Below are 72,089 nucleotides of genomic sequence, written 5' to 3' on the forward strand. Positions count from 1 at the left end.
CCTCGGGCTGAGGGATCCATAATCAAAAGTGACCTCCGTACCAACATCCGCCGGAGGAGGAGAAGGAGGTGGTGTCTGGACACGCGTGGACGAAGAAGGGGCGGCTGTCTTCTTCTTCACCGCGACCTTCGCCGGCTTCTTTGCCACCGCGGCCCTCGTGTGGTGCCCGGACCCCTCCAAGGTCAGCTGTGGCCGCGCAGCCCTGCCGGGCCGGACCGGCTCGCCGGAACTGGCCCGCCGCAGGACTCGCCCTCTCCCCGCAGCTGGCGTCGAGCCTGCGGGCTCGACCTCCTCCTCTGACGACTCGCCGGTCACGTCTTCAACCAGAGGAGCCTCGGTGCCGGCGCTGCTGGCTCCCTCGGCGGCCGCCGCCCACCGGGCGAGCTCCTCCTCCTCCGCGGCCGTCGCAGCCTTGTCCTCCACACCGCCGGTGCTGCTGGCCTCCTTGGCAAGCTGTGCCTCCCTCGCCCTGGTGGTGATGTAGTCCAGCTCCGCCTGGGTGGTGTCCTGGACAAGCAGCCGCTCAGCGTCGGCGTTGACGTACCCCTCGTGCAGGGTGTCGAAGAACTGCTGCACCTCGGCGTCCTCCGGCTCCTTCCAGCTCGTGTCGGGGCCATGCGTGTTGCAGTCTGGCATCATAGCAATGATCTTGGACCGGCGTGAGTTATTGCACAATGGGACCACCCCCATCGGCAGCTTGAACAGGGGCCCCTTGTAGACCTTGCCGGCCTTTGCGGCAGCCCTCGCGACCTTGCCGGTCCGCTCGACCTCACCGTCGCGGCCCACGTCAAGCTGGAAGAGCCGTTGGCAGAAATGGGCGTGCCCCATCACTGTGAAATTGTGGTCGAGGCTAGAGCGAAGCCGCATGATGTCAGCGGGGTTCGTGAAGAGCCAGGCTGGCCTCCCCTTGTTATGCAACGGAGCAATCCGGCGGCGGATGAAGTCCGCCCCGATCATCTCAAGGTTGAGGCCGGCCTTGGTGAGCCGAAGGATCCTGGTGGTGGCGACCGTGAGCTTCTCGTCGTCAGCATCGACGTCGCTCCAGTCGCTTCTGCGGACCGGCGGCGCCGGGCGAACTTCGCAGAACGCCGGCGGGTCCTTCTCCTCGATCCGGCACCACCGGCCCTGCCATTCTTCCCACCTCTCCTTCATGGCGCCCTCCGGATACGCCCCCTTGGATCTTGAGACCCGGGCGATGCAACCGGAGATGGCGCCCCCTGGTTGGATTCGAGGGGAGAAGTAATGGCGAAAGAGCGCCGTGTTGGGGTGCACTCCGGCGAAGCCCTCGCAGAGATGCGCAAAAAGGGCCATGCACGCCACCGCATTCGGTGTAAAATCCAGAAGGCGGGAGCCGAAGGTATGCATGACGTCGTTGAAGAAATCGGAGAAGAGAGGACAGAGCCCGCAAGAAAAATAATCGACAAAGAAGCGATACCGATTTGGGGCAGCCTCGGCGCAGTCGGCGGGGATGACGCGCGTGGCTGGATGCCCCGGATCCCCCCCCCCCCCCCGTCTTCACTCCACACAGGGGCCTGAAGGAGTCCCGAAGCTCGAACACGTCCACTGTCGAAGGGAAGACGGCGGACTGCATCCGCTGCACCGCCAGCGCACTCTCCGGCGGCTCCGCGGCTCCGGCGTCCTTGGCCACTCCCTTGCCCTTGGTGGATTTTGGCGCCATGGCGGCTGGGGGAGGAGAGCAGGACAGAGGGTGGTGGGAGCGCGACGGCGGCAAGCAAGAACGAAGCCTGGAGAAGAAGAGGAAGGAAGGCGGAGGTTTTCAAGATTGGGGTTGCGCGAAGGGTAAAAGGAACAGTGCGCCCGCGGTTATCCCTTTTTATGGGGAAGCTGCGAGTCGCGCTGCCCATTTACTACGATGTGACGCATGCGTGCAAGAACCGCCCCACGCATGCCGCCCACGTCACGCACGCCCTCCATGTCGCGCCACGCGCGCGGGTCGTGGGAAGCGCAGCGCGCGAAAAGTCCTACCGCGGTAAAAACCGCCCCGCCTGCCCGCACACCGTTTTGGGCCTGGCCCAACAACGTGTCGCGCTTATGTGTGGCCTAGGCCCAGGGGCTCCTGTCGGTGTACAAAAAGAGGGGTGCGTTTTTGTACTCCTATACCTATGCACGGGCAGTCGGAGCCGCGCCTACAGTCACGCCAAGCAGAACAGGGGAGGTGAGCCAAGGTAGGACCAGAGCCCAAGATAACCAGAGCAACGCCAAGGCCAAGACCACAAAGAGCAGAGGGACGAAGCAGGTTCCCCCGGCAAGACCCTTGCCGGGGCGGCCTCAGTGGCCCCGGCAAGACCCTTGCCGGGACAACTCGCCCCACACCAACAGAGCGAGCCGCACTTGAGCCCACGGCCCCCAGCGCCATCATCAACGTGGACCAGGGCTCGGGAAGGCGCCTCTGTGGTGGCATGCAGATCTTTGTGAAGACATATTCAAGATCAGATGAGGATTAGAAGACGACGACCCTCGGCAAGATCCTTACTGAGGAAGGCCACGAGACCCCCGGCAAGGCCCTTGCCGGGGACGACAGCGCGCCACGGCAAGACCCTTGCCGGGCCACACGGAGAGACCCTTGCCGGGCCACCCGGCAAGGCCCTCACCAAGGACGCCAGCAGGGCCACCGCCAGGCCCGCCGACGACCAAGCTCCCACCACCGTTCACATGTAGCTGCCAGCCCAACCAGCTGGGCGGGCACCTGCGTGGCAACATGCAGCTCCCAGGCCAACTCATCGAGCACCTGCGTGGCGGCATGCAGATCTTCGTGAAGGCTCCACCACCGCTCCACCTCAGCTGCCTGGGTGCCTACATGGCACCACGCAGCTCACTGGCCAGAGCGCGTGTCAAGGCGAGGAGGAGCAGCGACGGACGGGACGGGCCTCGCCCCCGTCCCCAATAAAGCAAGGGGACACCTAAGCTACGCATTAAATGCGTCTTGTCCTGTAATACGAGTGATAAGCTCAGGGCACTGTACGCCTTTCCACCTCCTGTGTGCCACTGTGGCAGCCCCTTCCGACTATAAAAGGAGGCCCATGGCATACTGGAGAAGGATTCGGCTCTTTTGAACCACGCACTGACCACAGCCAGTTCGAGAGCTCAAGAACTCTCAGAAATACACCCACCAAAGCAGCACTAGGGTTTTACGCATCCTCGCGGCCCGAACCTGGGTAAACGATCCTTGTGTTTTCTACTAGCACTGCTCTCCTCGCAACCCTGCGCCCAGGCAACCGTAGTAGGGATTCTTGTGATCCCATAGGTGTCATTCCACACCGACAATGGCGATTGCATTTCATACAATAAAGCGACAACCATATGGCTCCTGCCAGTTGCCGATAACTTTGTTACAAAACATGATCATCTCATACAATAAAATTTAGCATCATGTCTTGACCATATCACATCACAACATGCCCTGCAAAAACAAGTTAGGCGTCCTCTACTTTGTTGTTGCAAGTTTTTACGTGGCTACTACGGGCTGAGCAAGAACCGTTCTTACCTACGCATCAAAACCACAACGATATTTCGTCAAGTATGTGTTGTTTTAACCTTCAACAAGGACCGGGCGTAGCCACACTCGATTCAACTAAAGTTGGAGAAACTGACACCCGCCAGCCACCTGTGTGCGAAGCACGTCGGTAGAACCAGTCTCGTGTAAGCGTACGCGTAATGTCGGTCCGGGCCGCTTCATCCAAGAATACCGCCGAATCAAAGTATGACATGCTGGTAAGCAGTATGACTAGTAGCGCCCACAACTCACTTGTGTTCTACTCGTGCATATAACATCTACACATAAACCTAGCTCTGATGCCACTATTGGGGAACGTAGTAATTTCAAAAAAATTCCTACGCACACGCAAGATCATGGTGATGCATAGCAACGAGAGGGGACAGTGTTGTCCTCGTACCCTCGTAGACCGAAAGCGGAAGCGTTATGACAACGCGGTTGATGTAGTCGTACGTCTTCACGATCGACCGATCCTAGTACCGCATGTACAGCACCTCCGCGATCTGCACACGTTCAGCTCGGTCACGTCCCACGAACTCACGATCCAGTAGAGCTTCAAGGGAGAGCTTCTACAGCACAACGACGTGATAACGGTGATGATGAAGCTACCAGTGCAGGGCTTCGCCTAAGCACTACGACGATATGACCGAGGTGGATTATGGTGGAGGGGGCACCGCACACGGCTAAGAGATCAATGATCAACTTGTGTGTTCTAGGGTGCGACCCTAACCCCGTATATAAAGGAGCAAGGGGGAGGCCGGCCGGCCTTGGGGCGCGCCAAGGAGAGGGGGGAGTCCTCCTCCTAGTGGGAGTAGGACTCCCCTTTCCTAGTCCAACTAGGAAGGAGGAAGGGGAAAGGTAGGAGAGGGAGAGAGGGAGGAAAGAGGGGGCGCCGCCCCCCTCCTTGTCCAATTCGGACTACCAAGGGGGGGCAGCCAGCCCTAGGCCCTCTCCTCTCTCTCCACAAGGCCCATGTTGGCCCACTAGTTCCCTCGGGGGTTCCGCTAACCCCCCGGCAGTCCGATAAATATCCTATGACCCCCGGAACTCATCCAGTGTCCGAATATAGTCGTCCAATATATCAATCTTTATGTCTCGACCATTTCGATACTCCTCGTCATGTCCGTGATCACATCCGGGACTCCGAACTATCTTCGGTACATCAAAACACATAAACTCATAATACCGATCGTCACCGAACATTAAGCGTGCGGACCCTACGGGTTCGAGAACTATGTAAACATGACCAAGACATGTATCCGGTCAATAGCCAATAGCGGAACTTGGATGCTCGTATTGGCTCCTACATATTCTACGAAGATCTTTATCGGTCAAACGGAATAACAACATACATTGTTCCCTTTGTCATCGGTATGTTACTTGCCCGAGATTCGATCGTCGGTATCTCAATACCTAGTTCAATCTCGTTACCGGCAAGTCTCTTTACTCGTTTCGTAATGCATCATCCCGCAACTAACTCATTAAACACATTGCTTGCAAGGCTTATAGTGATGTGCATTACCGAGAGGGCCCAGAGATACCTCTCCGACAATCGGAGTGACAAATCCTAATCTTGATCTATGCCAACTCAACAAGTACCATTGGAGACACCTGTAGAGCACCTTTATAATCACCCAGTTATGTTGTGACGTTTGGTAGCACACAAAGTGTTCCTCCGGTATTCGGGAGTTGCATAATCTCATAGTCATAGGAACATGTATAAGTCATGAAGAAAGCAATAGCAATATACTAAAACAATCAAATTCTAAGCTAACGGAATGGGTCAAGTCAATCACATCATTCTCTAATGATGTGATCCCGTTAATCAAATGACAACTCATGTCAATGGCTAGGAAACTTAACCATCTTTGATTCAATGAGCTAGTCACGTAGAGGCATACTAGTGATATTATGTTTGTCCATGTATTCACACATATACTAAGTTTCCGGTTAATACAATTCTAGCATGAATAATAAACATTTATCATGATATAAGGAAATATAAATAACAACTATATTATTGCCTCTAGGGCATATTTCCTTCAGTTTACCATAGACCTTCGGGTCCATAGTTATTAGCTAGATGGCTTCTTCTCTCTCTTTGGATCTCAATACAAAGTTCTCCTCGATTCTCTTGGAGATCCATTCGATGTAATACTTTCTGTGGTGTGTTTGTCGAGATCCGATGAATTGTGGGTTTATGATCAAGATTATCTATGAACAATATTTGATTCTTCTCTGAATTCTTATATGTATGATTTGATATCTTTGCAAGTCTCTTCGAATTATCAGTTTAGTTTGGCCTACTAGATTGATCTTTCTTGCAATGGGAGAAGTGCTTAGCTTTGGGTTCAATCTTGCGGTGTCCTTTCCCAGTGACAGCAGGGGCAGCAAGGCACATATTGTATTGTTGCCATCGAGGATAAAAATATGGGGTTTATATCATATTGCTTGAGTTTATCCCTCTACATCATGTCATCTTGCTTAATGCGTTACTCTGTTCTTATGAACTTAATACTCTAGATGCATGTTGGATAGCGGTCGATGTGTGGAGTAATAGTAGTAGATGCAGAATCGTTTCGGTCTACTTGTCACGGACGTGATGCCTATATACATGATCATGCCTAGATATTCTCATAACTATGCACTTTTCTATCAATTGCTCGACAATAATTTGTTCACCCATCGTAGAATTTGCTATCTTGAGAGAAGCCACTAGTGAAACCTATGGCCCCCGGGTCTATTTTCCATCATATAAGTTTCCGATCTATTTTATTTTGCAATCTTTACTTTCCAATCTATTCCATAAAAATACCAAAAATATTTATCATATTATCTCTATCAGATCTCACTTTTGCAAGTGGTTGTGAAGGGATTGACAACCCCTTTATCACGTTGGTTGCAAGGTTCTTATTTGTTTGTGCAGGTACTAGGGATTTGCGTGTAACCTCCTATTGGATTGATACCGTGGTTCTCAAAAACTGAGGGAAATACTTACGCTACTTTGCTGCATCACCCTTTCCACTTCAAGGGAAAACCAACGCATGCTCAAGAGGTAGCAAGAATGATTTTTGGCACCGTTGCCGGGGAGGTTTACACCAAGTCAAGTCAAGAGTTTATCTCCCAGCAACTAGCCGATTTCTGGCACCATTGCCGGGGAGATCTATGCACAAGTCAAGACATACCAAGTACCCATCACAAACTCTTATCCCTCGCATTACATTATTTGCCATTTGCCTCTCGTTTTCCTCTCCCCCACTTCACCCTTGCTGTTTTATTCGCCTTTTTCCGTTCGTCTCTTTTCACTTGCTTCTTGTGTGCCTGTTTGCCCTGATGGCCTTGCTTAAAAACATTGATCCTCACCTTAGAAGGTCGGAAGAAATTGAAAACAACGTTAGAAGCTTTATGACTTTGCAATTTGAGCATAATAATTTCTTCAGAAACGAGCTTAAAGAATAAAAAATCTTTATGGAGTACATGAATAAAGAGCTTGATGATATGTCTAAGGAATTTTATGGTTTGAATTCTTAGTTTGCTCATCTTGAAAATTTAGTAGGCCAAATTTTGGATAAGCAAGCCACCTTAGTTAATAAGATGGCCGCCAAACCGGAAGAGCTAGAAGGTAATAAGGATGAAGATCTAAAAGTGATTGATGTATCTCCTTCTAAATCTTTATTTTCTAATATGAATCTTGATAAAGATGGAACTGGAGATGATCAACTTTAGTTAGAAGGCGTCCCAATGATTCAGAGTTTATAGATCTTGATGCAAAAATTGGTAAAAGTGGGATGGAAGAGGTCAAAACTTTACATAGCAATGAACCCACTATTTTGGGTTTCAAGGAATTTAATTATGATAATTGCTCTTTGATAGATTGTATTTCCTTGTTGCAATCCGTGTTAAATTCTCCTTATGCTTATTGTCAATATAAAGCTTTTACGAAACATATCGTTGATGCTTCAATGCAATCTTATGAAGAAAAACTTGAATTAGAAGTCTCTATCCCTAGAAAACTTCATGATGAGTGGGAACCTATTATTAAAATTAAGATTAAAGATCATGAATGCTATTCTTTGTGTGATCTGGGTGCTAGTGTTTCCACGATTCCTAAAACTTTGTGTGATGTGCTAGGTTTCCATGAATTTGATGACTGTTCTTTAAATTTGCATCTTGCGTATTCCACCATTAAGAAACCTATGGGAAGGATTAATGATGTTCTTATTGTTGCAAATAGGAATTATGTGCCCGTAGATTTCATTGTTCTTGATATACATTCCAATCCTACATGTCCTATTATTCTTGGTAGACCTTTCCTTAGAATGATTGGTGCAATTATTGATATGAAGGAAGGAAATATTAGATTCCAATTTCCGTTAAGGAAGGGCATGGAGAACTTTCCTAGAAAGAAATTTAAATTACCTTATGAATCTATTATGAGGGCCACTTATGATTTGCACGCCAAAGATGATAATACCTAGATCTATTCTTGTTTTTATGCCTAGGTAGGGGCGTTAAACGATAGCGCTTGTTGGGAGGCAACCCAATTTTATTTTTGTTCCTTGCTTTTTGTTCCTGTTTAGTAATAAATAATTCATCTAGCCTCTGGTTAGATGTGGTTTTATGTTTTAATTAGTGTTTGTGCCAAGTAAAACCTATAGGATCTTCTTGGGTGATAATTATTTGATCTTGCTGAAAAAGACAGAAACTTTCTGCTCACAAAAACAATTGTTAAAAATCACCAGTAAGTGATAAAATATTGATTCTAATTGCAGTAGATCAATAAACAAATTATTTAGGTCGTCCAATTTTGGCAGAATCTTTGAGTTACAGAAGTTTGTGTTTGATACAGATTACTACAGACTGTTCTGTTTTTGACAGATTCTATTTTTCATGTGTTGTTTGCTTATTTTGATGAATCTATGGCTAGTATCGGGGGGTATGAACCATAGAGAAGTTGGAATACAGTAGGTTAACACCAATATAAATAAATAATGAGTTCATTACAGCAACTTAAAGTGGTGGTTTGTTTTATTTCTCTAACGGAGCTCATGAGATTTTCTGTTGAGTTTTGTGTTGTGAAGTTTTCAAGTTTTTGGGTAAAGATTTGACGGATTTTGGAACAAGGAGTGGCGAGAGCCTAAGCTTGGGGATGCCCAAGGCACCCCAAGGTAAAATTCAAGGACAACCAAAAGCCTAAGCTTGGGGAGGCCCCGAAAGGCATCCCCTCTTTTGTCTTCGTCTATCGGTAACTTTACTTGAGGCTATATTTTTATTCACCACATGATATGTGTTTTGCTTGGAGCATCTTGTATGATTTGAGTATTTGCTTTTTAGTTTACCACAATCATCCTTGCCGTACACACCTTTTGGAGAGACACGCATGAATCGGAATTTATTAGAATACTCTATGTGCTTCACTTATATCCTTTGAGCTAGATAATTTTGCTCTAGTGTTTCGCTTATATCTTTTTCGAGCACGGTGGTGGTTTATTTTATAGAAATTGTTGATATCCCATGCTTCACTTACATTATTTTGAGATTCTTTTAGAACAGCATGGTAATTTGCTTTGGTTAAAATTTTAGTCCTAAAGTGATGAGCATCTAAGATAGGTATAATAAAAACTATCATATAAAGTGCATTGAATACTATGAGAAGTTTGATTCTTTATTATTGTTTTGAGATATGAAGATGGTGATATTAGAGTCATGCTAGTTGAGCAGTACTGAATTTGAGAAATACTTGTGCTAAAGTTTGTGATTCCTGTAGCATGCACGTATGGTGAACCGTTATGTGATGAAGTCGGAGCATGATTTATTTATTGATTGTCTTCCTTATGAGTGGCGGTCGGGGACGAGCGATGGTCTTTTCCTACTAATCTATCCCCCTAGGAGCATGCACGTAGTACTTTGTTTTGATAACTAATAGATTTTTGCAATAAGTATGTGAGTTCTTTATGACTAATGTTGAGTCCATGGATCATACGCACTCTCAACCTTCCACCATTGCTAGCCTCTCTAATACCGCGCACCTTTCGCTGGTATCATACACCCACCATATACCTTCCTCAAAACAGCCACCATACCTACCTATTATGGCATTTCCATAGCCATTCCAAGATATATTGCCATGCAACTTTCCACCGTTCCGTTTATTGTGACACGCTTCATCATTGTCATATTGCTTTGCTTGATCATGTAATTGACATCGTATTTGTGGCAAAGCCACCGTTCATGATTTTCATACATGTCACTCTTGATTCATTGCATATCCCAGTACACTGCCGGAGGCATTCACATAGAGTCATATTTTTTTCTAAGTATTGAGTTGTAATTTTTGAGTTGTAAGTAAATAAAAGTGTGATGATCATCATTATTAGAGCATTGTCGCAAGTGAGGAAAGGATGATGGAGACTATGATTCCCCCACAAGTCGGGATGAGACTCCGGACTAAAAAAAGAGACCATAAAAAAGGAGAGAAAGGCCAAAAAAAGAGAAAAACAGAAAGAAAAAAAAATGAGAGAAAAAGAGAGAAGGGACAATGTTACTATCCTTTTACCACACTTGTGCTTCAAAGTAGCACCATGATCTTCATGATAGAGAGTCTCCTATGTTATCACTTTCATATACTAGTGGGAATTTTACATTATGGGACTTGGCTTGTATATTCCAATGATGGGCTTCGTCAAAATGCCCTAGGTCTTCGTGAGCAAGCGAGTTGGATGCACACCCACTTAGTTTCTTTTGTTGAGCTTTCATACACTTATAGCTCTAGTGCATCCGTTGCATGGCAATCCCTACTCACTCACATTGATATCTATTGATGACCATCTCCATAGCCCGTTGATATGCCTAGTTGATGTGATACTATCTTCTTCTTTTTGTCTTCTCCACAACCACCATTCTATTCCACATATAGTGCTATGTCCATGGCTCATGCTCATGTATTGCATGAAGATTGGAAAAGTTTTAGAACATCAAAAGTATGAAACAATTGCTTGGCTTGTCATCGGGGTTGTGCATGATTTAAATATTTTGTGTACCATAGCCAGACTATATGATTTTGTAGGGATACCTTTCTTTTGCCATGTTATTTTGAGAAGACATGATTGCTTTGTTAGTATGCTTGAAGTATTATTGTTTTCATGTCAATATTAAACTTTTGTCTTGAATCTTTCGGATCTGAACATTCATGCCACAATAAAGAAAATTACATTGAAAATTATGCTAGGTAGCATTCCACATCAAAAATTCTATTTTTATCATTTACCTACTCGAGGACGAGCAGGAATTAAGCTTGGGGATGCTTGATATGTCTCCAACGTATCTATAATTTTTGATTGTTCCATGTTATTATATTATCTATTTTGGATGTTTAATGGGCTTTATTATGCACTTTTATATTATTTTTTGGGACTAACCTACTAACCGGAGGCCCAGTGCAAATTGTTGTTTTTTCCTATTTCAGTGTTTCGCAGAAAAGGAATATCAAACGGAATGAAACCATTGCGAGGGTCGTTTTTGGAACAAACGCAATCTAGGAGACTTGGAGTGGACGTCAAGGAAGCAACGAGGTGGCCACGAGGTAGCAGGGCGCGCCCAGGGGGTACGCGCGCCCCCCACCCTCGTGGGCCCCTCATGACTCCACCGGCCTACTTCCTTCGCCTATATATACTCTTATACCTGAAAACATCCAGGAGCACCACGATACCCTATTTCCACAGCCGCAACCTTCCGTACCCGTGAGATCCCATCTTGGGGCCTTTTCCGGTGCTCCGCCGGAGGGGGAATCGATCACGGAGGGCTTCTACATCAACACCATAGCCTCTCCGATGATGTGTGAGTAGTTTACCATAGACCTTCGGGTCCAAGTTATTAGCTAGATGGCTTCTTCTCTCTCTTTGGATCTCAATACAAAGTTCTCCTCAATTCTCTTGGAGATCCATTCGATGTAATACTTTCTGTGGTGTGTTTGTCGAGATCCGATGAATTATGGGTTTATGATCAAGATTATCTATGAACAATATTTGATTCTTCTCTGAATTCTTATATGTATGATTTGATATCTTTGCAAGTCTCTTCGAATTATCAGTTTAGTTTGGCCTACTAGATTGATCTTTCTTGCAATGGGAGAAGTGCTTAGCTTTGGGTTCAATCTTGCGGTGTCCTTTCCCAGTGACAGCAGGGGCAGCAAGGCACATATTGTATTGTTGCCATCGAGGATAAAAATATGGGGTTTATATCATATTGCTTGAGTTTATCCCTCTACATCATGTCATCTTGCTTAATGCGTTACTCTGTTCTTATGAACTTAATACTCTAGATGCATGTTGGATAGTGGTCAATGTGTGGAGTAATAGTAGTAGATGCAGAATCGTTTCGGTCTACTTGTCACGGACGTGATGCCTATATACATGATCATGCCTAGATATTCTCATAACTATGCACTTTTTATCAATTGCTCGACAGTAATTTGTTCACCCACCGTAGAATTTGCTATCTTGAGAGAAGCCACTAGTGAAACCTATGGGCCCCGGGTCTATTTTCCATCATATAAGTTTCCGATCTATTTTATTTTGCAATCTTTACTTTCTAATCTATACCATAGAAATACCAAAAAAATCTTATTATCTCTATCAGATCTCACTTTTGCAAATGGTCGTGAAGGTATTGACAACCCCTTTATCGCGTTGGTTGCAAGGTTCTTATTTGTTTGTGCAGGTACTAGGGATTTGCGTGTAACCTCCTACTGGATTGATACCTTGGTTCTCAAAAACTGAGGGAAATACTTACGCTACTTTGCTGCATCACCCTTTCCTCTTCAAGGGAAACCAACGCATGCTCAAGAGGTAGCAAGATGCAATCTTCATTAGTTGTTAGTACCCCTGGATCTGAATGTCGTGCCACCATGGTGACCCATTGTAACATCCCAAATTTTCAATTTGGTATGTTATACATAGATCACCATTGCATATCATGTTTTATTGCATTTTTGACAAATCCTCGATAAATCCTAAGCAACTCAAGGACCCTCGGAGAGAGTTGGGGATTTTCCCGAATTTTTTTCATATTAATTTTCCAACGAGGATTTTGGTTTTAATTATTTTTCTCTCCGGAAAAATATTTCATTATAAATAAACGAGAGGAGAAAATATGAATTCTCCAAAACCATTGAAATACTGGAGGAAAAATGTTAAAAACATTATTTGGAATTTATTTGGATTTTATTTGCAATTTTTATTGCATTAAAAATATTGCATGTTTTCAAAATATTTATTTTTGATTTTAAAAATGTTCACCCTATTCTAGATTTTCTAACTAGACGAGGAAAATTTATTTCATATTTTTCTGATTTTTATTTATTTTTCTACGCAATATTTTACGCGGAACTTATTTAAAAAAACGCCCGCGCCGACTGGGCCAAAGGCCCAGGCGACGGCCCGCCCGCGGCCTCTCCTCTTCCCGCACGGGAGCTCGCCGCCCGAGTCCGGCCGCCGCACGACACCGCTGGCCGACCCCTTCCCCAAGCCGCCCTAGCCCCCCTCCTTAAATACCCCCCCTCGTCTCTCCTCACCTCGAGCCGCCGCCGCCGACATCACCGCCGCCGCCCGCACGCAACTCGCCCGCCGCCGCCGCCGGTTGCCTCGCCCGCCGCCGCCGCCGGGAGCCCCGGAGCCGCCGCCCCTCGCCGCCTCCCCGAGCCCCGCACCCCGCCGCCGAGCCCCGCCCCGCCAGAGCCCCTCGCCAGAGCCCGCCGTCGAGGTACTGCCGCCGACTGTTTTCCCGTCGTTGACCGGTTTTCTGTAAAAAAAAACCCTTCGTTTAAAAAAAAAATAAAAAAACCCTAGATCGGTTTTTTTCGGTTTTCTTATTTTGCGAGCGTTCACCGAACCGTTCGTTTTAACGAACGCGTTCGTCGGTTTTTCTCTATTAACGAACGTCCGTTATTTAACCGTTCGTCCGTTTTTCTTTTTCATCGGATTTTTCTCGTTATTTTTCTCAGATTCGATTTCTGATCGAATTTTCGAATCTGTTTAACTTCTCGCTCGTTTATCGGAATCAGGCGATTCAAGCGCCTAGAGTTTCGTCTCGAAATTCTTTTTCCGTTTAATCTACTCAAACAAGTTTTTGCTACAGTAAAATTTGGCCTAGATCCGGATTAGCAAACGAAGTTTCTTTCTTTCGCCGTTTGACTTTCGTTGCTTCTCTCGAGTTGATTCTTTTTGCAAACCGGAGTTCTTAAGTTGAACTTTCTGGTTGGATCTTTCATTCGAGTTTTACCTGTGCATTAGATGAGTACTGATTGCATGTTTGTTTGTTTGCGATAGAGTACCCGGAGTGTGCCGCTTGTTACTTCGAATCGCTAGGTTTTGCGGATCATCAGCAAGGCAAGTAACACTTTGATCATACCCGTTCATACCCAGTTTTATTGCATTAGATCTATTCCTCAAACATTGCATGATTAGGATCTAATTAAATTGTGGGTATCTGGGAAGTAGTTGAGGTAGTACCTATTACCTGTTTTATTATCAAACCCTTGGGAGTTACTTCTACGTTGCTATTATATTGCCATGCTATGCTCGTAGACGTGGATTGGGTTTGAGAGATATTCATGACAGATGTGAGATGTTTATTAATGGTTCAACTTAAGGTGGCAACTAAAACTCACATCTGGGTGGACTGAGGCACCTGGAGAACCCAGTGTTGTCTGTATGTATAAGGTCCGCCACCCAGGCTCAAAGGGATCATAAGATTATTCATGCTAGAAACTTCCGTGTGCAGCCACAAGCTATTATGGGCTCTAGCATAGCTGAGTAGGTTACAGGATCTCTTGAAGAGGTGGACTAGCAGATGTAGGGGAAAGTAGGTGTACCGGTCCATCCAGAGTAAAGAGTGATTGTTTCTGAAAGACTGTGTCTCGGTCATCCGTTTCTCAAACATCATGCAGTGCGAGAATCAAGCGGAGGCGATCGAGTCTTGTGGGGAAAAGTGCGCAAACCTCTGCAGAGTGTACAAACTGATCATGATTAGCCGTGTCCCCGGTTATGGACAACTTGAGTATCTAGTACCTGGATTATCAATTGAATCTCATCACCGTGATACTTATAATTAATTTTGTTGGGTTAATGATGACACTTAATTGGGATTGAGTTGGAGGTACCTTCTCAATGTTTCAACCACCATGATAGTTAAATAAAATCTATTCCTTTGCAGTAGGATAAAATTGGCTTTTCGCAAAACTGTAACCATAGAGCTTTCCACCAGCCATAAATGCATATAGTATAGCATTATTATTGTTCATTGCTCTCTATGTGTTACTTTGCCAGCATATTCTATGTGCTGACCCGTTTTCGGGCTGCAACGTTTCATGTTGCAGACTTTTCAGACGACGAGTAAGGTGCCTTAGGTCGTGGTCCTATACTCAGTGATGCCGCTGGAGTTGATGGACTCACTTATCTTCCAAGTCTTCCGTTGTTATCGTTATTAGATGGCCTTAAGCCATGTTTATCATACTTAATCTCTTTGGAGATATTCGATGTAATAAGTGTGTGATTGCTACTCTGTTATAAATCCTCCATTTGTACTGTGTGTGTCAGCATTACTGATCCAGGGATGACACTGGTGCACAGCAGCATAGACCATTTGAGGTCTGGTCGCTACAAAGTTGGTATCAGAGCACACGTTGACTGTAGGACACGACCACTAAGCTTAAGCCCTAGAAAGCTTCTCTCTTCTTATTTCTGACCCCTCTCCACTTTCTACTCTTTTAGGAATGGCGAATGTAAGGAGCAAGTTCATGCAACCAGATGAAGACACGCCGTTTGGACGACATTTGAAGGAAGTCACCAAGTACTTGAACATAGGAATACCAAGCATCACCGGAACCTACAACGCCACCTTACCTGAAGAGGAGAGCTGGAAGATTCAAGTTATCATTCCAGGAAGGATGTTTAGTGCCATAAGATTGGTTTTCGAAGCACCAACTTGGAGTTTAGGGAAGAGCATGGCCGCACACCTCGCCATGGGACGCATTGGAGAAGTCTACCACCAGGAGCTTAAGGATACAATTTACCAGATTTGTGGACGTCGAGACGCGCAATGGGAGATGATCAAGACCAAGAAGGATGGATCAATTGCAGCTTTCATCCAGGAGCAGAACCAACATATTCGTCGCCAGGAGAACCAGATGTGCACGGACAAGGAGGAACTGAAGAAGGCATTCACGAAGATCAAGGAACTCCAAGAAGAACTCAAGACTACACGCGAAGATTACTTGGAGGAAATCAACGCACTAGTAGGGAAGATTGACGACCTGGAGAATAAGATTGGAGCATTCGTGGGAAATCCAGTGCCAAAAGCAGAAGTCGACGAATGCACTTGTCCGGGTAACTACATCATCATCGACGACACCGACTCGGAACCAAGTGAAGACGAATGGATTGATGAAGCTGGAGCAGACATCATGGAGTCTTCAACGGATCAGAATTTCTAGTAGACCACCATATCAGTAGTAGTTTTCCCCCATTTAATAGTTCAAGCACTTTGTAACGCTAGTCAGATCGATTGTTTTGCCTTGTTTGGATTGATTGAGTGATATTGATTGAATTTGTCTCATGAGCATATGGGTAGTGTCTTCTCTCTAGACCCCATTCTATTCTCATTTCTCATCTTTTCTAAACCCATCAGATGCCTCCGAGACGCGACACCGGATTTGTTTTCCCGCCAGAGATCACCCAGTTGATTCAGCAACAGAATGCCCTAATGCAAGTGTTAGTTCAGAACCAAGGCAACAACAACAACAACCCACCGCCACCACCACCTGTTGACCACTTAGCCTGTTTCTTAAGGCTAAACCCGCCGGTGTTTTCCAGTAGCACCGAGCCGATTGTTGCAGATGATTGGCTCCGCAAAGTTGGAAGGGAGTTGATCACTGCAGGATGCACAGATGCGGAAAGAGTGCGTTTTGCCGCACATCAGCTTGATGGACCCGCAGCATCATGGTGGGAGAATTATACAGCCACGCACCCTATTGACACTGTCACATGGGACCAGTTTCAGCAAGCTTTCCGTACAGCTCATGTTTCAGCAGGAGCTATGGCTATGAAGAAGCGTGAGTTTAGTAACCTCGCCAGGAGCAGAGTATATGGCCACCCAAGGATGTTTTCAGATACCGTTGGCCATTGGTAGGCATGTTTTCCCCTCAGACCTCATTGTTTTGGAATCGCAAGGTTTGGATGTGATTTTGGGAATGGATTGGCTATCGTTGTATGGAGGAAACATCGATTGTGCCAGCAAGACGATTTTGCTTACCACCCCGGAAGGAAAAAGGATCAAGTATGTATCCAGGCATATGCCGAAGAGGACTCAAGTGAATTCCTTATCAGGAGTTGTACAGGAGGAAGTACCAGTGGTGAAAGACTATCCGGATGTATTTCCAGAAGAATTGCCAGGCATGCCACCGGATAGAGACATTGAGTTCTTGATTGAACTTTTGCCAGGCACAGGGCCAATATCTAAGAGACCGTACAGGATGCCCGCAAAGGATTTGGAGGAAATTAAGAAGCAGATCAAGGAGTTACTGGATAAAGGCTATATTCGCCCAAGTTCGTCACCTTGGGGATCACCAGTACTTCTAGTGGAGAAGAAAGATGGATCGCTGAGGATGGTTGTTGATTACCGAGGATTGAATGAAGTGACCATCAAAAACAAGTACCCACTGCCGATGATCAATGATTTGTTTGACCGCCTGCAAGGAGCTAAAGTATTTTCCAAGATCGATCTACGATCAGGATACCATCAGTTAAAGATTCGAGAGCAGGATATACCCAAGACGGCATTTACCACCAGATATGGATTGTATGAGTATACCGTTATGTCATTTGGACTGACTAACGCACCGGCCTATTTCATGAACTTGATGAACAAAGTGTTTATGGAGTTTTTGGATAAGTTCGTCGTGGTGTTCATTGATGATATTTTAATCTTTTCCAAGGATGAAGAAGAGCATGAGGAGCATTTGCGATTGGTACGTGAGAAGCTCAGAGAACATCAGTTATATGCCAAGTTCAGCAAATGTGAGTTTTGGTTGAAGGAAGTTGGATTCCTTGGACATGTTATTTCTGGAGAAGGAATAGCAGTAGACCCTGCCAAGGTTGACACAGTGACAAGTTGGGAATCACCCACGACAGTTGGAGAAATCCGGAGTTTCCTTGGACTTGCAGGATACTACCGGAGATTTATCGAGAATTTCTCAAAGATTGCTAAGCCCATGACTGAGCTATTGAAGAAGGACACCAAATTCAATTGGACTGAGGAATGTGAAGCTAGTTTCCAAGAGTTGAAGAAACGATTGGTTACCTCACCAGTGTTGATTCTGCCAGATCAACGCAAGGATTATGAAGTTTATTGCGACGCTTCTCGTCGAGGACTTGGAGCAGTGCTTATGCAGGAAGGAAGAGTTGTGTCATATGCTTCACGACAACTTAAACCCCATGAGAAGAATTATGCTACGCATGATTTGGAATTAGCAGCCGTGGTGCATGCATTGAAGACATGGAGACATTTTCTCATCGGAAACTATTGTGAGGTGTACACGGATCACAAGAGTTTGAAGTACATTTTCACGCAGAAGGAGTTAAACCTCAGACAGAGGAGATGGTTGGAGCTTATTAAGGATTATGATATGAGATTGCATTATCACCCTGGAAAGGCTAACGTAGTAGCAGACGCGTTGAGCCGCAAGAGTCATGTCAACACCCTCATGACAGGAGAGTTACCTCAGGAGTTAGTCGAGGACCTACGCGAGCTATGTTTGGAGATAGTCCCAAGAGGCTATTTAGCGACATTGGAGATTCAGTCTACCTTGATGGAAAGGATCAGAGAAGCTCAGAAGATAGACAAGGAGATTAAAGAGATAAAAGAGAAGATGAGAAAAGGAAAATCCAAGGGATTTCGTGAGGATGAGCACGATACCTTATGGTTCGAGGATCGCGTATATGTGCCAAATGATCCGGAGATCAGGAAGTTGATTTTGCAAGAAGCCCATGATTCACCGTACTCGATTCACCCAGGAAATACCAAGATGTATTTGGATTTGAAGAATACTTTCTGGTGGACCGGAATGAAGAAGGATATTGCGGAGTATGTAGCAGTTTGTGATGTATGTCAGAGAGTGAAGGCAGAGCATCAGAAGCCAGCAGGATTGCTACAGCCATTGCCGATACCCGAATGGAAGTGGGATAAAATAGGCATGGATTTTATCACAGGATTACCCAGGACTCGTTCAGGCTATGACTCGATATGGGTTGTAGTTGATCGATTGACGAAAGTGGCTCATTTTATTCCAGTGAAGACCACTTACACCAGTGCTAAGTTGGCCAAGATATACATGACCAGGATAGTATGTTTGCATGGAGTTCCGAGGACCATTGTATCAGACAGAGGAACCCAATTTACCTCGAAGTTTTGGAAGCAGCTACATGAAACATTGGGAACCAGGCTGGAATTTAGTACAGCATTTCACCCACAGACAGATGGACAGACCGAGAGAGTCAACCAGATTTTGGAGGACATGTTGAGAGCATGTGCACTAGATTATGGATCTAGTTGGGACGACAATTTGCCATATGCGGAGTTTTCGTATAACAACAGTTATCAAACCAGTTTGAAGATGGCCCCTTTCGAAGCTTTGTACGGAAGGAGGTGTAGAACACCGTTGTTATGGGACAAAGTTGGAGATCGTCAGCTGTTTGGACCAGATTTGATTAAGGAGTCGGAACAGAAAGTGAGGTTGATTCGCGATAGACTCAAGGTAGCCCAGTCCAGGCAGAAGAGTTATGCTGATTCTAAACGAAAAGAGACAGTTCACGAAGTCGGAGACAGAGTGTATCTTCGAGTATCACCCCTTCGAGGAGTGAAGCGCTTTGGAGTTAAGGGAAAGTTAGCGCCCCGTTTTATCGGACCATACAGAGTGTTGGAACGTATGGGAGAAGTTGCTTACAAGCTGGAATTGCCCGAAGGATTGTCTGGAGTACATGATGTATTTCATGTTTCACAGTTGAAGAAGTGCCACGCAGGGATGGCTGAGATACCACTGAGGGATACTGTGCCACTAGAAGCGATTCAGTTGGAAAGTGATTTGACTTATGAGGAGAAACCAGTTAAGATTCTCGAGTATGCCAGCCGAGTTACCCACAGCAAGGTTATCAAGTTTTGCAAAGTCCAGTGGAGTCACCACACGGAGGATGAAGCCACCTGGGAGCGAGAGGAAGATCTACGGAAAAACCACTCCCACCTGTTTTCTAGCCAACCCGAATCTCGAGGGCGAGATTCATCTTAAGGGGGGTAGGTTTGTAACATCCCAAATTTTCAATTTGGTATGTTATACATAGATCACCATTGCATATCATGTTTTATTGCATTTTTGACAAATCCTCGATAAATCCTAAGCAACTCAAGGACCCTCGGAGAGAGTTGGGGATTTTCCCGAATTTTTTTCATATTAATTTTCCAACGAGGATTTTGGTTTTAATTATTTTTCTCTCCAAAAAAATATTTCATTTTAAATAAACGAGAGGGAAAAATATGACTTCTCCAAAACAATTGAAATACTGGAGGAAAAATGTTAAAAACATTATTTGGAATTTATTTGGATTTTATTTGCAATTTTTATTGCATTAAAAATATTGCATGTTTTCAAAATATTTATTTTTGATTTTAAAAATGTTCACCCTATTCTAGATTTTCTAACTAGACGGGGAAAATTTATTTCATATTTTTCTGATTTTTATTTATTTTTCTACGCAATATTTTACGCGGAACTTATTTTTTTTTAAAACGCCCGCGCCGACTGGGCCAAAGGCCCAGCCGACGGCCCGCCCGCAGCCTCTCCTCTTCCCGCACGGGAGCTCGCCGCCCGAGTCCGGCCGCCGCACGACACCGCCGGCCGACCCCTTCCCCAAGCCGCCCTAGCCCCCCCTCCTTAAATACCCCCCCTCGTCTCTCCTCACCTCGAGCCGCCGCCGCCGACATCGCCGCCGCCGCCCGCACGCAACTCACCCGCCGCCGCCGCCGGTTGCCTCGCCCGCCGCCGCCGCCGGGAGCCCCGGAGCCGCCGCCCCTCGCCGCCTCCCCGAGCCCCGCACCCCGCCGCCGAGCCCCGCGCCGCCGGAGCCCCTCGCCGGAGCCCGCCGTCGAGGTACTGCCGCCGGCCGTTTTCCCGTCGTTGACCGGTTTTCTGTAAAAAAAAACCCTTAGTTTTAAAATAAATAAATAAACCCTAGATCGGTTTTTTTTCGGTTTTCTTATTTTGCGAGCGTTCACCGAACCGTTCGTTTTAACGAACGCGTTCGTCGGTTTTTCTCTGTTAACGAACGTCCGTTATTTAACCGTTCGTCCGTTTTTCTTTTTCATCGGATTTTTCTCGTTATTTTTCTCAGATTCGATTTCTGATCGAATTTTCGAATCCGTTTAACTTCTCGCTCGTTTATCGGAATCAGGCGATTCAAGCGCCTAGAGTTTCGTCTCGAAATTCTTTTTCCGTTTAATCTACCCAAACAAGTTTTTGCTACAGTAAAATTTGACCTAGATCCAGATTAGCAAACGAAGTTTCTTTCTTTCGCCGTTTGACTTTCGTTGCTTCTTTCGAGTTGATTCTTTTTGCAAACCGGAGTTCTTAAGTTGAACTTTCTGGTTGGATCTTTCATTCGAGTTTTACCTGTGCATTAGATGAGTACTGATTGCATGTTTGTTTGTTTGCGATAGAGTACCCGGAGTGTGCCGCTTGTTACTTCGAATCGCTAGGTTTTGCGGATCATCAGCAAGGCAAGTAACACTTTGATCATACCCCGTTCATACCCAGTTTTTATTGCATTAGATCTATTCCTCAAACATTGCATGATTAGGATCTAATTAAATTGTGGGTATCTGGGAAGTAGTTGAGGTAGTACCTATTACCTGTTTTCTTATCAAACCCTTGGGAGTTACTTCTACGTTGCTATTATATTGCCATGCTATGCTCGTAGACGTGGATTGGGTTTGAGAGATATTCATGACAGATGTGAGATGTTTATTAATGGTTCAACTTAAGGTGGCAACTAAAACTCACATCTGGGTGGATTGAGGCACCTGGAGAACCCAGTGTTGTCTGTATGTATAAGGTCCGCCACCCAGGCTCAAAGGGATCATAAGATTATTCATGCTAGAAACTTCCGTGTGCAGCCACAAGCTATTATGGGCTCTAGCATAGCTGAGTAGGTTACAGGATCTCTTGAAGAGGTGGACTAGCAGATGTAGGGGAAAGTAGGTGTACCGGTCCATCCAGAGTAAAGAGTGATTGTTTCTGAAAGACTGTGTCTCGGTCATCCGTTTCTCAAACATCATGCAGTGCGAGAATCAAGCGGAGGCGATCGAGTCTTGTGGGGAAAAGTGCGCAAACCTCTGCAGAGTGTACAAACTGATCATGATTAGCCGTGTCCCCGGTTATGGACAACTTGAGTATCTAGTACCTGGATTATCATTGAATCTCATCACCGTGATACTTATAATTAATTTTGTTGGGTTAATGATGACACTTAATTGGGATTGAGTTGGAGGTACCTTCTCAATGTTTCAACCACCATGATAGTTAAATAAAATTTATTCCTTTGCAGTAGGATAAAATTGGCTTTTCGCAAAACTGTAACCATAGAGCTTTCCACCAGCCATATATGCATATAGTATAGCATTATTATTGTTCATTGCTCTCTATGTGTTACTTTGCCAGCATATTCTATGTGCTAACCCGTTTTCAGGCTGCAACGTTTCATGTTGCAGACTTTTCAGACGACGAGTAAGGTGCCTTAGGTCGTGGTCCTATACTCAGTGATGCCGCTGGAGTTGATGGACTCACTTATCTTCCAAGTCTTCCGTTGTTATCGTTATTAGATGGCCTTAAGCCATGTTTATCATACTTAATCTCTTTGGAGATATTCGATGTAATAAGTGTGTGATTGCTACTCTGTTATAAATCATCCATTTGTACTGTGCGTGTCAGCATTACTGATCCAGGGATGACACTGGTGCACAGCAGCACAGACCATTTGAGGTCTGGTCGCTACACCCATGATACCCCCATTGAAATTGAAGGGGTGCAATTCCTTGCCTCTCTCATCCTCCTCAAGTCTTCCAACATTGATGTCATCCTCGGTATGGATTGGCTGAAAGCCCATAACGCCTTGATTGACTGTGCCACTAAGATAGTCCAACTTACACACCCTTCCGACCAGATAATGAACTACTAATTAAGAGCAGGTAGTCCAAAATGCCGAAACCCAGATATATGCCCTCAATGCGTTGAGCGCTTCACCTCTTGAGGGAATCGAGAATGTTCCACTTGTTTGCGACTTTCAAGATGTCTTGCCAGAGGAACGTCCAGGAGTACCCCCTGCTAGAGCTGTCTAATTTGTCATAGAATTGAAACCAGACACCACTCCTATTGCCAAGCGCCCATACAAGATGTCGCCGCATGAACTCCTTGAACTTAAGGAGGAAATCGACAAGTCACTTTGTAAGGGTTTCATTCGCCCCAGTTCTTCCACTTGGGGTGCCCTTCTCCCTTTGTTAAGAAGAAGGATGGTACGAATCGTTTGGTCCAAGACTACTGACCTATCAACCAGGCAACAAGTCAGAACAAATATCTGCTTCCCCGGATCAACGATCTGTATGATCAACTTATTGGTTCCTCGGTATTCTCTAAACTCGATTTGAGATTAGGATACCACCAGATTAGAGTTTGTGAAGAGGACATTCTGAAAACTGCCCTTGTTACTCGCTATGGTTCATACGAGTACATTGTCATGTCCTTTGGCTTAACCAATGCTCCAGCCACCTTCTCTCGATTGATGAACTACATCTTCATGGATTACCTCAACAAATTCGTCATGGTTTATCTTGATGATATTCTGGTCTACTCCAAGAATGAAGTAGAACATGTTGAACATCTTTGTCTTGTATTGGAGAAGCTTCGTGAACATCAGCTTTATGCCAAATAATCCAAGTGCGAATTCTGGTTACCAGAAGTGACCTATCTTGGCCATGTGATTTCGGCAGCAGGCATTGCTGTCAATCCAGAATGAGTTCAGGCTATTCTTGACTAGACTCCTCCGAAGAATGTCAAGCAAGTTAGAAGTTTTCTCAGACTCGCCAGTTATTGCTGTCGCTTTGTCGAGAACTTCTCCAAGACTGCAAAACCATTGACTGGCCTGCTCCACAAGGGCAAGAAGTTTGAGTGGTCATCAAAATGCCAGGAAAGTTTTCAGACACTCAGAGACCAGTTGACGTCTGCCCCAGTGCTTGCTCCCCCAGATACTCGCAAGGACTTTGTGATCTATTGCGACGCATCCCGTCAAGGATTAGGTTGTGTCCTAATGCAAGAGCGCAAGGTGATTTCTTATGACTCTTGACAGTTGCTGATACTTCTCCAATGTATCTATAATTTATGAAGTATTCATGCCATGTTTACAACAATTTTATATGGTTTTGGTATGATTTGCATGGAAGTAACCGGGATAGACGCTATTTTCAGCAGAACTACCGTGGTGTTGTTTTTTGTGCAGAAATAAAAGTTCTCCAAATGCAACGAAACTTTTTGATGATTTTTTTGGAACAAAAGAGGCACTAGAAGCTTCGTGGGGGGGCTAGAAGGTGAAGGAGGTGAGCACAACTCTCCAGGGCGCACTTGGGCTCTTGCCTGTGTGCAGGTGGGTTGTGGTCACCTCGAGGCCCATCTTCGTGTGAAACCGACGCCAAAAAATCCTATAAATATAGAAACCCCCAAAAATAACCCTCGATCAGAAGTTCCGCTGCCACAAGCCTCTGTAGCCACGAAAAACCAATCTAGACCCCGTTCCGGCACCCTTCCGGAGGGGGAAATCATCATAGGAAACCATCTTCATCATCCCTATGGGCACCATGATGAGGAGGGAGTAGTCCACCCTCGAGGCTGAGGGTTTGTACCAGTAGCTATGTGTTTAATCTCTCTCTCTCTCTCTCGTATTCTTGATTTGGCATGATCTTGATGTATTGTGAGCTTTTGTTAATATAGTTGGATCATATGGTGTTTCTCCCTCTCTATCTTGTTGTGATGAATTGAGTTTTCTCTTTGAGATGTCGTTGTTATCGGATTGATTACTTTTATGGATTTGAGTGCACTTGATGTATGTCTTGCTATGAATACCCGTGGTGACAATGGGGTATCATATTGATTCACTTGATATGTGCTTTGGCACTCAACTCGCGGATTCCCGAGGTGACATTTGGGTAATCTATGCATAGGGGTTAATGCATGTTCTCGTCCTTGTTTCTCCGGCAGAAATCTTGGGGCACTCTTTGAGGTTCTTTGTGTTGGATTGAGTATTATGAATATGAAATTGTTTGATGCATATCGCATAATCAACTCACGGATACTCGCGGTGACATTGGAGTATCTAGGTGACATTAGAGTTGGTTGATGTGTATCATATGGTGTTCTTTTAGTACCAACTCTTAGATAGATCGATCAGAAAGGATAACTTGTGGTTATTTTAGTACGAACTCTTGGATAGATTGATCGGAAAGGATAACTTTGAGGTGGTTTCGTACCCTACAAACAATTTCATCTTATGTTCTCCACTAGATAGGAACTTTGGAGTGATTCTTCATCGCATGTTCAGGCATGGTTATATGATCCAATTATATTAGCATTGTTGAGAGATTGCACTAGCAAAAGTACGGACCCTAGGCCTTGTTTTCAAGCATTGCAATAATGTTTGTGCTCACTTTTGTAACTTGCTACCTTGCTGTTTTTCATTGTTACTATTACAAAAATTAATATCTACTATCATCACTACACTTGTATCACCATCTCTTTGCCGAACTAGTGCACCTATACAAATTACCATTGTATTTGGTGTGTTGGGGACACAAGAGACTCTTTGTTATTTGGTTGTAGGGTGATACGTCTCCGTCGTATCTACTTTTCCAAACACTTTTGCCCTTGTTTTGGACTCTAACTTGCATGATTTGAATGGAACTAACCCGGATTGACGTTGTTTTCAGCAGAATTGCCATGGTGTTATTTATGTGCAGAAACAAAAGTTCTCGGAATGACCTGAAACTCCACGGAACATATTTTTGGAAAATATTAAAAATACTGGAAGAAGAATCCACGTCAGGGGGCCCACACCCTGTCCACGAGGGTGGGGGCGTGTCTGCCCCCCTGGGCACGCCCCCTGCCTCGTGGGCCCCCTGACGCTCCACGGACCTCAACTCCAACTCCATATATTCACTTTCGGGGAGAAAAAATCGGAGAGAAGGATTCATCGCGTTTTACGATACGCAGCCGCCGCCAAGCCCTAAAACCTCTCGGGAGGGCTGATCTGGAGTCCGTTCGGGGCTCCGGAGAGGGGAATCCGTCGCTGTCGTCATCATCAACCATCCTCCATCACCAATTTCATGATGCTCACCGCCGTGCGTGAGTAATTCCATCATAGGCTTGCTGGACGGTGATGGGTTGGATGAGATCTATCATGTAATCGAGTTAGTTTTGTTAGGGTTTGATCCCTAGTATCCACTATGTTCTGAGATTGATGTTGCTATGACTTTGCTATGCTTAATGCTTGTCACTAGGGCCCGAGTGCCATGATTTCAGATCTGAACCTATTATGTTTTCATGAATATATGTGAGTTCTTGATCCTATCTTGCAAGTCTATAGTCACCTACTATGTGTTATGATCCGGCAACCCCGAAGTGACAATAATCGGGACCACTCCCGGTGATGACCATAGTTTGAGGAGTTCATGTATTCACTATGTGTTAATGCTTTGGTCCGGTACTCTATTGAAAGAAGGCCTTAATATCCCTTAGTTTCCATTAGGACCCCGCTGCCACGGGAGGGTAGGACAAAAGATGTCATGCAAGTTCTTTTCCATAAGCACGTATGACTATATTCGGAATACATGCCTACATTACATTGATGTATCGGAGCTAGTTCTATGTCACCCTATGTTATGACTGTTACATGATGAACCGCATCTGGCATAATTCTCCATCACCGATCCAATGCCTACGAGCTTTCCACATATTATTCTTCGCTTATTTACTTTTCCGTTGCTACTGTTACAATCACTACAAAACCCAAAAATATTACTTTTGCTACCGTTACTTCCATATTACTTTGCTACTAAATACTTTGCTGTAGATATTAAGTTATCCAGGTGTGGTTGAATTGACAACTCAACTGCTAATACTTGAGAATATTCTTTGGCTCCCCTTGTGTTGAATTAATAAATTTGGGTTGAATACTCTACCCTCGAAAACTGTTGCGATCCCCTACCCATTGCCGGGGAGGTGAGTGCTTGAAGGTATATCTTTATATCTTGCAATTGAATCTTTTAGTTTATTGTTTATCACTAGTTTGGTTTATAAAACAAAACTACAAAAAATGGAATTGAGGTTACCTCATATTATTCGTCTTTATCATGTATTTCTTGAAAATGATGGAAAGGAAAATTGTGCTCAATTGGTAGAAGAAGAATTCAATAAAATGTTTTGCATAAATGATGAGCATGATTGCAATGTTGCTAGTATGAATTCTTTGAATATCCATGATGTTAATGACATGCAAAGCTTCAAGCTTGGGGATGCTATGTTTGATGATGAAGATGATATATTTAGTCCCCCAAGTTTTGATGAGAATATTTATTATGATGAAAGCATGCCTCCTATTTATGATGATTATATTTATGAAAGTGGATTTGGAGAGGTCATGAATTTATTTAGTGATGAATCCACTATTTTGGAAGATGTTTCAATTGATTATGATGAGAACAAAGTTGCTATCTATGATGATTATGGTGATGACATGTATGCTATAAAGAATAGTGATAACCATGAAACTTCTCATCATGATTTTAATTTTCAATTTGATTATGTCAACCAAGTAGCACATGATAGTTATGTTGTTGAAATTGCTCCCACTACTATTGATGAGAATAAATTTGCTTATGTGGAGAGTGATAAAATTGCTATGCTTATGGATCATGAAAATAATGCTTTATGTGATATTTATATTGTTGAATTCATTCATGATGCTACTGAAAATTATTATGAGAGAGGAATATATGCTTCTACATATCTCAACAATATCAAGTTTCCTCTCTATGTGTTGAAAATCTTGAAGTTTTGCTTGTTTTGCCTTCCTATGCTAGTTGATTCTTGCTCCCGTAAATTGTTTGCTCAAAAAATCCCTAAGCATAGGAAGTGGGTTAGACTTAAATGTGCTTGCCATGTGTTTCATGATGCTCCCATTATGTTTCAATTCTTTACTTCTATGTGAGCATCATTGAAATCATCATGCCTAGCTAAAAGGCATTAAAGAAAAGCACTTGTTGGGAGACAACCCAACACTATTACCTACTATTTTTGTGTGTTCACATGATTAGGCTATTTATAGTAATCATGCTTTATAGCTTTTGTTTTAATAAAGTACTAAGTAAAGCCTTCGGGATAGTGTGGATGATAGTTGACTTGATTCTGTGCAAAAACAGAAACTTTTTCTTTCAACAGAATTTTCTAAATTTACTGGAACGTAAAATTCTGAATTTTTGACACATTATTGATATACAAATTGTCTACGTTTTCCTAATTTTTCAGAATTTGTGGAGTAACAAAAGTACAGCATTGTCCAGATCATTACAGACTGTTCTGTTTTTGACATATTCTTTTTTCAATGCATAATTTGCTTGTTTTCTAGTTTCTATGGCTTATATTGCTCAATATAAATTGTGGAAATGATAAGCTATAGTAGGCATTGTGTCAGAACAATTATGAATCTTGTCTTGACAGTACCAAAGTGAATGATTTGTCTTTATCATACTAACCTATCTCATGAAGTTCCGTTAAGTTTTGTCTGATTGAAGTTTTCAAGTTTTGGGTGAGATATCGATATGAGGAGAATAAGGAGTGGCAAGACCCTAATCTTGGGGATGCCCAATGCACCCCAATGTAATATTCAAGGAAGACCCAAGCAACTAAGCTTGGGGATGCCCCGGAAGGCATCCCCTCTTTCGTCTTCAACATTATTGATAACCTCACTTGGAGCTATATTTTTATTCGTCACATGATATGTGTTTTGCTTGGAGTGTCATTTTATTTTGTTAGGATTTGCTTGATGTTATTTAGAATAATGTTTTGCATCTTTAATTTAAATAAAAATGTCAAGTATAGCCTTTACCATGCTTATTTTGCAAGTGTATATGTTGCTGTTTTGAAAACAGAAAGTTTTCTATCATTGTTCGAATTGTTGCAAAATTTTAGAACGTCATAAATCTTGAAATTTTTACACAGTAAGCTATGATAAATTTTCTACAGTGTGGTAAATTTTTAGAATTTTTGGAGTTAAAGAAGTATGAATCTTCTTGCATCCTTTATAGAATGTCCTGTTTTGGCAGATTGTTGTTATATTTGCATTGTTTGCATATGTTTGCTTGTTTGATGATTCTATTTGAGGATAGGAGTATTAAATATGCAGAGGTATTTAGTATGCAATGTTAAATTATAATTTTAGTGATTTGCTACAGTAGATAATGATAAGGTTATTGCATTGATTTATACTAACTTATCTCACGAGTTCTTGTTGAGTTTTGTGTGGATGGAGTTTAAAGATTTAGGGAAACCGGGATATAGAAGGAATTAACGAGACACAAAAGCTCAAGCTTGGGGATTCCCAAGGCATACCAAGATAATATTCCAAGAAGTCTCAAGCATCTAAGCTTGGGGATGCCCCAGTAGGCATCCCACCTTTCTTCATCAACAATTATCGGTTAGCCTCGGTTGAGCCTAAGTTTTTGCTTCTTCACATGATGTGTGCTATTCTTGGAATGTCATTTTATTTGGTTTTGCTTGATGTTTTAATAAAATACTTAGATCTGAAGGTTTTGACATAAGAGAGAGTCCTCAAATAGCTACCCATTTACTAAACTACTCGCTTGATCTTCACTTATATCTTTTTGGAGTAGCTTGTCATTTACTCTTGTGCTTCACTTATATTATTTTGAGAGTTGATAATAGTGATGAAAATGTGCACAAGCTATGAAATTGGTCCCAAAGTGATGGATATTCAAGAAGGATATAATAAAAACTTTCATGTAGATCATTGGATATGATAAGTTTGATTCCTTGCAATAGTTTTGCGATATGGAGATAATAATATGTTAGGCATGTTCGTGAGTAATTGTGCTTTAGTAAGAATATTGGTGTTAAGGTTTGTGATTCACTATGCAAGCACGAAAGTCAATAGTTATGCAATGAAATTACATCCTACTTGTGGTGCATTATTCGGTGTTAGTTATGCTTAATGCTCGTTTATGTGAATTTTCATTTCTTGGTTGGTTGCTTCTCAATCTTTTTGCTAGCCTCCACTTGTACTAAGTAGAAATACTACTTGGGCATCCAAAATACTTAAACCAAGTTTTTCCATTTGAGTCCACCATACCTACCTATATGCGGTATTTCCATGCCGTTCTAAGTAATTTTGTATGTGCCAACTCTAATTTTCAAAATGAATTTCCTTTTTGTGTGCCCGTACCGCTCATGAAGCGGCACGGGGTGGCCAATATTTTCCATGCTATATGTGTTATTCTCAAGATGAGTGTTTATTCACTTGTCATTGCACGAGAGTACGGCGGTAATAGGGATGCCCAGTCCTGAAATGAAAAAGAAATTTACTTTATGTTGTCAAATAATAAATTCCTTGGAAAGTGTTGGTATCGACGGCACCCGTAGATACTGTCGGCGTTCTGGGAACGGGGGTCCCCAGACTTGCCTGCCTGCGGCCCGCGGCGTGGCTCTGCGAGCGGGCCCGTGCGACCCATCTTCACCAACAAGCACTCAAGACCCTCGCGAGGGGCCAAGCCTCACGAGGCGGACGACACAAGACCCCCTCGGGAGCGGCCTCACCAGGTTGGCTCGCGAGGAGCGGAGAGATCAAGGCAAGGCAAACCTCGCGAGGTTCTCGTGACGTGAGCCATGACGATCAAGGCCAGGCGGGCGCCAGCGCACGCAGTGTCCTTGTTTCCTCTTTGGTGCTAAGGAGGCAAGCGCAGGCGCGGAGTACCGAGGCGTCAGGCAAAGGTTTCCATATCGGTGCAACGAGACCAAGACCAGCAGGACGGCAAGACGGAGGTCATCATGGAGCCCAAGGCGGCGTCACCACCAGAGCCTTTTGCAGGCGAAGACTGCTTTTGTCAGGATAAGCTGTACTAGTTGTCCCCTTTCAAATTGGCCGTTGTTGGCTCCCTTCCTGCTCAATATTTGGGGAGAGGACCAGGGCCTCTATAAATAGGATTAGCCACCACAGTAGGAGGCAGCTGGTCTCGAACTCATTCAGTTCATCCTCACACCCACCAAGCACAAGAACACCTCGCCTCAGGAGGTTGTTCTTCCCCTTGTACTGTTCATCCTCAGCCCAAGAGGCAATCCACCACCACCACACTGGAGTAGGGAATTACACCACAACGGTGGCCCGAACCATTATAAATCTCGTGTCCTTTGTGTTGCGAGTTCGTCGAGTTAGTCCGTAAGATCTTAGCAAAGCTAGGACGTGGATCGGTAGGGGGAGATCTTCATGCGCACCCCAGTGTTCGAACCTTGAGGGTTTTGCCGGAACCCGAAATCCGACATTTGGCGCGCCATGTACGGGTGCGCCGAGGCTTCCCTACTATCGCTTCGCGTCCCGTTGCTTCATCATCTCCATGGCGGACGCACGCCGCGCTCACGCTGAGCGCCGGGCTGCCCTCGCCACCCACGTCGCTCAGACGGCTCCCGTCGGCGAGCCACCCCGTCGTTCTCCGTCGCCTGCCGCCAACGCCGCCACCGGCCCGGCGGGGAACGAGAAGCAAGCATCCTCGTTGCACCCCTCGGTGCGGCAGGACGGCCGCACTGCCACTCCGTCGCTGACTCCCGCTGGTTCGTCGTCTCACGCTCGTCGCACTCCCACGGACGCACGGGCCGTGCTCCTCATGGCGCACGAGCTCCTGCGCTACCGCCCAGTCGACGACCTCTACGAGGACTGGCTCGACTGCATCGCCGAGCTTGTCAGCGTCGCAGGGGGCTCCTATGTGCCGTCCCTCTCGCTGCCATGCCCTCCGCCGGCCGCAGGCGGCGTAGCTCACAGAGCACCTCCACCACCTCTGCACCAAGATGGCGCCCTGGCGCCAAGGCGCGCGGCTCCATGGCGCGACCCACCGCGTCCGGCGCCCGCGCGTGAAGAAAGAAGCTGTCAAGAAGTCCCTCGACCGCAAGAGAACGCTCCACCACTCCCCGCACCGCCACGTCAGGATCGCTTGTCGCGGCAGGGCCCCGCGCCGCTTGCCGTGGCGGCGCGCGGGTGCCAAGACCATGCTCCACCTCCAAGACGGGCCCTGGTAACCACGGCCAGCTGCCGCGCCTTCACCCCTGAGCTGTGTAGCGTCGCCTGGCCGGGCAAGTTCAAGCCGGATCTGCCTCCTCGCTACGACGGCACCCTCGACCCCGCGGAGTTCCTGCAGCTCTACGAGCTGAGCATCGAGGCGGCCAACGGCGACGAGAAAGTCATGGCGAACTGGTTCCCCATGGATCTCAAGGATGGTGCCCGCTCCTGGCTCCTGAACCTGCCTCTGGGCTCGATCTCCTCCTGGGACGAGATGCGCGACCGCTTCGTCACCAACTTCCAGGGCACTCGCGACTGCCCACTGGCCACGGGTGACCTACGCCGCGTCAAGCAACAACCAGGAGAGACCCTCCAGAAGTACATCCAGCGCTTCAACAACGTTCGCCTCAAGGTCCCCAAGGTGACGGACGAGGCCATCATCTCCGCGTTCTTTGATGGCGTCCGCGACGTCAAGATGAAGGAGGAGCTCGCCATCCATGAGGAGCTATGCACGTCTCTGGAGCTGTTTAACCTGGCGACCAAGTGCGCAAGAGCTGAGGAGGGGCGCCTCTCCCTCCTCAAGCTCCCGGTTGTGGACCTGAAGGACAAGAAAGCCAAGGCCAAGGACGTGAAGTGCAAGGGAGCAGCCGTGCTCGCGGCGGAGCCGGACACCAAGCGCGGCAGAGACCAGCCCGAGTCATCCAAGAGCAACCGACCGTTCTGCGCCTTCCATAACCTGCATAGCCACAACACCAGCGACTGTCAAGAGCTCAGAGCCATTCGAGAAGGACGCTTCGGTCGACGCCCCGAGCGCAACGACCAGGGCTACGGCCGAGGAGGAGGACGTGGTGGCGGACGCTGGGATGACCGTGGCCCGCGCTAGGAGTGGCACGACCGGCCTCGTGAGGACCGCTGGCAGGATCAGCCTCGCGAGGGCGCTTGGAGGGACCAGCCTCGTGAGGATCGTCCTCAGGGCAACGCCGGTCTTCCTCCACTACCGCCACCACCAAGAAGGAATGACGACCACCATCAAGACGAGGGGGCTGGGGGCTTCCAGGAGCCGCGTGCTATCGCCTGCATCTTGGGCGGAGCTCAAGCCCCAGCCTCACAATGTATCTTCAAACAGTTTGCTCGAGAAGTGAATGCAGTCCTCCCCAAGCTCGAGGCCACGGGCCCGCTCAGATGGTCCAAGTGCGCCATCACGTTCAGCTCAGCAGATCAGCTCAAGTGCGCGGCTATCGCTGGCACCCTCCCGATGCTTTGTTCCCCAGTCATCAGCAATGTGCAAGTCACCAAGACCCTCATCGACGGCGGCGCAGGGCTCAACGTCCTGTCAGTCGACACGTTTGACAACCTCCAAGTGTCGTATGACTAGCTTCAGCCCACCAAGCCTTTCTCAGGAGTGACCGACGGCTCCACTACCCCGATCGGGCAGGTCCGCCTTCCCGTCACCTTCGGAGAACGCAACAACTATCGCACCGAGATCATCGACTTCGAAGTCACACACATCCGTCTGTTGTACAATGCCATCCTCGGGTATCCGGCCCTGGCCAAGTTTATGGTGGTGACTCATCACGGCTACAATGTTCTCAAGATGCCAGGAAGCGGCGGAATCATCATGTTCCCGTGCGAAGAAAGAGATGCGGTGTGCTCCCTCGAGCGCGCCTTCCAAGCTGCAGCAATCGACGACCCCGACAGCAAGGGCAAACGCCCTCCTAAGGCCACCCCCAAGAAGAAGAAGCAGCTGCTCTGCGCAGGACCTCGGGGGGGTGGCGTCGGTAGTGGAACCTCGTCAGGATCAGCGCCTGCACCAGGGGTGCCTCCCTCCATTGCATAGGAAAGCGCGCCCGGCACCCTTCTCGGGCAGGGCTCAGGGGCTCTCTTCTGGAGGGCCTCAGACCTTGCCAACATCACGAGGGAGGCGATTGGGCACCACTTGGAGGCATGCTTCATGGCACATTCCCCTCAGGAGAACACAGGGCAGGGAGCGCCCACCGCTCAGGAGTTCATCACCAAGACCACCCAGGAGCTACAAGATGCAAGGGCGCGGCGATTGCCGTTCACCTGGCGCAGCCTCCCATCCAGGCGAGGATGTCGGGCTGCGTGTCTGCATCAACGTCCCAGGGCTCAATAGAGCCGCGTCTCAGGAGCCCTTCCAGCCTTCGCGCGTGGGACGCTGCGAGGGCCCACCGCACAGCTACGTTCGCATGCCTTTTGGCCTGCCGAGCGTGGCGTCTGCCTATCAGCGTAACTTGCAGTGCGCCCTGGCGACTCAGGAGGCCAGGCACCACGCCGTCTTGAGAGAGATGGGGACAGTCCTCAAGGAACCGCCTGGACCTACAGAGCCTCCCGAGTCTTAGGGCCCCGGCGGCTCGTGAGGAACAACCCCTTCACCGCGTACCTCCTCGACGTACCTTCAGCTGCCCCAACATCCCTTCATCAACAGAACCAGGTGACATTTTCGAAGTTTATTTAGCTGGGAGCGCCCTCAGGGCTGCATCATTCCCAAGCCGCGTGGGTCCATCCCTATGGCATGTATCCCTTTTTATGTCTTTAGCTTACCTTGTTGGGAGCGCCCCTCGGGCTGCATCATCCCAAGTCGCTCGGGCCTGACCAAGTGGCATGTATCTTCTCTGCATTTACCTAAGCCAGTTGCTTCCATGCTTAATCTACCTATGACTATCACCTGCTCGATCATCACCCACCATGGGAGCCGCGCGCCGGCCGTCTTTCTTCAGGATCCTTCGCGTGAGAGGGTTAGGCACGGCGTTTGTGCTCGGGCCCGTCCCTGCAGCGTTGGTAAATCCAACGGCTGAGCTCTGTCTAGCGGGCCGGCCCCGTTCACGTCACCTCCTGGGGCCGTTGGTGCTTGGCCTTCTCACGCGATAACCTCAGGAGATTCGTTCGGCGCAGGTTGTCTAACCACCTCACAGGACAAGCACAACGAACAAAAACCAAGACCAGGCGCAACCCGCCTTGAGGTAGGTCCTCGTGATTCTCAACGCTGGCTCACGAGTGCCCAGATACACCTCGTCTAGCCCTGCCGTGCAAGCCACATGTCAGGGCGGGGTTGTACACGCCCCGGGGGCACGGGGGCTGCGCTCGGGTCACGCCCAAGCGTACGGCACCCAGCCAGGTCCCCCGGACCTAGTCGTCGCGCGCCCCTCCCAAGCCGAGCCTCGGCTGGGCAAAGGTATGAAGGTTGTTTGCACGTCAAGGGGGACTCCTGAGCATCGCGACTCAGGAGTCTAACTGGTCACATAGCCCCTCAGTCCTTGGGTCCGTCCTGGTCTTCGGTCGACCCAATGGCAGTTGAGGTATGCACGGGGCCGGGCTCTGCTGACGTAGAACACCAAACCTATCCCCGCGTCTCCTTCCTATAAGTTGTTTGCGCGTCAAGGGGGACTCCTGAGCATCGCGACTCAGGAGCCTAACTGGTCACGTAGCCCCTCACTCCTTGGGTCCGTCCTGGTCTCCGGTCGGCCCAACGGCGGCTGAGGTATGCGCGGGGCCGGGCTCTGCTGACGCAGAACGCAAAGCAAATAGGAAGAAAAATCGCAAAATCTCAAAGAAAATATTACAAGACATATTGTTCTCACAATATCAAATGCAAGTTTAACGCCTCCACGAGGCATGGTGCTTGTTGCAGGAATAAAACAGGAAAGGAGCTGCAGGTCATCCCTGAACATCATCGACGCCCGCGAGAGGCACTCCTCCCTTGATGATGTCGCCTTCGTCTTGGCCACCGGTCGGAGCTGCAGGAGTGGCGGTGCCTCCGGTCGAAGGCGCGGAAGCGAAGCCACGGAACTTCTTCAGCAGGGCCTCCACTTGACCTTTCACGGCTGCGGCGGCAGCCGTGCAGTGTTCATCAGCCATAGGCTCCAGCAGCTCGTCAAGACGAACGCTGGGGTCACGAAGGTGCAGATGGCTGAAGACACGCGTTAGTGCAGCTGAAGAAAGGACACGAGCCTCTGCTTCTGCCATGGGACCGATGTCGTCCACAACTTCCTCGAGCGCCTTCACCAAGTAGGGAAGCAGCTGGGCGGGGCCGTCCTCATCGGTGGTTAGCAGCCTCTCCAATCCCTTGTCATAGAGTGACTTTAGAGCCTCGCGGGACCTCTTCTCGAGAAGCACGAAGGCCGCGCGGTCCTCAGCCAGGACCTTCGCCTTGGCGTCAAGATAGACCTTCTTCGTCTCCACCTTCCGCTCCAGCTCCTCCAACCGACTGCATTCAGTAGCCTGCGCCTTCGCCAACTCCCCCAGCTCGGCGTCGCGGCTCTTGATGGCGTCCTCCCGGGCCCTCATCTCCTCCTCCTTCGCCTGGCGTCCACGAGCTCACTACAACAGGAACCCCCCTTTAGCAACACAACGATGGTTGTCGTTTGTCCATATAAGCGTTGCTAAGGTCTACACCAACGGATTAGTATGTGTTGTCGTAGGTGGCGTTGGAAGGATCTACAACAACATATATAAATCCGTTGGTAATCTGAAGAATAATGTGTTGCAAGGCTACAACAGATCCATGCAACGCTTCTATGTGTTGTTGCTTGCACAATAGAATAACCTCCTTATATAATCAATTATAACAGCAGGTAGTTTGAATGGCAGTACAAGGCACAACTTCAGGAAATTTGAGAGAGTAGAAATGAACTAATATATTGATTCAATTGCACAATCTGTTACATTGCAATGCAAGTATCATCAGTTAGGAGTACATCACTTTCATAGAAAATACATTTTACATAATATAAAATTTCTAAAAATTGAAAGAATTGTTTTTGACTCTCCTCCAAGTACCAAGCATCAACATATAGGGGGCTTCTGGCTTGCGCCCATGCTAGCCCTACCAAAGCTAGGCTCGCCAAATATTTGGCGGACAAATTCGCCGCCGTCATCTCACCAAGACTTGGAGCAGCAAACTGAAGCAGGACCAAAGTTGGCGTCCATCCAAATGCTGGCCAACGCACTTTGCCAATAATTTGGCACGGTGGCTCTCGGCTCTGAACCAAACAGACCCATATTCTCCAAGTATCCAAGTAACCATGTACCGTATTATTGAACTTCTCAACCTACAATGAAAAACATAATACTATTCTGGCATATATTTGAAATTTGAAGTTAAAAATGTACATGCTATGCGTTGTACCTAAAGGACCCATATAAAAGTAACCAGTGTGCAAGAAAAGATCGTTGGGAGAAACATACAAGCTTATGTATGTCTGACAAATAACTTGGTACATAATGAAACACCAAGCATCGGTGAGCAATCTGATGTACATGTACACTGTGAACAACCATCAACATGCATGTACTACTAACAATTATCCAAAGATCATATTGTATCAACAATGAGATAAATTCAGCAACCAACTATTAGATAAATAGGTTACCAGTAATATCAACTACACAGGGTTCAATAATTCTATTTTCCAAAGGTCTATGCATTAATTAGTTTTGCATCACCAATACTTCCGTACTAATCATGCTTAGTATGGTGCATTAGGATTTAGGAGAAACAAACTCAATGCCAACAGCTCAAAAGTCATTAAATAATCCACCTCACGCAAAACTTCGTACTTACTTGATAACTACAATGTTACACTTTAGGATTTCCCGATCCATGAATCAAGATTCTCGGAACCTGTAGAAGCAAACGCATCATCAGATTGGGGCTTCTCTAGGAAAAAGTAGGAGAGTCCTGTTCTAGAGAAGGTTGGATCCTAGATGTTTACAGAAAAATAAGAAGAAATTAATATGCCCCTCTTTTATTCTTCAAGACAAACCTAGTACAAAAGATGATTACATATTTTAGAAATGCATCAGAGGACCAATGTAATGGCTGAACAATCTGAATAAAAGCATAACTAAGTAATGGCTAAACAATGTTTTGTCAGTGCGTACCAGTCCAATGTGGCATATCCTATAATCAAGAAATTTGATCCTTGTCGCCACTTAGCCCTCTAATCATGTATCATTTGTCCTGTCATTGAATAACTGATCATCAATACCTATATGAATGTACAAAATATGGGACTGGACAAAATTTAAGACTTTATAAATAGATATATATATTCGCACACTTAACTAGCAAAGATTCGCTGGACCAGTTAGTGTAAAAATTAAGGATATAGAATAAATAATAATGCTATGCCATGAGAAGAAGAAAATGAAACTTAAACCAGGGGAGAGTGTATCAAGAAATGAATGGTTTCCCCACTTTCTCTGACATTGTAGTAAGGTGTACATATCCATCTGCCCCTGAAGATGCACGCTGTTAAAGCAAGTACTCCCTTACATAATCAGGCAAGGCAAGCTAAATATTTCACCACAATCTTATCTATTTGCGCATCTAGTTTGAAACCTGAGCTGTAGGAGTATTTAGAGACTAATGGCTGTTAGCTGACATTTCGCAGGCACTGAAAATGCAAGGGGAAAATTCACATGATGATATACAGGTGGAAAATATATTTAGATACAGTCGACACAAATCTTATCGGTGGCCTGGTAAGTTTTCCTACTAACCTCCCTGTCATGGAGTAGTACAACTCCAGCACGTAAGTGACTTGCAGAGCTCGGAGATTTCATGGTATGACAACCTGAAGCCAATGTCGAGGCAGCCTGGAGCTCCTCCATATCCTCTAGAACAAAGATGATGATGTCAATAGAGTTCATCATAGGTTCAATGCATGTTTTATCTTGATAACGGAAGGGTAAAAGCATTAGCAGCTGAATCATACTTGCATTACGGACTTATAAGGTAATTTGTTTCAGATCCAACCTACAGTCCAGATTAACCATCGACACAATATAGCAGGGCCGGGGTGGCGCAACACTGTCATGCCCGAGCGGGCAGCAGCACACGTGCACACGTGATTTAGTGGGCCTACAGACCATAGGCGAGGGAACCGCGCCGGCCACCATTGCGACTGGGGTTAAGAATAAATCATTTGTATATATAACATGAAGGTATGGTTAGAAGCCTTGGTGTGCAGCACAATTCATCTATGCGTGCAAATCAACCAATAGGGTACCTGTACATTGTCGTTTTTGCTGGTTTGCATTGAAGGTGAACATGTGTTACAGCCAAAACCTGTGATCCTAGTAGTTTGAAGTTGCAAATAATTTTTTCCACAATGGGATCTTAACAATAAACAGTTAAAGGTGCATGACAGTAGTAGCTATGTTGGAACATCTATCATAGATTACGGCAGAATACAAGGATTCAGAGGAATCGAGCAAGTCCCTCAAGATGTGTGTACCGACGGTGCGATGTTGCTGGCTCCACCTCCTCCTCCCTCTCTCCGTCACTGGCGGCTATGGGATCCGTTTCTCCCAGAGTCAAGTGGTGCGCTCGCGACTTGGGGGAGCTTGTGGCGACCGGTGGTAATCCATGCGACGGGGTTCACGGCAGCATCTGTGGCGTCAAGGTGTCTTCTCCGGGGTGCCGGCGGTGGTGCCGGCTTGCATCGGAGAGGAGGCAGTGGCTGGTGGTGTAGGGATCTGCTGCTCTCGTGTGGGCTTGGGCCCAGATCTGACTGCAGGAGTTCGGCGGCGGCGGCGGCTGCTCGGCGCAAGCATGGCGGCCTGCTACAGGCCTGCAGCCATCGTGGAGGCTGGGGGTTGCGGTGGGGCTGGCTGGTGGTGGCGCTAGCAGGTGATCGGCAAAAAGAATTTGGAGGTGGCGGCGGCAGAGTCATGGTGATGGAAGTTTGGGCGAGAGAGAAATCAGGCGAGAGGGAGATGGTGGATAGAAAAGTTTCGCTCCATCTTTTCACTTGGCGCGTGTATTTTGATGGACAAGGTACAGGGGGGAGGTGGGTACCGGGAGGTTACTCAAGTGCGGGATGGGTGGGAGGTTGAACAAACAACACATGGTATCATATCGTTGGTACATATGTGTTGGTATAGGGGGGTGTTTGCTGCTTCTGCATGCTCATCACGCAGACTCTTCAGCTCGACCTCCAGCGCCCGGCAGTGGTCATGGGCGGCTTCGGTGTCCTTCAGCGTCGCCTCGCGATCGGCCGCGGCTTGTGCGGCAGCTCGCTTCTCCTTCTCGGAGGCTGTCGCGGCCTGGTTCAGCTTCGCTCGGACCGCCGCGTCAGGCTAAAGCCAGCCGGACGCCAGCTCCAGGCGCCCAGCTACCAGGCGCGGATCCGCGCCCAGGAGATCTTCCCGCAGCTGGGTCATCTCTGAAAGGGCATGCTCCAAGACAGCAGAGGAGGCAGAAGAACCAATGGCGCGGCAGGAGAAGGAGGCGACGCCATCACCAGGGCCTAGGAGACCAAGGGCTCCTGAGCCTTTGGGACCTCGGCAACCGAGCCGGTCATCGGCACTTCCAGAGCCGGCGGGACCTCGGGGGCTGACTTCTCGTGACGACGCTCTTCCTGGTCTCGCAAGGGCGACTGGGGCGGGGAGGTGCGGGTGTTGTCGCCTCCTTTCTTCATGGAGGGGGGCGCGGCCGCTGCATCCTCCTTCCTCTTCTTCGCCGAAGGCAGCGGCCTGGTCAACCGAGGACGAACGTCAGGAGGCAGCAGTATAAGAAGGACAAGGCAAAGCTCGAGCACTTACTGGTCCACCGCGGCGTAGTCCACCCTCCGCTTGGTGAGCTTGAAGCCCGAGAGCCTCGAGGCTTGAGGTACGGGCGCGCCGGCTCCAGGAGCAGAAGCTGGGGCAGCGGAGGGGCCAGAAGCGGCACCAGTCGGCGCCAGAACAGAAACAGCATCCCGGGAGACCAGCGACGATCTGCCCCTCGTCGGGATAACGGGCAGCTCCCCCTCCCCCTGGCGGGCGTCGGTCTCGTCGTCGTCACGAAAGGCACGGAGGATGTCGGCTTTGCTCAAGGGGGAGGTCTCCCCCATCCCTTCGGGAGTCACCTCCGAGTCTTCCTCCTCCCCTTCTTCCTCCCCGTGGGACTCATCTGAAGACAGCTCCACCGGCTTCAGTCCCGCAGGGGCCCCGGTAGGCGCCGGCGGCACCAGCCCGCGCCCGTCAAAAGTCAGCCTGGAAGCCACGACCTGCGCCCCGTCCTCATGGCGAAACAAGGGGGTGAAGATTCTCGGTGGGTACTCCTGGTCGTCCCCAACCAGGAGACGGAGAACTATGGCCAGCTCCTCGCCGGACAAGGCCTTCGGGCTCAAGCGAATCTTGTCATCTTCGTCCCCAAGCTCCCACAATGGGCGTGTACGGGCTTGAAGCGGGGCCACGCGCAGCGTCAGGAATTCCCTCAGGAGCATGGCCCCTGTCACCTTCGCCGCCCTCGTGTTGCCCGGCTTGAGGTCGGTCTTCATCTGCTCCAGCACCAACGTCGCCCGCTCGTCGGAGAGCTTCGCGCGGGACCACCCCTTGTCGAACTGGGGCATCTCCGTCGGCAGTGTCAAGCGTGGATGGACGCACTTAGCGTCCATCATGGCCCACTTGCTTCGGAAGCCTTCGGCTTTCTTCCCCGTCTTCGAGATCGAGTTGGCCTTGCCGGCCGCGATGAAGTTGGCACACCCGGAGGTGTGACCCACCTTGACACGGAGGAAGAAGAAGTGGCGCAGAAGAGCCACGGACGACGTCACGCCGAGGTACGCCTCGCAGTAGTAGGCGAAGATGGACAAGAGAAGGATGGAGTTGGGATGAAGATGCAGCGCGTGCAGCCCGTAGTGGCCAAGGACCTCATAGAAGAAGTCAGAGAAAGGGGGAACCAGACCTGCGGCGATGCTGCTCGTGAAGAAGGGGAAGAAGGTGCTTCCTTCGGGCTCCGGCACGGCAGAGCCGACCCGGAGCTCAGTCTTCCCCCTCTTGTTGCTTTCCCCCGCCGTCAGCAAGCGCGTGGCGGCGAGGTTCTTCTCTGAGACGTTGGGCACATCGAGGGCTGGCTCGTACCAAGCCGGCAGCGAGGCAGCCTTAACCTTGCACAGCGCCATTGGTCGTCGATGCGATAGAGGGAGGAAGCAGATCTGGAGATTTCGGAAGTAGGGTGCAAGAAAGGGGATCTGAGCAAGGCGAAAGGAAGCAGTGAAGGAAAGCGTTGTCTACGCCAGCCTTTTGACAGTCGGGCAGTTGCCGAGGTAGCGTGGGGAAGCGGAGACGCCCACGTCCAATCAACCGCCACGCGTCGACCAAGGCCGCAGGCTATTGGGCCCCGCGGCGCTCCGCGCTTGACCTTTGGCTTCGCCTCGAAGCCAAGCCCGAGCGTGCCTTGGGCCCGGGGGCTACTATCGGCGTTCTGGGAACGGGGGTCCCCAGACTTGCCTGCCTGCGAGCCCATACGGCCCATCTTCACCAACAAGCACTCAAGACCCTCGCGAGGGGCCAAGCCTCGCGAGGCGGACGACACAAGACCCCCTCGGGAGCGGCCTCACCAGGTTGGCTCGCGAGGAGCGGAGAGGTCAAGGCAAGGCAAATCTCACGAGGTTCTCATGATGTGAGCCATGACGATCAAGGCCAGGCGGGCGCCAGGCGAGCGCCAGCGCGCGCAGTGTCCTTGTTTCCTCTTTGGTGCTAAGGAGGCAAGTGCATGCGCGGAGTACCGAGGCGTCAGGCAAAGGTTTCCATATCGGTGCAACGAGATCAATACCAGCAGGACGGCAAGACGGAGGTCACCATGGAGCCCAAGGCAGCGTCACCACCAGAGCATTTTGCAGGCGAAGACTGCTTTTGTCAGGATAAGCTGTACTAGTTGTCCCCTTTCAAATTGGCCGTTGTTGGCTCCCTTCCCGCTCAATATTTGGGGAGAGGACCAGGGCCTCTATAAATAGGATTAGCCACCACAGTAGGAGGCAACTGGTCTCGAACTCATTCAGTTCATCCTCACACCCACCAAGCACAAGAACACCTCGCCTCAGGAGGCTGTTCTTCCCCTTGTACTATCATCCTCAGCCCAAGAGGCAATCCACCACCACCACACTGGAGTAGGGTATTACACCACAACGGTGGCCCGAACCAGTATAAATCTCGTGTCCTTTGTGTTGCGAGTTCGTCGAGTTAGTCCGTAAGATCTTAGCAAAGCTAGGACGTGGATCGGTAGGGGGAGATCTTCATGCGCACCCCAGTGTTCGAACCTTGAGGGTTTTGCCGGAACCCGAGATCCGACAGATACAGCTAGTCGTGGAGTGTGAAAGTATGGTGGAAAAAGGAATAAACTTTGTTTTATGTTTGAGAACCGCCTATGATATATCTAGCATTGAAAGTGTTGGGAATTCTCGGTCGTTTTCATTGACGGAAAAGTATGCCTCTCAAAATATTTTATCTCTCAATTTAAGCTTTGAGCTCTGGCACCTCTACAAATCTCTGCTTCCCTCTGCGAAGAGCCAATCTATTTACTTTATGCAATTTTTTTATTTGAGTCTCCATCTTTGATACATCTTCAACGTATCTATAATTTTTTATTGTTCCATGCTGTTTTATTATCAATCTTGGATGTTTTATAATCATTTTATAGTCATTTTATATAATTTTTTGGTACTAACCTATTGTCATAGTGCCAAGTGCCAGTTGCTGCTTTTTCCATGTTTTTTACATCACAGGAAATCAATATCAGACGGAGTCCAAATGCCATGAAACTCCACGATGATTTTTTATGGGCCAGAAGGAACACAACGGGCTCTGGTTGCACCTGGAGGGAGTCCCGAGGAGGGGACAACCCACCAGGGCGCGCCAGGAGGCCCAGGCGCGCCCTGGTAGGTTGTGCCCACCTTGGGTGCCCCCCGGACCGCCTCTTTGCTCTATAAATACCCCAAAAATCCTAGAACCCTAGGGGAGTCGACGAAATATTCATCCAGCTGTCGCAGAGTCCAGAACCACCAGATCCAATCTAGACACCATCTCGGATGGGGTTCACCACCTCCATTGGTGCCTCTCCGATGATGCATGAGTAGTTCTTTGTAGACCGTTGGGTCTGTAGTTAGTAGCTAGATGGCTTTCTCTCTCTCGCTGAATTCTCAATACAATGGTCTCTTGGAGATCCATATGATGTAACTCTTTTTGCAGTGTGTTTGTTGGGATCTGATGAACTTTGAGTTTATGATCAGTCATATCTTTTTATATCCATGCAAGTTATTTGAGTTTCTTTGATCTCTTATATGCATGATCTCTTATAGCCTCGTATTTCTTCTCCGATATTTGGGTTTTGTTTAGCCAACTTGATCTATTTATCTTGCAATGGGAAGGGGTGCCCGGTAGTGGGTTTGATCTTACGGTGCTTGATCCTAATGACAGAAAGGGAAACGACACGTATGTAGCGTTGCCACAAAGGATAAAACGATGGGGTCTATCTCTACATAGATAGATCTTGTCTACATCATGTCATCATTCTTATTGCATTACTCCGTTTTTCCATGAACTTAATACACTAGATGCATGCTGGATAGCGATTGATGTGTGGAGTAGTAGTAGTAGTAGATGTAGGCAGGAGTCGGTCTACTAATCTTGGACGTGATGCCTATGTAATGATCATTGCCTGGATATCGTCATAATTATTTGAGGTTCTATCAATTGCCCAACAGTAATTTGTTTACCCACCGTTTGCTATCTTTCTCGAGAGAAGCCACTAGTGAAACCTACGGCCCCGGGTCTTCTTTCTCATATATTTGCTTTGCGATCTATTTTATTTGCACTTTTTATTCAGATCTATTAAACCAAAAATACAAAAATACTTTGTTGCACTTTATTTTATTTGCGATCTATTTATTCAATCTATTGCAACTTTCTCCCGTCCACACACCGTTTCTGGCGCCGTTAGCTGAAAGGGATTGACAACCCCTTTAACACGTCGGGTTGCGAGGTGTTGTTATTTTTGTGCAGGGGTTGTTTACGTTGTGTTGCTTGGTTCTCCTACTGGTTCGATAACCTTGGTTTCATATCTAAGGGAAATACCTACCGCCGCTGTGCTGCATCATCCCTTCCTCTTTGGGGAAGTACCGACGTAGCTTCAAGCGACATCAATCTTCTCTTATAAAGCACCAACTAGGGAACACTATTATCATACTTGTGCATCGGGCATAGCCAATATTTGAGTGTGTTTCATGAATGGATCAATGATTGAGCATAATGGGCTAGGGATAGCTTTATTTAGTGTTGATATTTTGAAAGACATGGTTGCTTATTGATATGCTTGAGTATTGATGTCCTCATGTCAAACTATAGACTATTGCTTTGAATCATTCAAGTCCAAATGTCCATGCTACAAAAGAAAGAGTATAGGATGAGTATGATAGGTAGCATTCCACACAAAAAATCCGCTTGCAATTGCTACTTTATCATGATGAGTTTTATGATAAATAATTATTGTTATGATGCTAGGAAAAGTGATTGAAATTATCATTGATCAAACTTATGCACTATGCTAGCATTCACACTTCATAAATTATTTCTTTTATCATTCACCTACTCGAGGACGAGTAGGAATTAAGCTTGGGGATGCTGATACGTCTCCAACGTATCTATAATTTATGAAGTATTCATGACATGTTTACAACAATTTTATATGGTTTTGGTATGATTTGCATGGAACTAACCCAGACTGACATTGTTTTCAGTAGAACTACCGTGGTGTTGTTTTTTGTGCAGAAATAAAAGTTCTCCAAATGCAAGGAAACTTTTTGACAATTTTTTTGGAACAAAAGATGCACTAGAAGCTTCGTGGGAGGACTAGAAGGTGAAGGAGGTGAGCACAACCCACCAGGGCGCGCCTGGGCCCTTGCCCGTGTGCAGGTGGGTTGTGGTCACCTCGAGGCCCATCTTCGCGTTAAACCGACGCCAAAAAATCCTTTAAATACATAAACCCCCAGAAATAACCCTAGATCAAAAGTTCCGCCGCCGCAAGCCTCTGTAGCCACGAAAAAGCAATGTAGACCCTGTTCTGGCACCCTGTCGGAGGGGGAAATCATCATCGGTGGCCATATTCATCATCCCTATGGCCACCATGATGAGAAGGGAGCAGTCCACCCTCGGGGTTGAGGGTTTGTACCAATAGCTATGTGGTTAATCTCTCTTTATCTCGTGTTCTTGATTTGGCAGGATCTTGATGTATCACGAGCTTTCTTAATATAGTTGGATCATATGGTGTTTCTCCCTCTCTATCTTGTTGTGATGAATTGAGTTTTCCCTTTGAGATTTCGTTGTTATCGGATTGATTACTTTTATGGATTTGAGAGCACTTGATGTATGTCTTGCTATGAATACCCATGGTGACAATGGGGTATCATATTGATTCACTTGGTATGTGTTTTGGCACTCAACTCGCGGGTTCCCGAGGTGACATTGGGGTAATCTATGCATAGGGGTTGATGCACGTTTTCGTCCATTTCTTCGGTAGAAATCTTGGGGCACTCTTTGAGGTTCTTTGTGTTGGATTGAGTATTTTGAATATGAAATTGTTTGATGCATATCGCATAATCAACTCACAGATACTCGCGGTGACATTGGAGTATCGAGGTGACATTGGAGTTGGTTGATGTGTATCATATGGTGTTATTTTAGTATGAACTCCTAGATAGATCGATCGGAAAGGATAACCTGTGGTTACTTTAGTACGAACTATTGGATAGATTGATCGGAAAGGATAACTTTGAGGTGGTTTCGTACCCTACAAACAATCGTCTTATGTTCTCCGCTAGATAGGAACTTTGGAGTGATTCTTCATCGCACGTTGAGGGATGGTTATATGATCCAATTATATTAGCATTGTTGAGAGATTGCACTAGTGAAAGTACGGACCCTAGGCCTTGTTTTCAAGCATTGCAATACCGTTTGTGCTCACTTTTGTTACTTGCTACCTTGCTATTTTTTTTATTGTTACTATTACAAAAAAATTAATATCTACTGTCATTACTACACTTGTATCACCATCTCTTTGCCAAACTAGTGCACCTATACAAATTACCATTGTATTTGGTGTGTTGGGGACACAAGAGACTCTTTGTTATTTGGTTGCAGGGTTGTTTGAGAGAGACCATCTTCATCCTACACCTCCCACGGATTGATAAACCTTAGGTTATCCACTTGAGGGAAAATTGCTACTGTCCTACAAAACTCTGCGCTTGGAGGCCCAACATGAGTCTACAAAAATAAAGTTGCATAGTAGATCAACATTAGTTGCGTCCTCATGAAGAAAACTATCCAACTCATGATCTCGAAGTTGCTGGAGTTATCTATGCTCTAAAGCTATGGCGACATTACCTTCTTGGTAATCGTTGCGAGATCTTCACAGATCACCAAAGCCTAAAGTACCTATTCACTCAGCTGGATCTGAACCTTCATCAACAAAGATGGATGGAGGCAACCTCAGACTATAACTTGGCTATTTCATATACCCCTGGTAAGGTTAATGTTATGGCTGATGCTTTGATCCGCAAGTCTTATTGCAACAACCTCATGGTTCAGCAAGCTCAACCCCTTCTTTATGAAGAACTTCACAAGTTGAACCTTCATATTGTTCCCCGGGATTCCCTCAATACCCTTGTCATGGAACTAAATCTCGAGAAATCTATCAAGACTGCACAGAGGAATGACACTAAAGTTGTCCAGATTAAGCGTGATCTTGCCTCTAGTAAGGCCTCTGTTTTATCACTTGATAAGGATGGAGCTTTGTTCTTCGAAGATCGCCTTGTGGTACCCAGTTCGATGATATGACAGGGAAAGTTATGAAAGAAGCACATGACACACCTGACTATTCATTCAGGAAGTAAGATGTACCAAGACATTCGTCAGAGATACTGGTGGTCTAATATGAAGCAAGACATTGCTCGATATGTTGCTGAATGTGATGTTTGCCGTCACGTCAAAGCAGAACATCGAAAACCTACTGGACTTTTGCAACCGCTTCCTATACCTGAATGGAAATGGGATAAGATACAAATGGATCTCATCACTGGCATTTGCTACCTCTTGAGCATGCGTTGGTTTTCCCTTGAAGAGGAAAGGGTGATGCAGCAAAGTAGCGTAAGTATTTCCCTCAATTTTTGAGAACCAAGGTATCAATCCAGTAGGAGACTACACGCAAGTCACCTAGTACCTGCAGAAACAATCAAGAACCTTGCAACCAACGCGATAAAGGGGTTGTCAATCCCTTCACGGCCACTTGCAAAAGTGAGATCTGATAAAGATAATAAGATAAATATTTTTGGTATTTTTGTTGTATAGATTGGAAAGTAAAGATTGCAAAATAAACGGCGGTAGAAATTGGCAAGTTGACGATAAAAAAATATGATGTAAAATAGACCCGGGGCCATAGGTTTCACTAGTGGCTTCTCTCATGATAGCATATATTACGGTGGGTGAACAAATTACTACCGAGCAATTGATAGAAAAGCGCATAGTTATGAGAATATCTAGGCATGATCATGAACATAGGCATCATGTCCGTGTCAAGTAGACCGAAACGATTCTGCATCTACTACTATTACTCCACACATCGACCTCTATCCAGCATGCATCTAGAGTATTAAGTTCATAAGAACAGAGTAATGCATTAAGCAAGATGACATGATGTAGAGGGATAAACTCAAGCAATATGATATAAACCCCATCTTTTTATCCTCGATGGCAACAATACAATACATGCCTTGCTGCCCTTGCTGTCACTGGGAAAGGACACTGCAAGATTGAACCCAAAGCTAAGCACTTCTCCCATTGCAAGAAAGATCAATCTAGTAGGCCAAACTAAAACGATAATTCGAAGAGACTTGCAAAGATATCAAATCATGCATATAAGAATTCAGAGAAGAATCAAATATTATTCATAGACGATCTTGATCATAAACCCACAATTCATTGGATCTCGGCAAACACACCGCAAAAAAGTATTACATCGAGTAGATCTCCAAGAACATCGAGGAGAACTTTGTATTGAGAACAAAAGAGAGATAAGAAGCCATCTAGCTAATAACTATGGACCCGAAGGTCTGTGGTAAACTACTCACACATCATCGGAGAGGCTATGGTGTTGATGTAGAAGCCCTCCGTGATCGAATCCCCCTCCGGCAGATCACCGGAAGAGGCCCCAAGATGGGATCTCACAGGTACAGAAGGTTGCGGCGGTGGAAAAGTGGTTTCGTGGCTCTCCTGGATGTTTCAGGGTATAAGAATATATATAGGCGAAAGAAGTAGGTCGGTGGAGCTACGAGGGGCCCACGAGGGTGGGGGCGTGCCTACCCCCCTACGCGCCCTCCTGCCTCATGGCCGCCTCGTTGCGTCTCTGACTTCCACTCCAAGTCTCCTGGATTGCGTTTGTTCCAAGAAAGATCCTCGCGAAGGTTTCGTTCCGTTTGATATTCCTTTTCTGCGAAACACTGAAATAGGCAAAAAAACAGCAACTGGCATTGGGCCTCCGGTTAATAGGTTAGTCCCAAAAATAATATAAAAGAGCATATTAAAGCCCATTAAACATCCAAAACAGATAATATAATAGCATGGAACAATAAAAAATTATAGATACGTTGGAGACGTATCATCCTTCCCAAGTCACAAAAGGGTCACGATGCTATTCTTGTCGTTGTCAACCAACTTTCAAAAGTTGCACATTTTCTGCCAGTTAATGAGACGATCACTGCTAGTCTGTTAGCAGACGTGTATATCTCCAGAATTGTGACACTCCACAGTATCCCGAAGGAGATCAGTTCATACCGTGGTAGCCTCTTCACCTCAAAGTTATGGGAAAGTTTCCAAGAAGCTATGGTAACTCATATAACCTGGAGCACAGCTTATCACCCCCAGTCCCAAGGTCAAGTTGAACGAGTCAACCAAATTCTTGAAGATATGCTTCGAGCTTTGTCATTTCATTTGGCAAGAAGTGGGAGGAATCTCTCTCGTATGTTGAATTCTCATACAACAATGGCTATCAAGCCATCTTGAAGATGGCACCTTTCGAGGTATTATATGGACGTAAGTGCCGAACCCCTCTGAATTGGTTTGAAACTGGGGAACGACCGCTCATCGGTCTGGATATTATCCAACAAGCTGAAGAGCAAGTCTGTATTGTCTGGGAAAATCTCAAGGCGGCCCAGTCTCGCCAGAAGAGCAACTATGAGCGTAAACACTGGGGATCAATCTATCAACCTGGTGAACAAGCTTATATGTGTGTCACTCCTATGAAGGGCACTCATCGTTTTGGAATCAAGGGCAAGTTAGTTCCTCGCTACATTGGTCCCTTCTGCATTCTTGCCAGACGTGGATATGTGGCTTATAAATTGGAATTGCCACCGCAGTTTTCTCACATCCATGATGGCTTCCATGTATCTCAACTTCGTCGTTGCTGAAGGATACACACCGTGTAGTGGATCATGAAGTGCTTGAATTGGAACAAGACCTCTCTTATAGAGAGTATCTGATTCGCCTTCTTTATCAAGTTGAACATCGCACCAGTCAGAAGGCAATGAAGTTCCTGAAGGTTCAGTGGTCCAACTATTCTGAAGACTAAGCCACTTGGGAACGTGAGGATCGTCTTTGTGATGAATACCCCGCCCTGTTTTCGTCTACCTCCTAAATCTCGAGACGAGATTTCTCTTAATGGAGGAGATTTGTAACACCCTGTAATTATGCTACAGTGATCCCTGACTAATGATTTCATTTCATCCTATTTTGCTAAGGTTAATCTCTCCTAGATAAAAACCTAAGTCAAATTCAAATTGCAAGTGAAATTTAAAGTTTCCCAAATGGTGGCAAAATAGTCCATTATTTAGAAAATATTCCATAACAATTATTTATTAAGGAAAACAACGTCACTTATTTTCTTAAATGGGCTATAGCAATTAAAACAATGCCAAATCAACATATTTAAATGCTTTTCCATTTATGCAAAATTCAAACAGCTTCAAATATTTTCCAAACTTTTTGTGGCAGTGCCAAATAATGCAGGCCAAGTCCCATATTTTACAAAATTCATTTGATGGCTAAATAAAATAAAAAGCTGCTGCTGTAAAAGAAAAACAGAAAAGGAAATAGAAAGAAAAGGAGAAAGGCCACTGTGCACTGGGCCTTAGTGCATAGTGCCTTGCCCAGCCAGCCCAGCCGCCCCTCCTCCTTCCTCCTATTCACGAGAGGGGGATCGTGGCGGGCATCAAACCGGCCATGGCGCATGCCGGCCATCCCCTGGTCCCCTTGGAGTATAAGGCCGAGCCCCCCGACCCCTGCTGACGAACCCGAGTCCTCCGTCTCTTCCTCCCCGCGTCGTTTCTTCCACCCCGAGCACCCACCTGTGACCCCATGGCCGCGCCACCGTGAATCCCGTGGCCACCGAACTCCCCTTGCCTCATCTTCATGTCCACGAGCTCCATTGGGCTCCTCTTCATCCTCTACACCATGAGATCGACGCCGGGAGCCCCAGCAATGCCGTCCACGCCCGCCCCCCTCGCGGAATCCCCTTCTGCCTCGCCGCTGATCTGCACCACCGCGCCACCACGGCCGTCGCAAGGACGTCCCCAGCCTTCCTCTCGGTGAGCCACACCGATTCCCCCCCTTTCCCCGTCTTCTCCGCCTCTGTGGACCGTCGTGGCCGAGTGCCAGAGCTCATCCTCCTGGCTGCACTCACCGCGCCCTCGGTCTGGCCGCGCCCAGAGCACGCGCGCGCCCGGGCTGCGCCTCACCCGCTGCCACCCGCGCCCCCCGCATGCCTCGCCCGGCGCTGCTATGGCTGCTGCTCTTCCCCGCTATTGCTGCCTCGCCCCGCCGCCGCTTGGTCTGCTTCTACTGCTGCTAGCAAGCGCCGCCGCCTCTTGATGCCCCCCCCCCCCCCCCCCCCGCGCGCGCGCGTGAGCGCCGGTGCTCACGGCCGCCGTGCACTCACCGCGCCTGTTGCCGCCTGCCCCTGCCAGCCGCGCTCCGGCCACGGCCTCGCCCCCGCTGTGTACACATGTGCGTGAGCACGGCCACATTGTGGTGGCCGCGTGTGCCACTACCATGTGGGACCCCATTGCTAATTAGTTTAACTAACTAATAACTAAAATTAGTTAAGTTAATAGTCACTGACACTAGGCCCCACCTCTTGATTAGCCTAATTAGTTTAATTCAAAACTCTATTTAATTAGCATGAGCCTATGACATGTGGGTCCGAGTGGACCCATTGACTAGTCAACATGGACCGGTCAACTAGTGAGTCAGCACGTAACCCGGCCCCACCGTCAGTCTCTGTGTGCACTGAACTGGGTACAGTTCTAGGTGCATTTACCATTTTGCCTTTTTAAATTGAATTAAGTAAAAAAATCCAGAAATTCATCAAAACTTTGGAAATTCATATAAAATAAATCGTAACTCGGATGAAAAAGATTTATATATGAAAAATGATTAGAAAAATGAGACAAATCTGCTTATGCCCTTCACATGCCTCTAACACTGCAAACCTGAAACCTTCCCCTCTGGTTCGTCTGTTCGATAACAGCCTAAAGCCGGGAAAATATTCACAGATATTTTCCCGCTCCGTCTGTAACGCGTAGCACTGCATTAGGTCACCCCTAGCAAATCATATTGCCATGTCATGCATTGTGATGCATTTTTTGCATTATATTTACTATTTCTCTCCCCTCTTCTCTCTGGTAGACCTTGAGGCTGATGCTGCTCCTGAGTACGACTACGCGCCTGACGTCCAACCCCTCTCAGTAGAGCTTCCACGCAAGCAAAAACGCCTTGATCATTCCTATATCGCGCATTCTTTATCTCTCATGCTTGCATTAGATTTTGCTACTGTTGTTCGATATCTCCTATTCTGATACATAGGCTACTTTTGTAACCTGCTATTGTTACTTTACCTATTATCCTATATACTTAGTATAGGTTGGTTAGTGATCCATCACTGGCCCCGCTCCCTTGTCCGTGTTGCCATGCTTTGATTCCGGATGACTCGATCAATGTGATCAAGGTGTAGATACCGACACATCACCGGCACCCCCCTTTAGTTGTGCGACTCTACAGAGATACTATCGAGTGTCGAGGGTGATAACTCGAATCTCACTCCTGATGATATCTCTGTGTTGTAGCTAATCGGTCGTGGATTACTGAGGGTGATTCCTCATTCGCCACTCCCGATGATGACTCTGTCGTGCAACACCTCAGGTGTTAGCCCTTCAAGTGTGATTCCTCCAAGGTCACCTTGACGGTTACATCGAGTGGGAATCCATCAAGGGTGATTCCTCATATTCCCCTTGATGTTATGGACACACAGATACTTTGACCTTCACCTCAGTCCTTTGTTGAAGTCGGGTCGGCCCAAGGGGTACCCACGAGAGTTATTGAAGTCGGGTTGACCATGAGGGTACCCATGAGATAATGACGCAACACAGCCGGGCAGGCAAAGACCGCCCTAGAGAGGGATAGGCCTAACCCTTATCATAAGTCCGCAAGACGGGGCGACAGGATCACTGATTGTTTCTGCGAGCTCCCTATACACTAACGGGTTTGGATATGTGATATGAGTAGGACTTTGGCCTTGCTGGTGTGGTGCCTCCTTCTGGTTCGATAACCTTGGTTATTAACCGAGGGAAATACTATCTGCTACTATACTACTTCACCTTTCCTCTTCGTGGAAACCCAATAACTATCACAAGTAGCAAAAGAATTTCTGGCAGCATTGTCGGGGAGACATCACCTAATAAATCAGGAGCCTTCGATGAAACACGTCATTTTTGCTTATTTTATCTTTTTTGCCTTTTGCCTTTTTATTTGCCTTCTTCTGTTTGTTTGCCAAAAATGCAAAAATACCATGTGTTACTATCTTTGCTTGCGTTGCTATTATGGCTAGTTCATCTATTGTCACCTTTTCCCCCGAACATGAAGTACTCAATTTTAGACAAAGAGGTGGAGAAAGTTTGAAAGATGTTTGGTATAGGATTTGCGATGCCAAAATAGATCTACCCGTAAGCAATCCACCATTGTTCTTCTCTAAAAAAATTATGTGAGTATTACTACTTGGTAGAGATTTGTGCTTGACACTATTACTAGAGGAAACTTTTTGAGTAGACACCATTTTAGCTTATTTCTACTTCAATTTTTTACTACCCCTTTATTAAGCATGCGTAAAATCAAAGAACATCTAAATGTTTTTTAAAAATAACTAAATTTGGCAAGGAGTCATAATATTGTGAGAATAGATTAGGATAAAAATATAAGAAAATACACATAAGATGAATAATGACGATTCACCAAGTAGACTATCTTTCATAACATCACATACAAATATCCACCGGACCTTTTCGTACTAACCATCTGAACTCCTTTCCTCTTCAAAACCATTTACTAACCCTTTATTAAACATTTTAGGAATTACTACTAATTCAATTCACCATTATCGTGTAATAATATTTATTTAGCATTTTGTATGGCTATTTAATAGGAAAAAAATGCTAGAATAGTTAAATGTTGTAAAACTAAATAAAAGTTGGCAAGGAGTTCTAATATTGGCACAATAGACTGTGATAGATTCTATGAAGATTACTGATAAAATAAATAATCATTGTTCACAAAGTGGACTATCTCCCATAACATCGCATATAGTATATGAAAATCTTGTCAAAAGTAACTAAAAATTGGCATGGAGTCCTTTTATTATCATAAAAGACTGTGATAAAATTCTATAAGAATAAACATAGGAAAAATAATAATTGCTCACCAAGTGGACTATCGCCTATAACATCACATGCAGTTAACCACACAACTCTTTTGCGGTGACCATCTGAGCTCATTTCCAAAAAAAAATACTACCACTTTATTAAATTTCTATAAGAATGAATGTGAATTAAAATCATCCTTTCTATTTGACTATATTTATTTATTTATTTAATTTTGTACCTATTTAAGAGGGAAAACTGATAGAACACCCAAATGTTGTAAAATATAACTAAAAATTGGCACAATAGACTATGATAAAAATATATGGTATCATAAAATAATTTATATTTTTCAAAAAAGCTCATACATGTAGTTTGGAAAAAAAATCATCATGCAATTAAAAATATTCGTCGTGTAAATAAAAATATATGTCATATATCCATAAAATGATCATCATGAATTTTAAAAAAAATTATGCTATAATTTCATAGCATGATTACTAGTTAAAAACATGGTGAACATGTTCTTAATACATGATGGTTGTTTTCAAAAAACACGATCAATTTTTTAATAAGCTTCTAACTTTTTTATAACACGTGACGGATTTTAATTACAAATGATTTTTTTGAAGCACGTGAATCCTGTATACATATGTGAGTGATCTCACTAAATTATTTATCTCAACATGTAAGCATGCCACATCATCATACAATTATGGATGGGATAAGACCGACCTCAACATGCGACTACACTTGGAAAAAGACCCACAACCACATGCAATCATGCATGGGACAATATTTGAATTCTTGTATTCTACTTATATTCAATATTTTACAAATATGCATAATCAAATATAATAAATGGTATGCATTTTTAATTTTAGTTCACGTCTTATTGATCTAAATATTCATATTTCACACAATCAAATCACACTAAAATATATTGCAACCAATTCCCAAAGCAACTCCCAGAATATCATCTAATATTAATAATACAAAATGTAGAGTTTTTGAATACGTGAGGGAGCATTTCTTAAAAACAAGGTATCCAATTCTTTAATACGCAGAGTACTTTTTTAATACATGATAAACCTTTTTTTAATGTGCATGCAAGTTTATAAAATGTTCAATAATTGTCAAGAAAACCCTATATATTTTCCGCAAAAGGGTCATATATTTTTAACATTATAAAACATAAGTGTTCATAAAAAAGGAATAATTGAAAATTAAAAAAGAAAAGAAACAGAGGAAACTTCTGTGTTTTCTTAAAAGAAGGTGTCACCTTTTAAAAAGGAATATAATAATTTAAACTGAGAAAAAAGAAAAAAGAAATAAAATTAAAGTAAATGAATGGAAACATGGAAAGAACAGGAAAAGAAAAAGAAGAGAACGGAAAAGGAGAGAAAAGGAAAATGTCAAAATAAACTAGAGAAATAAAAATATTACATGAAAGAACTGGATAAAAGGAAAGATAAAAACAAAATAAGATACATGAATAATATAAAAATATAACTGTAAACAAGGAAAGGAAAATAATTCCAACATACTATGCTGGTAATGGACGTGCGGGCAAGCGGAAAAAATGCATTGTTTTTACGAGAAAAACTATAATTGGCTGGCCCGCGCAGAAAGGACTGCAGGCGAGAGTTGCATATTGTCCAAAAGAAATAGAAGTAGCAAAGTCTCAAAATTTACGCTCTATTCATTCGGTATTTCTCTTCTTAGAAGACGATTGTTTGCATTTATTTGATAGTAGCTCGCCTCGCCTCAAGAAACCCGTTAATGGGCCCAGTTTTGGTAGATTACGTTTGCAATAACCTCCATCCGTGTTGTATTTGTTTTTTATTTTGTGTCAAATTTGTCTATCTTATTGTAATATGTGAAATACATATATCCCTAAAATTAAATTATTTAACATTTTAAAAGAATTCATCGCGCATTACATAGTGTCCATCCGCCTCAACGTCTATATAAAAGATTGCGTATAGACAATATTGAAATTGTACTTTCTAGTAGCATCGTTGCTGCCTTTTTGCGGCAAATGTCCATGACATTTACAAATGTTAACGAATTTGAGAACATGTTCACGAATGATTTTAAAAAGGTTTATACAAATTAAAAATATCGCCTAATTTACAGAAACTAAACATAGCATTAAACAAATTTTCATGCATTTCATAATATGATCAAAGCATTTTTTATATTATTTTTACAAAACATTTAAAAATACGTGCAATATTACAAAAATGTTTGTACCATTCAATAAATGGGCGTGGCATTGAAATGATGTTCAAACAGTTAACAACAATTTTGTATGTTTAAAGGAATTTTCATGAAATTTATTAAACACATTCAATGTATTTCAAATAAATATGCACGGTGTATTCAAATAATGTTCAACGTATGTTCTAAAAATGTTGAAGGTGCTTCTGAAAAAGTTTAAGGTGTATTAAAAAACTGTTCAGTGTGTACTCGGAAAATGTTCAGTGTGTAGCAGAGAAATGTTTAGCTTTATCTGAAACTTTTCAATTTACATTTAAATAATAATCGGCATGTATTTGAATAAAAACATAACAAAAAATGAAAGAAAATCGACAGAATCCATTAGAGAAACATACATAAAACAAATAATGAAAAACAGGAAAAATGATATATGAACAGAAAGTATTAAACCGGTCCGTGCGGATATGCAGGACCCTTCCAAAAACGCTATACTTGGTCGGCTTCCTAAGGCGTGCGCACAGCCGTCCTAATCAAGCCTTCAGCGCTATAGGGTAACGGGCACTCGCACCTGAGCATAATGGGCCGAGGCACAACTTGGCACTTCGCTCGGCTAGACGCGCTAAACAAGGAAAAAAAACGAAGAGTCTGGTGTTCTGTATATAAAATAAAGTTATAAATTCATTTTCTTGAAAAAATTAGAGAAAGTCCACGGGAACATAAAACAATGTTCATGAATTTGAAAATTTTCATCAATGTGAAAAATTCACAAATTTGGAAAACATTCATTGATTTTGAGAAAAAAGTTCTTCGATTTTGAAACAAAAGTTCATCAACTTAGAAAAAATGTTAACAAAAAATGAAAAAAGTTCACAAAGAACGAAAAATAATCATCACATCAAAACAAAGCCACGAATTTTTAAAAATTCCACGAATATAAGAAAATGATTATATTTTATAAAATTGATTAAGTTTTAGAAAAAATGATGATTTTCTTTTGAATTTATTAACTTTTTTCCAAATTCATGAACTTTTTTAAAATCTATGAATACAGGGTGTGTGCGCCCTGTACCACAACGCCTTTAAGATCCCTGGCACCTATTTGGCGCCTTAAACGACAGTTATAGGTTTATTGTGCAAACATCGCATACAGCCCGCCCTTCCGTCATTCTAAATTGGCTGGGCCATACAGTCGTTTTTCTTTAGATTTTTTTCTCTGGACCGATGTATTGTATTGTTTTATTTCTGGGATTTTTCGTCGTCTTTATTCTCTTAACTTTTGAATTTTAGAATTCATGAATTGTTTTCAAATTTGTGAACTCTTTTTCGTACTAGATGATCTTTTTTCAAAATCATTGAACTTTTTCCAAATTTTGATGAACTCTTTTTCCAAAATGGATGATTTTTTTTCAAATATATGAACTCTTTCCAAAATTGTTGAGTTTTTTCAATTCTTTTTTTTCAAATGATGAACTTTTATAAAAATCACTGATTTTTTTTCAAAATTTATGAACTTGATTCGAATTCAATGCACTTTTTTGATTTTTTGGAAACCTTTCAAATTTATATTTTTTTTAAAACTACTCCCTCTGTAAACTAATATAAGAGCATTTAGATCACTACATTAGTGATCTAAACACTCTTATATTAGTTTATAGAGGGAGTATGTTTTTATTGCAAATTCAATGTCGACCAGCGGGATTGTCAACGGCCAAGTGGTCATACCGACCGGTCAACCCGCGACCAGCCGAACCTGGAAACCAAACCACCTCGTCCTTTTTGGGCTAGCCCACGAAGGGGGCACGCGTGGGCGCTGATACATCCAAGTTAGGAGCCACATAGGAGCCCCTTTAGGCTATGTTCGGTTCCAAGGGATTATATCCACTAGTGGATCTAATCCGTGCAGGGTTTTGGTGCCGCCACCCAATCCCCACGTGGAACCATTCCACCGGAGGGATCACCTAATCTCTGTTCGGTTACACCCACCAGAAAAAACACTTCTAAGTATACAGCAGTATACAATGGCACATCAGCACAACAGAAGTAATACAAGTCTTGTTCAATAGTGGGAGCAATCAGTGACAATTACAAGTAGGAATCAGTAGGAATCAATTCATTGGAAGCCAAAAAATAAACTTGTGGTTTGTTCAAAAAAACAGAGGAGAAATTACATTGTACAGTTGCAGATCAGCAGATGAAATTACGATTAGTAGATAAAACTACGATATAGATGAAATTACGATCAGGCTAATAGGGCCCAGACAACGAGCTGAACAATCGGAGCAGCTGAAATGAGTCACTGCGGACGCCGGAACTGAAGCCGAAACACAGGGCCATACCCGCACGACCGACGGAGGCAGCGGAGGGACCTTTGGATCCTGGGACTGACGAACGTCGGAGGGAGAGGGCCGCTACCGCCGGATCTGGAAGGGCCGTCGCCGCCGTCAGTTAGATCCGTGTCGCCGCCGAGCTTGAGCCGCTGCAACTAGATGCAGCGGCGCCGGTTGGACAGGTGAGAGGGAGGAGAGCGGGGGTAGGGGGAGCACGCCGCCGCAGTCTCCTCCAATAGCTCTGCTGCTGCTCTCCCTCCTTCTCCGGCGCCGGCGTTGGCGTCGCCGCGACACGAGAGAGGTCGGGCGAGAGGGTGTGGCATTTCGCGAGAGTGGGCGTGGCGTTTCGAGCGAGCGAGAGAGAGAGACGGGGTTTGCTTCCACGAGTCGGGACGCGCGGGTCATTTCCCGACGATTTCCACGCGGTTTGGGAGGGGTTTAATCCCACCCGGGTCTAAATGAAGGCTGTTAGAAGCCAAACCGGGATCCGACCCCAGCCGGGGCGAAACCCATGTGGATCAGCGGGGTTTCGGACCGATCCCGGCGGGGGTGGGGATAACCGAACAAAGCTTTAAGGGGCGCTTCAGGTGCTGAATAGGGTTTGCCAGCGCTTCCGAGGCCTCGCTGCTGCATCTTTCGTTTGAGTCCTCGTCCCGATATAGGCCCTATAGTTTGTATTGAGCTGAGAGAGAAGAAAAAAAATATTGGGAAAAATAAGAAACAATGCAATTTCCTAACACGTTGTGTTGCAGCTTATAGGTCACCATAAGAACTAATCATTCTTTCCAGCAAGAGCAGCCATGAAGCAGACGCCCGAATAACCTTGATACCAAATATTTGAAATTCCTAAACTGTTAGTAGTCCAATCCAGTAATTTTTATATATTTGAGATATTATAAATACATATATACCAAATAATAATTTACTTCAATTTTTAATCGCACAGTTAATACTTGTTCACGTATGTGAAAAAATCTTAAAGCAACTTTTCAAAGATGTTTATAGAATGAATTGCGACATTTAAAAATGTTCACACATTATAATCTGTTTGTGGAATAAATAAGGAATGATTATACAATATTAAAGACCTCTGCGTAATTCCGTCTCGAGCAAGAGTGAAAGAAATAAGATCATGGAAGATGTTTATAGCTTTATCAGATTCTCTTTTCTGAAGTTGCATCTACAACTACTTATTAAAAATAATTCTATGCTTGTGGGTAAATGCTCAGTATCCAAGTGGGCTTAAAAATTGATCATGATCAATTGCTTTGTGGACCGTCTTATGTCTCTTGATTAGTTGGTATTTATCCCCTCAATATCGCAAGTTTCGTACTATTCAAAAAAATATTTGTCACATCTTTCTAAAAATGTTTGTGACATTACCGAACATTTGGAATAATGTAAAAAAAAGTGTGTGCGTAATTTTAAAAGTAGTTTCAGGCCAATCAAAAAATGTTTATGATTTAAAAAAAAATCTAACTCTTAACAACTGCTTCGCACGTTTAAAAAACGTTGACGAAATTTATAAAAAATACTGCTTTCATCTGAAATGTAATATCATTGTTAGCACTATCAAAAAATGGTCCTGCATTTTGGGACGAAGGGAGAATTCAATGTATGTTAAAAAATGTACACCATGTATGAAAAAATTATCAAACATGTGTTCAAGAAGTGTTAAACGTGTATCTGGAAAAAGGACAATGTGTATTAAAAACTGTTCATGTGTACTTGACAATTGTTTAATGTGTAACACAAAAAGGTTAAACTTGTGGATGAGAAAATAGCAACATATATTTAAATGAAAGTTGATATGTACTTAAAAGGGGGAAAATAAAAAACAAAACAAAAATGTATAAGAACCAAAAGAAAACTAAAATAAACCGATTAAAAACATTAGAGAAACATACAGAATAGTGAAAAATCAGAAGAAAAAGGACAAAATCATATGAAAGGTTCTAAAACCGGTTTTTACCAATATGTAAAATATTCCCAAAATTGCCATACTGTACTGGCTTGCTAAGGCAAGCGTTTCATGCGAGACGGAGGTTGGTCCCTTTTTTTTACTATTGTATCCAGGCATGCCCCCTTTTCGTATCTATAATGCAAACCATCTCTTTGTCGCTAACACCGATAATGCCCCTTTCCTTTAATACTACCTTCGAGAAATTTCTCTCGTGTCCCTGTAGTGATAAGAGCACATTCTCCAACGGCTTTGAAGCCGAGGCAGCCATCCTCTTGCCAATCCTAAAACATAAGAAAGAAAATCCCTGCCTTCATTGGTACATAGCCCCCGCTTCGTTTGAGTCCTTTTCATATTAGACTTCTGGGCCGAATGCAGGCCTAATAGTTCGTAATGGGCCGAAAGAGAGAAAAAACGATTGAGAAAATGAGAAACAATGCGATTTCCTTCACACGTTGCGTTGCAGTTCACACACACAGGTCACCGTGAGAGGTTTTACTCGAAAAAAAGAAGGGTCACCGTGAGAGGTAATCATTCTCTCTGACAGAGCAGCCATGAGCACAAGACCGAATATTCACGGATAGAACCTTGCTATGCGTACGACGAGTTTTCTGCCCTACGACTAGAGATAATTATAAATAGTTCAGTTTGTGGGCCATAGTATCTACAGATGATTTTGCTCTCTGGTCATACCGTTCGGACGAGAAAAGCATCGTATGCAAAGCAGTTTCGTCACGGATACACACAGGATCAGAATATTTGCAGAGCCGCATTGTGGGCTGCACCCGACCTGCAGTCGGCAGTTTTCTTGCTTTGCAGCCTAGCCTAGTGCTCCGCTGCTCGCTACGGCTCGTCTCTCGTCGTCTGGTCTGACCGAGCAGGCAGGCAGGTGAATCATTACGACTCAGGCCGCACAATCCCGGTGCCAACAATTCCCTCGCCTCTGCCTGCCTCGATCGTGCGGCCGGCGCAGGGGCGAGACGATCAATCATCAAGCAAATTATTCGCCGGCGGCACTGCACCGCACCGCACCGCACCCAGCCGATCGATGAATTCAGCAGAGGGTCATCGATGCTTGGTGATGGAGTGGCGTGGGCTTTTTCTTGGATTCTGCACTGTGCAGCAGATGCGAACAAAACGGGCTAGCAGAGGGCCCAATCATTCAGTGTGCGAGATACCCCACCCAAAAATATAAGAAATTTCATCTCGCGGGATGGTGCTGCCGCGCCTTTTGAACGAGAGCGAGGATGGCGCCGTGGCGGCCGGGGACGGCGATACGCGGCGGTCCTGCCCTGCCCGGCTGAGTTGGTTCTAGGGTGATGATTCTTCCCCTTTCCTTTTTGGACGGAGTCACAGTCAGGTCAGGTCGGGGTGATGATTCTTGGCTTGGCTGGAGCGATGCAGGTTGATGCATGGACCATCGTCCATGTGTGCCTGGCAGATTCAGAGATTTCCATGATGAGCAAGACCTGATCGAGTGATCGATCATCCAGCTGAAGGCGCATCCCCCCACTGATGACTGATGAGATGCTCGCTCTGCTGGACCATCGGCCCACACATGACCACCGAACCATGGATGATAGTAGTACCGGTTATGAAGTAAGTATGAACGGATGCGGCCATGCGGGTGCGTGATTGATTGGGTTCAGGTTCACGTCGTCCATGACACGACACGGCGTCGGGCAGGGCTGGACAAGACCGAACGACCGGCCGAAGCGACATCAACCTTGACCGTTTCTCTCCGCCGGCCCGGGGAGCGCAGGCAGCGACGACGACCCGGTGTACGTGAAGCGCCGGCCTGCACTCGGGGCAGGCAGGCTGCCACGGCACGAAAAGCAGGGCAGGCGCCCTGGGCCGCGCTGCAGCCCCCGTCAATGCGTAAAGGGATCCTATGTCTCGACCTAGCTGCGCTCGCTGCTGCCTCTTGAGACGGACTCGATCGTCCGGCCCCAGCGCGCCAGCAAAAAACTGCTCTGCATGCATGCAGTTGGTGGCTGTTTTGTTTTGTACGTAGCCCGATCATTAGCTAGCGGCCGGCCTAGTGCAGTGCGTGACAGCCGAGAAAAGCGAAAACTAGCTCGTTCAAGCCTTTGGCTCTCTGGTCACGGTCTTCGGACACTTGAAGCTAGTGCTACGTAGCATACTAGCATGAGACCTTTTTCCTCCTTTTTACCCGATCGGATCAGTGGATCATGTGCCAGAGGGAAGATCCAGGGGGAGTTGTTAGCTGGCAGATTGCTCATGAGATCTTTGACGGCTAGCTCATGAGGTCTGCTTGCTACAGAAATGGAGCAGCTTTGAGACAACTTATAAAACAACTAATGGAACGAACAGCTAATGCTACGTGGTCGTACCAGTACTATGTGCCCACACTATGGAGTAGTAGTACCTCGAGGAGAATCATGGGATGCCCTCTGCGTCTCCCTGCGTGCATGCCATGGTTTTGGCTGCCGCCGATCATCATGTAGGACTCGAATCGTGCAGTGTTTCAGAGAGCCGATAAGTACCCTAGGAGATGATGCAGTCAGTGAGAATTGCACTCCCCTGCGCTGCAAACGCAGCGAGCCGCGCTAGCGCGCTACTCTTCCTTTATGAGCCATGAGGCGCCTATCGGCAAGGCTTGGAAAAGCCTTAAGTTTAGGCTCCCTTCCAGGTAATCACGCGGATGCCTTGGATCGAGGAGCGTCAAGGTTCACTACTCGAAAATGTGGACCGGACCTCGTTAATACTATGTGCAGTGGACCCTGCTCTGTATACTGCACTCTCTTTTCAACGGTTCTGTATACCGTACTCCGTGCCCTCCATGGTGTACTATTTTGTTTATTCCCCACAGATGGCGACCGAGATACAGTACTCCCTTGTTTCTTTTTACTCTACATATAAGATTTGGTCAAAGTCAAACCTTGTTAACTTTGACTAAGTTTATAAAAAAAAATCAAGATTCACATTATGAAATCAATATTATTAGATGCATCATGAAATTAATTTTCATATCATATAGCTTTGGTATTGTAGATGTTGATATTTTTTCTATAAAGTTGATCAAACTTTATAAAGTTTGACTTTGACCAAGTCTTATATGCAGACTAAAAAGAAACGGAGGGAGTACATTCTTCAACATGGTCAACAGTTAAACTTCTCAACTCTATCGGCGAGTAACCTGTCAATCATACTACGGCTACAATACAATAGGTTGATGGCGTAGGAACTAGAAGTTGTACGAAAATTTGATAGGATGACACTTGTCATCATCTTAAAAATCTTGAGATGAATCATAAGAAACGAGAGTGGTACGTGGTACTATATCTTAACTGGGAGGGGAACGTTTGAAACCTATGGGTAGGTGCATCTGTTTTGCAAAAACAAATTAATAAGAGTTAATTACGCTATTAGTACACAAACTTGCACGGTGCGTATAAATTCATACATAAAGTTGAAAAATGACACAAATTAACCCTAAAACTTGTGTTTGAGGTACACTTACATACATTTCCGTAAGTGACAGTTAACTTACTGCTAACTTTGCCTACGTGGCACACCAGCGAGGCCAGGCCCGCACTCTCTTATTTGTGGGTCCCACCTATAAGTGAGAAAGAGAAAGAAAAAAAGAATAATGTAGCACTGTTGCTGCCTAAACTCGATCTCAAAAGCTCCCGCATAGGGGGTGTTGCACAAGCCAATGAGCCGCTTTCTGTTTGCTTAGTTGCATTTAGATACACATGTTTATATATCTTAGGAAAGGTCTGGAACAAAAGATTTTCACATTCTATTATTTGAACCGGCAGAATTGTTTTATCTACGTTCAAGAATTTGTTTCTTTGTATTCTACTATTGAACGAGTTTGAACCATCTGAATAGACTTTTTTTTTGTAAACCGGGGTAAAAACCAGGGCGCTGAATAAGCCATACGCGTGCAGATAAATTATAATAGAAGTTAGTCCACATGGATTTTGATACGATCCTAGGTCGTTACAGTAATCGCCTTCAGGTTTGGCCCAATAACCATCACGCCCAAGATACCATATTATTGTCTAAAAAAATTATTTATAGAAAATATTTTCTAAAAAATAATAATTATAGAAACTGGTGGTATTTGATTTCTTTTTATTTAGTGCCTAGAAACAAGTTGATTGACCAGTTGACCGGTGGTCTGACCGGTAAATATCTGAACCGAAAGGCTAGTCGGCTCGGTTTCCAAAATTATGGGAGAAGAAACGAAAAGCTCTGGAAGTGATATAGACATAGGTACCTACTTCTACTTCTCACGTCAGCTGCAGTTGCTGCGCAATTTTATTTTTCTATTTATTCTTCTTTTGCAACTTACAGGTCGGACCCACAAATAAGAGAGTGCGGGCCCGGCCTCGCTGGCATGCCACATAGGCAAAGTTAACTGAGAGTTAACATCCACTAACGAAAATGTATTTAAATGTACCCCAAACACAAGTTATAGGGCTAATTTGTGTCATTTTACAACTTTATGTATGAATTTGTACACACCGTGCAAGTTTATGTATTAATAGTGTAATTAACTCAATTAATAATTCTAAAATTGGTTCTGGTTTTCGTTCGATTTTTCCTAATTAATCGAGCAACTCTTTTCTTCTTAATGAATGCAAAAATCCTGCCATTTTGAAAGAAAAAATGGTGAAAAATTCCTGATTTTTTTGGCAATATTAAAATTTTCCTAGTTCATTGTAATCCATGCTTCATGAGATACATATACTATGGTGGTTGTGAACTTGTCATACATCTATGGATGTCAATCTTGGACTTTGTCACGTATGTTGGTTTTTTTTCATGAATATACTAAGTAGTGTATCATTTCATTGATGGGAGGATAGAAAAGTACGGGTTGCAGCTCTCATAGACGTGCATGAAACGGCGTCCGAGAGGGTGCATGTGTATGTAGTTGTATGCACGTGTATGTGTTGTATGTGAATGTTTGCATGTGGGTTGTATGCAAATGTGGGCATGTGTTGTATATAAGTAATGACGTGTGCATAGTGGTTGTCGTGAGATGCGGTTAAACAGAGGAAACAAGTGCATAGCGGTCCTCTCGCACATGGGTAATAGAGTACAGGTGGCTGTGATGTAGAAACGCCGCCATTAGGTTGATGAATGTATGCGATGTGACCTTCGCATGAGCGATATGTCAGTAGCAACGTCGTTGCTCGTGAGATTATCGCTAGGCTCGACGCCGCCCAGGACTTTCGGCCGCTCAGCCACGACGAGGCTTGGCTGCGGCGGAAGCTTAAGTGCTCCTACCTTGGGCTGGCCTCCCTTGAGCGTTCCATTGCGCGTCAGCGCGTCCGTCTCGCTTGGCTTCGCGGCGACGACGTGGCCGTCTCCTATCTCAAGATCCACGCCTCTCACAGGAAGCAGCGGAGCATCATTACCTCCCTCCAAGTTGGGGATCAGCTTGTCACTAGCCACGACGCCATGGCCGAGGCCGCCTTCCACCACTTCTCTGGCGTCCTTGGCACGGTTAAGGCGCGCGAGTTCTCGATCGATCAGTCGCTCCTTCGGCAGAACGCCTCCCCCCTTGATGATCTCAACGAGCCTTTCTCCGAGGAGGAAATTTGGCGCGCGGTCAAGTGCTTACCTTCCGGCAAAGCGCCAGGACCGGACGGCTTCACGACAGAGTTTCTTTGGGCTTCCTGGGACATCATCAAGCAAGATATTTGCGACGAGTTCAACAAGTTCTACACCGCCAATGGGCGTGGCTTCCAAAAACTTAACGAGGCCCTCCTCACCTTGCTCCCCAAGCGTGCGGACGCAGCGGCACTCTCCGATTATCGTCCCATTAGCCTCATCCACCTCATCGCCAAACTCTTTGCGAAGGTGCTCTCGCTCCGGCTCGCACCGAAGCTCGGCGCCATGGTTTCGACTAACCAAAGCGCATTCATTGTCGGGAGATGCAACCACGACAATTTCCTCCTGGTTCAGCAGACGGCCTGCCTCCTTCACAACCTCAAGTCGCCGCGCATGTTACTCAAGCTCGACATTGCTAGGGCCTGCGATAGCGTCTCTTGGCCTTTCCTTCTGGAGACACATCGGCTTCGGGAGTCGTTGGAGGGACTGGATCTCGATCCTTCTCTCTACAGCCTCCACTAGGGTCTTGATCAACGGGCAACCAGGGCCGCCCATCGACCACGCTTGCGGACCGCGGCAGGGAGATCCAGTCTCGCCTATGCTATTCACTATCGTCATCGACGTCCTCAACTCCATGCTTCTTCGTGCGGTTGATCTCGGGCTCTCCAACGCCTCACGCCCAGGCATGCCAGTTCTAGCATCTCGCTCTATGCGGATGACGTCGTCATCTTCTGCCACCCCGATCGCCATGACATGACGGCTATCCGGGAGATCCTGCGCGTTTTCGGCCTCGCGTCCGGCCTGCAGACTAATTTCGCCAAATGCTCCGCCACTCCGATCCGGTGCACCGACGAGCATGCGGCCCTCATCGCCGATGAAATGCACTGCCCCGTGGCACAATTCCCTGTGCAGTACTTGGGACTGTCTCTTTCCATTTGAAAGCCGACTTCATCTAGCTTGCTGCCCATCGTGTACAAGCTCGAGCGGAAACTCTCTACATGGCGCGCCTCCATGCTCTCTCGCGGCGACCGGAAAGCTCTCGTTCTCCACGTCCTATGTGCCATCCCTACTCACTTCCTCACGGCCATCGCCTTCAACCAGACCATTCTCAAAAAGGTCAATCGCATCATCTGTGGTTTTCTCTGGGCCGAATGCAAGGAGGCCAATGGTGGACAATGTATGGTCAACTGGCAGCGGGTTTGCCGGCCTCTACTGTTGGAAATATGCCCTAGAGGCAATAATAAAAGGTTATTATTATATTTCTTTGTTCATGATAATCGTCTATTATTCATGCTATAATTGTATTGTCCGGAAACCGTAATACATGTGTGAATACATAGACCACAACGTGTCCCTAGTAAGCCTCTAGTTGATTAGCTCGTTGATCAACAGATAGTCATGGTTTCCTGACTATGGACATTGGATGTCGTTGATAACGGGATCACATCATTAGGAGAATGATGTGATGGACAAGACCCAATCCTAAGCATAGCATAAAAGATCGTGTAGTTTCGTTTGCTAGAGCTTTTCCAATGTCAAGTATCTTTTCCTTAGACCATGAGATCGTGCAACTCCCGGATACCGTAGGAGTGCTTTGGGTGTGCCAAACGTCACAACGTAACTGGGTGACTATAAAGGTGCATTACGGGTATCTCTGAAAGTGTCTGTTGGGTTGGCACGGATCGAGACTGGGATTTGTCACTCCGTGTGACGGAGAGGTATCTCTGGGCCCACTCGGTAATGCATCATCATAATGAGCTCAATGTGACTAAGGCGTTAGTCACGGGATCATGCATTGCGGTACGAGTAAAGAGACTTGTCGGTAACGAGATTGAACAAGGTATTGGGATACCGACGATCGAATCTCGGGCAAGTAACATACCGATTGACAAAGGGAATTGCATACGGATTGATTGAATCCTCGACACCGTGGTTCATCCGATGAGATCATCATGGAACAAGTGGGAGCCAACATGGGTATCCAGATCCCGTTGTTGGTTATTGACCGGAGAGGCGTCTCGGTCATGTCTGCATGTCTCCCGAACCCGTAGGGTCTACACACTTAAGGTCCGGTGACGCTAGGGTTGTAGAGATATATGTATGCGGAAACCCGAAAGTTGTTCGGAGTCCCGGATGAGATCCCGGACATCACGAGAGGTTCCGGAATGGTCCGGAGGTGAAGAATTATATATAGGAAGTCAAGTTTCGGCCACCGGGAAAGTTTCGGGGGTTACCGGTATTGTACCGGGACCACCGGAAGGGTCCCGGGGGTCCACTGGGTGGGGCCACCTGTCCCGGAGGGCCCCGTGGGCTGAAAGTGGAAGGGAACCAGCCCTTAGTGGGCTGGGGCGCCCCCCTTGGGCCTCCCCCATGCGCCTAGGGTTGGGAACCCTAGGGGGGAGCTTCCCCCTTGCCTTGGGGGGCAAGGCACCCCTTTCCACCCCTTGGCCGCCGCCCCCCCAACCCTAGATGGGTTTTTGGCCGGCCCCCCCTCCCAAGGGGGCCTATATAAAGGGGGGGGAGGGAGGGCAGCAACCTACAGCCTTGGGCGCCTCCCTCCTCCCCTGCAACACCTCTCTCTCTCTAGCGGAAGCTCGGTGAAGCCCTGCCGGAGACCCGCTACATCCACCACCACGCCGTCGTGCTGCTGGATCTCCATCAACCTCTCCTTCCCCCTTGCTGGATCAAGAAGGAGGAGACGTCGCTGCACCATACTTGTGTTGAACGCGGAGGTGCCGTCCGTTCGGCACTCGGTCATCGGTGATTTGGATCACGGCGAGTACGACTCCGTCATCCACGTTCATTGGAACGCTTCCGCTCGCGATCTACAAGGGTATGTAGATGCACTCCTTTCCCCTCGTTGCTAGTAGACTCCATAGATGCATCTTGGTGAGCGTAGGAAAATTTTAAATTATGCTACGATTCCCAACAGTGGCATCATGAGCCAGGCCTATGCGTAGTTACTATGCACGAGTAGAACACAAAGCAGTTGTGGGCGTTGAGTTTGCCAATTCTTCTTGCCGCTACTAGTCTTTTCTTGTTTCGGCGGCATTGTAGGATGAAGCGGCCCGGACCGACCTTACACGTACACTTACGTGAGACAGGTTCCACTGACTGACATGCACTAGATGCATAAGGTGGCTAGCGGGTGTTTGTCTCTCCTACTTTAGTCGGAACGGATTCGATGAAAAGGGTCCTTATGAAGGGTAAATAGAAATTGGCAAATCACGTTGTGGTCATACGTAGGTAAGAAACGTTCTTGCTACAAACCTACAAACCACGTAAAAACTTGCAACAACAATTAGAGGACGTCTAACTTGTTTTTGCAGCAAGTGCTATGTGATGTGATATGGCCAGAAGATGTGATGAATGATATATGTGATGTATGAGATTGATCATATTCTTGTAATAGGAATCACGACTTGCATGTCGATGAGTATGACAACCGGCAGGAGCCATAGGAGTTGTCTTTATTATTTTGTATGACATGCGTGTCATTGAATAACGCCATGTAAATTACTTTACTTTATTGCTAAACGCGTTAGCCATAGAAGTAGAAGTAATCGTTGGCGTGACGACTTCATGAAGACACAATGATGGAGATCATGATGATGGAGATCATGGTGTCATGCCGGTGACGAAGATGATCATGGTGCCCCAAAGATGGAGATCAAAGGAGCATAATGATATTGGCCATATCATGTCACTATTTGATTGCATGTGATGTTTATCATGTTTTTGCATCTTATTTGCTTAGAATGACGGTAGCAAGTAGATGATCCCTTATAATAATTTCAAGAAAGTGTTCACCCTAACTGTGCACCGTTGCGAAGGTTCGTTGTTTCGAAGCACCACGTGATGATCGGGTGTGATAGATTCTAACGTTCGAATACAACGGGTGTTGACGAGCTTAGCATGTACGGACATGGCCTCGGAACACACGCAATACACTTAGGTTGACTTGACGAGCCTAGCATGTACAGACATGGCCTCGGAACACGGAGGATCGAAAGATCGAGCATGAGTCGTATAGAAGATACGATCAACATGGAGATGTTCACCGATCTTGACTAGTCCGTCTCACGTGATGATCGGACACGGCCTAGTTAAACTCGGATCATGCTTCACTTAGATGACTAGAGGGATGTCTATCTGAGTGGGAGTTCATTAAATAATTTGATTAGATGAACTCAATTATCATGAACTTAGTCTAAAATCTTTACACTATGTCTTGTAGATCAAATGGCCAACGTTGTCCTCAATTTCAACGCGTTCCTAGAGAAAACCAAGCTGAAAGATGATGGCAGCAATTATACGGACTGGGTCCGGAACCTGAGGCTCATCCTCATAGTAGCCAAGAAAGATTATGTCTTAGAAGCACCGCTAGGTGAAGCACCAATCCCTGAGAACCAAGATGTTATGAACGCTTGGCAAACACGTGCTGATGATTACTCCCTCGTTCAGTGCGGCATGCTTTACAGCTTAGAACCGGGTCTCCAAAAGCGTTTTGAGAAACATGAAGCATATGAGATGTTCGAGGAGCTGAAAATGGTTTTTCAAGCTCATGCCCGGGTCGAGAGATATGATGTCTACGACAAGTTCTTCAGCTGTAAGATGGAGGAGAACAGTTCTGTTAGTGAGCACATACTCAGAATGTCTGGGTTGCACAACTGCTTAACTCAGCTAGGAGTTAATCTCCCGGATGACGCGGTCATTAACAGAATCCTCCAGTCGCTTCCACCAAGCTACAAGAGCTTTGTGATGAACTTTAATATGCAGGGGATGGAAAAGACCATTCCTGAGGTATATTCAATGCTGAAATCAGCTGAGGTAGAGATCAGAAAAGAACATCAAGTGTTGATGGTGAATAAAACCACTAAGTTCAAGAAGGGCAAGGGTAAGAAGAACTTCAAGAAGGACGGCAAGGGAGTTGCCGCGCCCGGTAAGCCAGTTGCCGGGAAGAAGTCAAAGAATGGACCCAAGCCCGGGACTGAGTGCTTTTATTGCAAGGGAAGTGGTCACTGGAAGCGGAACTGCCCCAAATATTTAGCGGACAAGAAGAAGGCAGGCAACACCCAAGGTATATGTGATATACAAGTAATTGATGTGTACCTTACCAGTACTCGTAGTAGCTCCTGGGTATTTGATACCGGTGCGGTTGCTCATATTTGTAACTCAAAGCAGGAACTACGGAATAAACGGAGACTGGCAAAGGACGAGGTGACGATGCGCGTTGGGAATGGTTCCAAGGTCGATGTGATCGCCGTCGGCACGCTACCTCTGCATCTACCCACGGGATTAGTTTTAAACCTCAATAATTGTTATTTAGTGCCAGCTTTGAGCATGAAAATTGTATCTGGATCTCGTTTAATTCGAGATGGCTACTCATTTAAATCCGAGAATAATGGTTGTTCTATTTATTTGAGAGATATGTTTTATGGTCATGCCCCGCTGGTCAATGGTTTATTTTTGATGAATCTCGAACGCGATGTTACACATGTTCATAGTGTGAATACCAAAAGATGTAAAGTTGAT

The sequence above is a fragment of the Triticum aestivum genome, chromosome 5D (assembly GCF_018294505.1).
Source record: "Triticum aestivum cultivar Chinese Spring chromosome 5D, IWGSC CS RefSeq v2.1, whole genome shotgun sequence".
Taxonomy (NCBI): domain Eukaryota; kingdom Viridiplantae; phylum Streptophyta; class Magnoliopsida; order Poales; family Poaceae; genus Triticum; species Triticum aestivum.